This window comes from Papaver somniferum, chromosome 7, assembly GCF_003573695.1.
Source record: "Papaver somniferum cultivar HN1 chromosome 7, ASM357369v1, whole genome shotgun sequence".
Lineage (NCBI taxonomy): Eukaryota > Viridiplantae > Streptophyta > Magnoliopsida > Ranunculales > Papaveraceae > Papaver > Papaver somniferum.
Window position 1 is genome coordinate 167,711,477 of NC_039364.1, and position 72,089 is coordinate 167,783,565.

General features: G+C 37.2%; 2 protein-coding genes across 2 annotated transcripts; one reads left to right on the plus strand and one right to left on the minus strand.

The window, feature by feature from the left end:
• Positions 1-18,743: 18,743 nt before the first annotated feature.
• On the minus strand, positions 18,744-21,915 carry LOC113299015 (transcription factor bHLH13-like). The gene is made up of 2 exons (XM_026547941.1): positions 19,291-21,915; positions 18,744-19,187 (listed from the first exon to the last, which is right to left on the minus strand). Exon 1 carries the CDS (start codon positions 21,348-21,350, stop codon positions 19,533-19,535), a length of 1,818 nt encoding a protein of 605 aa, XP_026403726.1. The 5' UTR covers positions 21,351-21,915; the 3' UTR covers positions 18,744-19,187; positions 19,291-19,532.
• A 15,689-nt stretch (positions 21,916-37,604) lies between these two features.
• On the plus strand, positions 37,605-52,133 carry LOC113295515. The gene is made up of 3 exons (XM_026543843.1): positions 37,605-39,129; positions 39,868-39,993; positions 51,973-52,133. The coding sequence occupies exons 1-3, from the start codon at positions 37,605-37,607 to the stop codon at positions 52,131-52,133; spliced, it is 1,812 nt and encodes a 603-aa protein (XP_026399628.1).
• Positions 52,134-72,089: the final 19,956 nt, after the last annotated feature.

A 72,089-nucleotide genomic window follows, 5' to 3' on the forward strand; every position in this document is an offset into this window, starting at 1 on the left:
TCTCATCTCTGCAACTCTGTCATTCTTCTGCAAATTCTGCTGTTGTAATTTTTTCTTCCTTCAATTCTTTTACTTTCCACACATTCCCATACCCTTTATTCAATCATGGCTCCAAGTGATCACAGATATGAGAAGAATCTACAAGATGTCCAAAAAGATCTTGCTAATAAAGGTCTTACACTCTCCCTCATTCCTGATGTGAATGCCAAATCAATTCTTTCTGTCAAGCTTTTCTCCAATCAAAATTGTGATGATCAATCAATCATAATTTCTCTAGGTCAAATTCTCGCAGGTCTCCCTCTTCCTCTTTATAACCCAGACATCCCTTTATTTTATGAATTCTCGCTCATCCGGGATTTTCGCGAGCCATTTTTCAACTAAGTGGGGATTGCATCCATCTAATGCTAGAGTTCGCTAATCGTGGTGCTGGAAGAGGATCTCTTTACTCTAGTGAACTTAGGGATCCAAAATTCGCAGACCTAGAAATAGTTGTTGAGAAGTATACAATGGCGAATTTCTTTGAAAATTACGAACTTATCTCCATGAAGAAAGAGAATACTCGCTGGGGTATTCGATTAAGAAGAAAAGATAACATTGATGAATCCAAAATTCTTATGCAAGATATTGACTGGCATTCTGGTAAAAATACAACTCCTCGCCAATCCAAAGATGACAAATGGTGTGTGTTTCCTTTAATGCTAAAGGGTCCTTACATTGCTGGATCAAACGTTCTTCCTGCGAATCTCGCAGCATATCAACCTTGGGTTTTCTCCTGGACCGAAAAGGAGAAAGAGGTATACTTATCCCCTTTAACTCATTTTATACTTCTTTATTGATTTTTACTATTATGTTCGCTAACTCTTGCGATATTCCGCAGATCCAAAAACTAAAAGATAGTTATAACATAAGGGAAATCCAGTACTCTGTTAGCTCTTCGCTCATATACAGATGAGGAAAGAAATTTTCTCTTATGACTTTAAATAGTATTGTTATTCCCATGCTCCCATTTCCTACTTCTATCTGTGTGCAACGATTATTGCTGAAGTAGAAGAATCTGCGAATATTGGCGATAAAGGTAAAGGTGCTCTTCGCAGAGAAAAATCAACTGGTTCTCCTCCAAAGAAAAGAAAAGTTCGTTTTTCTTCTCCTTCAAATGTTCTTCCTAACGAAAATTCTGAAAGTGACAAGGATGATGAGGATAATGATGATCTTGCTGGAACTGAAGATTCTCCACCCGAATCTTCTATGGCTAAGCTTTCTGGCCTCTTTTCTGATTCTCTACAAGGAATGGGAGATAGCCAGTTCGTAAATACCTGTAAAGATCTCGCTACCCTTTGTGATGTTCCTTTACTAGATGGTGATAACTCTCTTCGCGGAGTTTCTAGATCAGTGACTCCCGACTTCTTGCACTCGCTCAATAGTTTGGTATACTTTTATCTTTTTACTTCTTCATTGTTATAGCTCAAAATCTCTTTCTATATTAATATATATTTATATTTTTTTTTTATTTCTTTTCGCAGGCTGGAAAAGCTTCTTTTGCGGTTGTCTCAGATCTAGAGAGAAGACGCGAAATTCTTGAAAAGAAGAATCTTCAATTTCGCAAAAGAAATGAAGAAGTTGAAGTTGAAGTTAAAGGTCTTCGCAAGAAGAATAGACAATTAGAAATTGATTCTTCCTCTTATAAGAAAAACATTTCTAGTCTTCAACAAGCTAATAATCAGCTTTACGTTATATTACTTTTCTCTTTTCTCTTTATTCATTCATCTTGTTGTTTTATCTTATTTAAATGATACTTTTTGTAGACATTTATGGTCTTTCTGATGAAGCTACCCTTCTTCGTTCATTTCCTAATGCCTTGGATAATGATACCCTTCTTGAACTTCTTAACAATTTCTTAAATAGCTTTTCTAATGATAGAATTTCATCTCTTTCTCTAAATGAACTTAGATCACAATTTCGCCTCTTATAAATTGATCATAGATCCAGTTTAGGCTTAGCTAACATATTTAAACGTCTCCTTATTGATTCCAAAGAGAAAACCAATGAGTTGAGAACCAAGATTAGCGGTCTCATAGATGATAAAGATCGTATCTCTGACCAAGGTGCCAAGAATCTGACGAAATTCCAAGAGGCTCTCCTTGAAGTTCAACTTGAGCGAGATGAAGCTAACCGCAAGAATATTGAACTCTGCGAAAGGGAAAATCAAATTCGTTCTCGTCTTCTCATAATTAGTGAGGAAGAATTTGTTTGGGCTGCGAAAATTTTAGATAATGCTAGAAATGATTTAGGCGTAAACGTTTGTCTCCAAGTTGAACATACAGCCTTGATTAGAGACATGATTTCTGACAGAGAAGGTTGCTAATTGCTCTTCTTTACTAATCTTTTGCTTCTTATAGATTTTCATCAAGTTAATAATTGGTTGTATTTTGTTCGCAGATTCTGAAAATAGATATCGTGAAAAGATTGAAGAACTTGAAGCTGAAAAGGAGGAACTCCAAGTTGAACATCCAGATGGTTTGTGATGATCATAATATCCCCCATTATGATTACCCTTGTCTTTTAGAGGAAATCCCACAGAATACTCCCAATTTGATTATCTCTGATAGTGAAGCTGACGATGAAGAATCTGATAGTGATGGAAGTTCTGATGGTGATGAGGATTCTGACGCAGATGAAGAAGGAAATAAGTCCGATGAAGATAATGAAGGATTAACCAAGAAATAGTCTTTATTTTTTTCTTTGATTCTTTGTAGCACTTGTATATTTATTTCTTCTTTCTGTATATTTGTGTTTCTTTCATTTTGGCCTGAATAAATTAAAACAATTCTTCTTTGCAATACAGTTAATCAATATAATCATTAATTCTTTAATTTTTGAGTAAATCTCTCATATGGAGACAAATAGCATTTTCTAATTTCATACATTCCCATACTTGCCTCTGTTATTTGAATCCAAATGAGAGATTTAATAAACTTTTTTTTATTGTATAATTTCGCAAGCTCTTGCGAAGTGAATTTTGTTTCTTTTCAAAATCCCATTCCTGTGTGGTCTTATTTTGCCTTCCTAATTAAAGGTCTTATTATGCCACCTCTTGTCATTGCGACAAAATCGCAGGACGTCCTTGCACTTTCATGCAATAACCCATTGATCTTGCCTTAACTTTTTCATCTGTATTATGGCCTCTTCAGGAATATTGCGACAAGATGACAGGCCTAAATATTCTTGCGAAAATAAAGCCCCATGACATTGCCGTCTTGCGATGAAATCGCAGGACGTCTTCGCACTTTCATGCAAAAAACCAATTGATCTCATCTTATCTTTTTTTTTTGTATTATTGCCTCTTCAGGAATGTTGCACAAATATGACAAGCCTTAATTATCCTTGCGAATAATAAGCCTCATGACATTTGTGTCTTAAGACACTTATCAGCTCCCTAATGGAGGGTGCCGCCCTTATCTCCCCCCTGGTTGCCCCTTCAAGGAGACGTACTTCTACCATACAAGGTTAGCTCCTCCCATCCAGTCTTAACAACAACCAGTTATTTTCGCAGCCTCTTATCCCTTTTACCTATAGGGATTATGGTTACGAGACTGCACCCTAAGTGGGGTTTTCTTCGGGCCGAGTGCAGTATAAGCCAAGACTTGTCAAGAATGGCTAGGACGCTTCAAACGCCCTCGGCACTCTTGACTCAACCGTGTACCTCGGCGCCTTGATCAGATCTGCACTCCTTGGGAGAGTTCTTATTACCTTAGTCTCCCAACCTAAGTCATATGCTTAAGTTGAGAATCCAAGGTGCCTCTCCCGGATGGGCTTTATTGACCCCAAATCTCCATGACTCAGGTTCCGGTGGCGGTGTAGCCTTTCCCTGATCCATGTAACAGGTACCCCCTAATATGACGTACTTTAGGTCTTACATTTGCCTCTTGCGAAATTTTATTCGCGAACTTGGGTATACGCCATAAAGGTTCGCCTCTTTCTCTTTTTTGTCATTCTTTTCTGATTATTTTCTGTAAAATTCATTATCTCTGCGAGAGTATCGCAATTCATTATATTGTATCTGAATTTCGCAACCTCAATTTTGTTGTTCAATCAAATGTATTTTTGATAATTTTACTTATTGCGAGATTGTCGCAACAACTTAATCATTCATACATTTCTTGCCTCTTATTACTTTTGCCCTCCTCTGCTTCTTTATGATTTTCTGCTACTGCTTCCTTGGTAATGGTATGTTCATCCTTTTTATCCTGAGCTAGCATTGATTTTGTAACATATCATCTCCTTTCTTTTCGATTGTATCCACCATCAACTTCTCACTTCTTTGTACATCCTTGATTTTGTGTCGCCAGTTTTCCTTCTTGTTTGCTCTTCCTTCGCAAGATTCTATCTCAGTTTCATAACATTTCTTTCCTTCAACCCAATCTCCCTTTATGATTCCTACACCATTGGGGTGAGGGAATTTGATGCATTGATGGAAAGTTGAAGCTACGCCCAGAATCCCATGTAGCCAAGGTCGACCAATTAATGCATTGTAGGGTGATTCTACATCAACAACACAGAATGAGAATTCTGAAGTTATTCCCTTCAATGGGATTTGCATAGTAACCTCCCTTTTAGGTTTGTTTGCAGTACCATTAAAACTATATATCTTATATGTTGATGGTATAATATCATCATCTTCTCCACCCATGGTTTTATTAGTATGATACAATAAGATGTTCACAGAGCTTCCAGTATCGACTAAGATTATATTGATTGTCCATGAATCTTCAGCTTCATCATCCTCATCTTCTTTTGGTTTTGGATTAATCTCTAATTTTATTACCAATGGATTGTCATGCATCTCTTCTCCTTTGGGAACTTCTTCTGCGGTAAAAGAAACTATCTGTTTCTGCCATTCCTCTAGTTGCGAAGTTTTCGCAATATTCATAATTTTTTTTCCATTATTATCTCTTGCGAAGACTCGACTTAAAACATTATCATGAAAGTCTTCAATTGTCTTATATGAATGTACGATAGAGTGACAGAATAGATTTTTTGCTTTTGCACCCACTTCTATGAAGAATGTTTCTTTCTTTTTCATTGTATTCACTTTGTGATGTTCTGGTGGTGGTGGTAATGGTTGAGGTTATGGATGCCCTACCAGAAAGTCGTTTAATTTCCCTTGATCTATCATTCTCAAAATAATCCTCTTTATATTTCTGCAATCGTTTGTGGTATGTCCATGAAAATGATGATAAGAACAATTATTCATGACTTCTGTGATTTGGAGGTGGTTCCGTTCCCATGTTCCACGGTGTTGGTATATTTTCCATCAAGATTATAGCTTCTAATATCTTCTCCACACTTGCATTTAGAGGTGGCATCTTGATTTCTTCCCATACTACCTTATGACCTCTTTGTCCTCTATTAAAGTTTGGTCTTTGACCTCCATAAGTTTCTTGCGGTTGACCGAGTCTTTGAATCTTGTTATTTCTTCCACGACTGTAGAAATTTCTTTCTCTTTCATACTCTTCTTGATCTCGACTTCCCATAGCTACCAACTTCTGCTGATTGTTACCTGTCACCTTTTCTTGTTGTACTTGCGAAGTATTCGTCACTGTATTTATTAGCTTGGGTAATAAGCTTGCATTCGCTGCTTGTGAGTTGGTATTCGCAACTGGATATGATTCCATTTCATTTTGTCTTTCCTCCAAAGCAATGTATTCTTCTTGAATTTCTCGCAATTCAGTCATTGTAATTGTATTCTTGACTCTGAAAATTTGGACATACAACAGGTTTGTTGCAAACATAGCATTGATGAATGATAGTATGAGATATCTCTCATCTATACGGCCAGCCATTTCGCTACACATGGTTCTCCATCTTTTAGTCAAGTGTTTCAAACTTTCACCAATCCTTTGTTTTAATTCAAACACATCTTCTATACCAGGTCGTGAGGAATTATTACTTATATATGCTCCCAAGAATGTGGTCTGCAAATGATTGAAGGAGGTTATTTTGTTCTTTGGTATACCTTCAAACCATTTTAACGCCTCTCCTGTTAAGATGGATGCGAAGTATTTGCACAATACCGCATCATGATTTTCCCATTGTAACATGTGCCTCACATAAGTTTAATGTGTTGAATTGCACAAGTTGTTCCATCAAAAATGCTGGTTAATGCGGGCAAATTGCATTTCGATGGTATTCCTCCTAATTGTACTTCCCTTGTAAATGGAGTTTTCGCAGCTTCTTCTATTGCTTCATCCAATTGCCTTCTACCTACTTCTCCTCTGTTATTTAGCATTCCTCTCATTTATCCTAATTCTTTCAAGATTTGTTGATTTACTCCTGAATCTTGACCCATTGGTCTCTTCAATTTTGCCTCTCTTCTTCTGTGTTCACGTTTATCTTTTCTTGCGAAATTTTGTATCTCTTCTTCATTATCCTCATCTCGTATTCTTCTGCGATTCTCTTCCTCATCCCTATCTTGAATTCGCAAGTGATGATGTCTTTCATTTTCCCCTCCATAATTTTGTTCATTTCTTATCAACTCAATTCGCTGTCTTTCAGCCATTCTCTTCACTCTATCATACTCCTCATTGAGATTATCATTATCCCAGTTTTGCATACGCCTTCTTTCTCGGTTGTCATGATTGTTCTGGCGAATTGTCTCCTGAATCTCTTGTTCTTCCATTTCCGCTCTCAACTTTTCACGTTCGCAGATTAAACGTGCTTGTTCAGCATTATGTCTTTCAATTTCTTCTTCAATTGTATGTTGATTTATTTGATTTTCTCTCACATGTAAAATTCTTCTTCCCTCTTCTTGATTCCCTTCGCCATCTTGGTTATTTTGTCTCTGAATTTGCCCGTTCTCTTGATTTCCTCCAATTTGCCTATCATCAAAAGTTTCATTTTGTGGAATGTAACGATCATCAATTCTTTCTCTATTTTCGCGATATTCTTCATTAGGATTTGACATTTCTTCCTGAATATTGTTTCCAACATTGATTGTAGGTGAATTTTTCCTCATTTCTCTTCTAGTTGATCTGGAATATGATTTCGTAATACTTCTCGACCTTCTATTCTGCAATCTGATATTCTCCATCCTTAATTCGTGATTTTGTCTTGTTAAATTTGCACATTCTTCCGCCTCAGCTCTTCTTTCTTCATGTATTCTTCATCTCAATGTTTCTAACGCTCCAATTTCTTCACCTCCATGAATTATTCCTTTATCTGCTTCTTGATTTCTCTCTTCCTGTCTGTAATTTCTATTTTGTTGCTCTTCTTCTACTTCTTCTGCTGAATTTGATCGCCAAGTGTATACGCTCACTATGTCATAATCTGTATTCCTCTCTTGAATTAGTGTTTGTTGAGTTGGTGATTGAATTATATTTTCTCTATTATTTCTCCTTCTAGTAGATTCTCCCATTTCACTTCTTTCTCTTCCAGCAATTCTTTTGCTTCTTCTAATAGTAGTTGGTTGTTCGTATGTATTTCTTTTTCTAGCCATTTCTTCAATGCTAACAGTGTTTCAAGAAATTATGAAAAATTCTTAATCAACCACTTTAAATTTTCACAAATCTCAATATTAATCTTCGATTTTTTCTAGAATAGTCTCAATCTTTAATCTCCCTGTTTCTAGCGCCATTATGTAGTTGCAGGAAATCCTACAATACACCCCTCGTATGATTTTATCATTGATCAGCTCATTTTTAGGTTTACACTCTTAATTTTATTGATTAATTTCTGAATATTCTTACAAGGAAGATGAAGAAATCAAGATTGATCTCTGCTCTCAACTTTCTCTCTCCTATTTACTTGTCTCTCACTCAAAAAATATCTCCCTCTCCTTTACAACTCGAATGACTATTTATAAGGGAAATACATAATGGATGACAGCTAATCTGTCCTTTATTTTCGGATATGGTTTGCGACATTCTCGCAACCTTACAAATGTTGACTTCGCAAGCTTTCTAATTTTCGCGAGACTATCACATCTTTCTCATGATCCTTGCTGATGTCGTTTCTGAAATTGTTCTGCGACGCTTTTGTGCAATACCATTGATAACTTCGCTGAGACATAACTGTTGCGAGATTCTGATCCTACATCTTGCCTCTTCTCAAATCTTCTCTGCAAAGTAGAGAATGATGTGAGAACTGTCGCAACTGCTTATCTTTCATATTTCACATTTATCACACGTACTCTCTCTCTTCCACTTATTTCTTGACACGTCTTTTGTAACTGCTACTTTTCAACCGCTCACGTCTCTTCGTCTTAATGATGTTTATTTCTTCGAGAAGTAAATTTTCTTTATATACTCTTCTCCCTCTTTCCACTTTTCTCTTCACTTTTTCTTCTATTTTTATTCACTCATCTCTGCAACTCTGTCATTCTTCTGCAAATTCTGCTATTGTAATTTTTTCTTCCTTCAATTCTTTTACTTTCCATACATTCCCATACTTTCCATGAAAAATTCTTAATCAACCACTTTAAATTTTCACAAATCTCAATATTAATCTTCGTTTTTTTCTATAATAGTCTTCAATTTTTAATCTCCTTGTTTCTAGCGCATTATGTAGTTGCAGGAAATCCTACAATACACTCCTCGTATGATTTTATCATTGATCGGCTCATTTTTAGGTTTACACTCTTAATTTTATTGATTAATTTCTGAATATTCTTACAAGGAAAATGAAGAAATCAAGATTGATCTTTGCTCTCAACTTTCTCTCTCCTATTTACTTGTCTCTCACTCAAAAAAGATCTCCCTCTCCTTTACAACTCGAATGACTATTTATAAGGGAAATACATAATGAATGACAGCTAATCTGTCCTTTATTTTCGGATATGGTTTGCGACATTCTCGCAACCTTACAAATGTTGACTTCGCAAGCTTTCTAATTTTCGCGAGACTATCACATCTTTCTCATGATCCTTGTTGATATCGTTTCTGAAATTGTTCTGCGACGCTTTTGTGCAATACCATTGATAACTTCGCCGAGACATAACTGTTGCGAGATTCTGATCCTACATTGAGGGTTTACTATAGATATACCCACAAAACCTACTTTTCCAACTTACTAGTTCTCCGAAATGATAGTAGCCAACACGCTAAGAATACATAGAAATTATGCACACTAGTCATAAGAAGTTAAACACAAATATGAACACAATCTCATCCTTAAAAGTTGAGAGAGAAATAACCATCCCTTATCGAAGAATCCGGGTTCGGAGTGATCAAAAGTCTCGACTCTGCCTCACAAGAAAGGGTTTTATGAAGTTGCTCTCAATAATAAATAGCTTTTTATGGGTCACACATGTGTCGAGGTAGGAATGAAAAGAGAATCCTGCGACACGTTGAATGGTAGGAAGGAAAAACCCCTCCGAATTGTTTTGAAAACCCACATCTTTTATTCATTTTGAAAACCCTTTTTTATGACGATCTCTAAGAAAGGAAATCAACCACTTAACGAAGGTAGGAATATGCTTACTTACCTCGTTATCCGTTCGACGTGCAGCTAGCACCACTCTCACAGCATCCATAGAAACGTTTCCAGTCTTCAATCCTTGTCTTTTCATCTTCGTCTTCGGTCTTCAACTCTTGATGATGAAATCTTGACAATGTGATTCTTTCCTCTAATTCCTTGTTGCTTGAAACTTCATTATAGATATTCCTTCTTTCCATTGGCTTTATTGAAAGAACAAAACTAAAAACAAACCAAAATATGATACAACACATTTTTCTTGTCTCTTTTTTCTTTTTCTTTTTTCTATTTTTTTTTTCATTTTTTTTTCCTTTTTTTTTCATGAGACAAGAGAAATAAACACAAACTGAAAATAAAAATTAAATAAGTACAAATGGACATGGTGTAAGTACTTTACCGCATGATTCTTCACAACTTGTATGTCTCGATATCATAAACTTCTTTAATTATCATCTTGATAATCTTCGCTCTTGGACAATAGTCTTCAACTATTCTCATCTTGATAATCTTCGCTCTTGGACAATAGTCTTCAACTTATAAAAATTATGCTCCTTGTCTTGTTGCTTTACGTGAATCTGAAATCGGCTCATTTTTGTATTGTTGCTTGTAAAACTTGAACGTCTTCAACTTTCCTTCACATTTGTGATGCTCCTCTTGTTGATGATGATGGTGTTTCTATGGACCTGTTAGTGTAGAGAGAGATAGAGTGGATGGTGCTAACTGCGAACAAGAATACAAAAGTGGTATGTAAGTTAGCAATTCGATGTCACCATCATGATTAATAAAATAGCACTCAAGAGATCAAAGTAGTGCTTCTAGTGGTGGGAGGTTGGGAAGCTCACCATTCTACCCGGAATTAACGTACGGTGACACACACTCTAAAAGCACATATTTTTGAAGGTCGGTGCCTCACATTATGTAACATCGGTAGTCTCCACTATAGGAGACCACAACTCTAATACCGAATTCATTTTGCACCTCATTTGTCACTTGCATGGTTAAATCCAACTTTAACTCTCATACAAGTAAGAAACCCGATCATGTTCTCTGTCATCTCTAAGTTCAGTCACTCTTATGAGAATCTCGATGTAATCTTAGCGACATGTATACTATGTGACTCTAAACTAACTACAAGTTGGAGTTTCTTTTATTCACTAATTTACAAAAAAGTTGAAAAATTTGAAAATTTTACAATGCAAATGCTTAACCACTCCCCCACATTTAAACTTTACAGTGTCCTCAATGTAAATTGAATCGTCCAAAGAAAGTCAAGGTGGGAAATATTATAATGATATGCGACAAGAAATCAAAAAAAAATAAAAACAAGACAATAAAAAACTAAAAGATAAGAAATACAAAACTAGTGGGTTGCCTCCCATGCAGCGCTTGGTTTAAAGTCGTCAGCCCGACATGCAAGTTGAATTCCCCATACACCAATAATCTGAAAAGTTGGGGATCCTCCCATAGAACTTGTTTTGCAAACACTAGCTTCGCACAAATATCAGTAACATAAAACAGAAACGAAGCTATTAACCGATAAAAGTTTCACCCACACTTATTCTTGTCCACACTTGGTAGTGTATAAAGAATATATAAGTCAGGGACTACCACGGTTTCTTGTTCCAAAACCTGCATAGTATGAGAATCAAGTATCTCTAATGGCGGAAATCGAGAAACAAAGTCATTCAATAATATTATCGAAGCACATACATTCAAACCAATAAGAGGCAAAGGAAAAGAAACAATAGGCAAAGGGTTAGACAAGCCTTGCACAATCTCTTGTATTACGGAATCCTCTTCATCCTTGAAAAATTCAAGTGAATTGTTTACCTCTTTAATATCATGGTCCTCTATCAAACTTTGCAACCATTTTTCATCCGTTTTTGCCTTAACCAAAGTCTCGACATAAACATCATCATTACAATTCTTTGCAAGCTCAATTGGGTCTTCCACAATATTGGTCATAACGGTCACATTCTCAACACACTCCTCTTTGTTGTAAGGCACATACTCTTTTGTGGATACAATATTGTCCATAAGGAATTTCTTTAGAACACACCTTGCATCATCCTCAAGCTCTACCTTTTGAATAGGTTCTTGATCATTATAAAGATCAAGTCTTGAGTAAGCTACACTAGTGTCATCATATTCCTCTTCATCTTCATCTTGATCCCGAAAAGATTTCGTTGTACACCTTTGGGAAATGTCACCATGAGTTGGTTCAAGCGATGTATCTTCATAATCATCATCACTTTCATAGTTAACATAAGATTGGTTCTCGCTGAATTTAATGTTGCTGATCTCAAACTCATCCTTTTGAATAGGTGAATGATCATTATTAAGATCAAGAGTTGAGCTAACTACACAATTATCAACAGAAGACCCCCAAAGGTTGGACCTTTTCAACACAATCATCTATTTCCTCTTTGAATTCATCAAAAACAACCAAAGAATAAGAAAAACTAAAACAAAACTAAAAACAAAAATAAGAAACCAAAAACAAATAACAACCCGCTGCCTCCACCGGTAGCGGCGCCAAAATTTGATCGTTGTCGTAGGCGTCAAAAATAATTACACTTTCTTACTACTCAAAATATATAATGAAGCAAGGGCAAGAAAGGATCGTTCCCACAGAGAGGTCTTGGGTTTTCAATATGTTATGGTTTCTTATAAGTAACAAGGGGGATTTTCTGATTTTTATAAAGTAAACTAAAATAAAAGCAAAGCAAACACTCAAATCAAGATGTAAAAATATTCGATAAAGGTTTCATCTTCAACTGTAAACAAGTTTCTGGATATATGAATAGAATTCGTATTTAATCTCGCTATCATCAAAATCCCTAGAATACCTTACTGCAAGAATACTCCGTAAATTTCCTAAGTCATCAACACACATTAGAGCTGCGTATGTGAATTTTACCTAAAGAATAACCTAACGCCTTGCGCTAATTAAGTTCAATTCCAAGGAGCATTAAGTTTCAGAAATAGGCTAATCAATGCAATTATCATACATTGCGCATGACAATTCGGACAAAGGTCAATTTCTACATATGATTACAAGAGTGTATCACTACAAACCGTAATCATATCATGCTACTCATATTCAAGGTTATCGGTCGATGATGAACCCTAAATTAGCTATAGATATGGATGTGAGTTCAATCAATTCTAGACTTAACTAAACAAACATTCAATCATATTGCAATACATCAATCATGCAATTATTATACCAGTAGAAATCAAACGATAATATTGAGAGAAAACTAATTCATAAAATCAATAACTTGGTTGCAAAATCCAACTACATCTTTAGCCAATAATAAAACTTAGTTACTTGTGTTTTTGGAAATCATCATAGAAAGCAATGAAGAACTATCATGTGAAACCTTAGAAAACAAGTAGAATCCTCCCTAATGGAGATATATCTAGGTTTAGAGAAAGACTTTTCTATTTATATGCTTTTCCCATTCCAAAAGGATACTCTTTCCAATATTAAGTCTTCTCAAAACCCATCTCCAAGTGGTCCACCAAGCCCATGTGTGGATAATACCCGTGTGAAAATCTGTGCAAAAGTCTTCGCTGGGATTGCTGACGTCATTGACGGAATCTGACCGGAATGCTGTCGTCGGTTACCAGAAAAGTCCACTACCGGTCGACGGTCAAACGATTCAGTCAACATAGTCAAGCTTAGTGAGTCACCGAATCAACTGAATCAATGTGAGTCAGCTGCTAGTCAGATGTACGAGTCAGACTCTAACTCGGATGAATTGGTTAAGCTATAACCATCTTATAGACCTGAACTTTGTTGCGCCAATATCCTTCAAGTCTTTCCCAATATCCTTAGCTGCAACGCAACATGCCTGCTCAAGCCTTCAGTTCCATTATCCCAGTTCTTTGCTCCAAATTCAATTGCTTCATCCATCCCAAACACTCCATTTCTGTAACTCCAACTACTGCAATGATCAGCTCATATTTCCTTCCATTTCAGTCCTAGCCATAGCAACCTGAGTTTCATACTCTCTTCTACTGCTCTACGCAGCCATCTCTGGCAGCAACAACAATCACAAACCACCAGCATCAATTCCTTGTTCCCTACTGCATCATCAACCATTCTGCTGCTTTATAATCATCTGCTAAACTCCATTCCATTACCACCAGAACCACACACTATGCAGCTTCATTTTGAACTCCACACTGCACACTGCAACACCTAGCTCATTTGTAGCCGCAACCACCACCTTCTCTGTTACTCACAGCTCAAGAATGAGCTTAACCCTTTTTTTTCACCACCAACACCATTCCTGTAACTTACACAGCCACCAGCTACCACCACCAGTTCATCCACCAATTTCAGATTGAAACAAAGCTAGAACACCAGTTTAGTTCATCTTTGATCCTGGCAGCAGCATCACATCAACCTCAATACCAGCCGCAACACAGAATTCAACTCCATAGTCAAGCAGCTGCAACATTCATCTAGCCAGAATCATCCCATCTAAACCAAATAAATCATCCAACATTCCCTTCTTAGCACAATCACTGCACTACTGCCACAGCCAACTTGCAACTACAATTCTCCTTCACCTGCAAGCATCATCAGATTCAAGCTCCAATCCTACAAACCCATTTCGAATTCAATACCCATTCTCAGATTAACAGCAGCAGCAGGTTTATCATCTTCTTCAATTAATACAAACCCGAATCGAGTTCAACCCAAACTTCAGTTAACCCATTCAATCACTCACATATTCACATCGAACACATCTTCAATTTCAACCACTGATTCCATTTCTTCTTCCCAATTCTGATAGCAGCGACCACCACCATATCTCATCAATTCATTCTGCCAAAGTCGCATCTAACTGCAACCCATTCTTCAGAAATCAACAGCAACAACTCATTTCTCTCTACCAGCTTCCAATCTCTGATTTTATCAATTACAACCCATATCTTCTATGTTGAATCTACAGCTGCAACTCTCTATCACTTGTGGCAATGAAACTCAACCATTAATCTCCTTGATTTCAACACAGATCCCCCTTTTATCTTCTCAAACCCTAGCTTCTAAAACTTTCAATTTAATCCTCAATTTCTTCTCAGTCTTCCATCCTAACAGAGACCACCAACCCCATTTATCCCGAGAACTTGATTTCAATTTCATCTCTCGATTTCATGCTTCTCTCTCTCGGTTCCAGTAGCAGCAGTGGCTTCTTTTCTTTCTCAATTTCTGGTGAATGAGGAATGAGAGACAACTCTCGAATTTAGGGTTGTTTAATGATTTGGGGCAGGATATAGACACCCCAGTCACCTTGATAAGGGTTACCCAGATAGCATCCCCTTAACCACAGCTGGCCTATCTTCAGTACTCCTCCAGAGAGTTGCTTCTTAACTTTGGCTTGACTCCAGATAGTGTTTGTCCATGAAATGACAATTTGCTTTACGCATATTTCTTCTTCTTTTGCTCCGAATGACTCCATTGCACCTAAATACTCAAAATCAAACATAAGATACATTATCCATACAAAAATTCGCAAAGAAAACATAAATACTAGATATAAAATTAGGTGTTTTAGATACCTATCAAGAAGCTATTACATATTCTATTTCGTTGTCCAAACATCACCGAAAATATTTTAAAACCCTTTAATCCTATTGGTCGGGGGCCAGAAGCTCTAGAATTCAAGATTTTGGCCTAACTTTCATTCTGAATCCAGTATTTCGGCCTCAAATTATATATACAATTCATGTAATTATTAATAATGTTCATGCTAAAGGTGATTGGTTTTTATCCTGCATGTATGTCCCTCCTTATAGAGATGATCAACTTAGTCAATGGCAATACATAAATAGTATTAGTACTTCTGTTTCCATACCTTCGGTTCTCATATGAAACCTAAATATTACTATGGATACTTCTAAAAGAAATACTAGTACAAACATTAATTCTACGGAAGTTCTTGACCAAATTAAAAAAGCTGATTTGTATGACATGGGTTTCAGTGGTAACCCATTCATATGGACTATTAATAGTCATGCTACATGCAAGATAAAATCCAGATTAGATAGAGCCTTGTAAATAGTGGGTGGACTCTGAGCTATCCAGATGCCTATTATGTTATCTCTTTATAGTAAATCTGTAAATACAGGGAGAAACTGGAATTTTTTTAGAGCGTTGGCTCCAAAATGATACTTGTTTAAGTGAAATAGCAAATGCTTGGATAATTAATCTTACGGGGTCTGCAACTTATGTTCTATCTGACAAACAGTCTAATACTAGACATTTTCTCTCTATTTGGAACAAAAAACTTTTGGCCACATCAAAACAAGAATAAATGAGCTTCAACAAGAGTTAGCTCACTTGCAAGTAACAGATGTTGAAGGCAGCAATAGTTCTGAAGTTCAAAAGATTGAAAAGAATATTGAAGAGCTAAATGACATTCACGTTAGTTCTAATAGACAGAAGTTTAGATATAATTTCTATAATGACATAGACAGAAATTCAAGATATTTTCATATAAGAGAAAATCAGAGAAGAGTTAGAAATAGGATAAATTCTTTGTTGGCCCTTGATGGAACTTGGTGTCAAGATAGAGACTTTATTGAAGAACTCCTTGTTACTCATTTTCAGAAGATAAGCTCAATCTCAATCCCAGCTGACAGTTACCACTTTCTTCAATCCATTCCAACTTGTATTTCTGATGAAGAAAATGATACTTTAACTGCCTCTCCAACTGATGAAAAAAAATTTGTGATGCTTTAATGGCTATGGATCCTTGGACTGCTCCAGGACCAGATGGTTTTAACGTCAAAGAGAATAGTAATTCAACATGGTCTTGGAGAAGCATCAGTAGTGAGTTAGATTTCATAAAAAGATACAGTTGCTGGAGTGTTGGTAATGGGCAAAAGATTATGATATGGAAGCACAGATGGATTGAGAAACTAGAAGGTCCACCAACCCCCAAAAATGGAGTGACTGATCATCTTAACTACATTTATGTTCACCAACTTTTTTCTCAAAACACAGGTAATTGGGATTATTAGCTTATCTTCTCCATGTTTGAATCTACTACAACAAGGTTCACTCTTAATATCTCAATTCATCATCAACATGAAGACGGAATGGTCTGGACCCTTGAAAGAAATGGTTTTTTCTTTGTAAAATCAGCTTATAGGAAAATGTTCGAGGAGAAGAATGTAAATTATTCAGTGGGTCAAAGAATGCAGGGTATATTCAAGAAACTTTGGAAGCTTCCTTTACTGCCAAGAATCAATCAGTTTTTGTGGAAATGTATCAAAGACATCCTGCCTATAAGAGATAAACTTATTCATGTTATTCAAGATGGAGATGTGAGATGTCCTTTTTGTGTTCAAGTTGCTGAAACTGCTTCCCGTAGCATTCTGGAGTGTCATTTAACTAAGAAAGTATGGTTTGCTACTTTAGCAATCCACATTCTACATGGTAGTAACTCTCAAGAATGGTTTTGCAGTTGGTTGGATAAATTACTAGCAAGCCAGATTCAAGAAGAGGATGTCCGCAAAATAGTAATAGTGGCTTGGTGTATCTGGACATGAAGATGTGACAAGGTTTTTAAAGGCAGTAATTCAACACCTGAGAAAATTATCCACAGGTGCAGAAAAGAGATAGCTGAAATTAAAACTAAGCCTCACTCTACTCATACACCTACTTCTTTACAGTCCCATGTCAATCTTCATTGTCCCCTCCAAGAGGAACTTACAAAATTAACTCAGATGGTTCTTTTCTTAATGCTAATAAAACTGGAGGTACAGGTCTAGCCATTTGTGATTTTGCAGGTACACACTGGGGCTCAAAATGTATCTACCTAGCAGACGCAATGGGTCCAGAACATGCAGAATGTAGGGACTATGAGAGGCAACTCAATGGGCTAAAAAACTAAATTTGGAGAGTGGAATTTGAATTACATTCAAGACTAGTGGTTGATGCTGTGACTAAAGACATTGGAGGAAATATGGTTTTAGATATTAAGTTTTTATTTTGTAGTTTTAGCTCTCAGTATGTTACTATGTGCCTAAAGAGAAGAATAAGATTGCAGATATCCTGTCAAAATCTGCTAGAATAGATAGATTAAGTGGTGTCTAGTCATTAGTCCCTCCTAGTTGTATCATAGATCAAACTTCATTTTAGAAGGATAAAAATTGTGTAAACACTAATCTTAATCAATTTAATCTTCAGTTTCAAAAGAAAAAGAAAAAAAGTGTGATGATCCTAGTGTGTCTTCTAGGACAAGGAAGCACATGTCCTGAAGGTTTTAATTAAATTTTCTTTTCTTGTTCTCTTAGCATAGGCTAATGATACTTCTGCTGAAAACTTCAAAAAAGATACACGCAGAGCAACAATTTCAAAACGGTAACTGGATCTTCTACACCACAAATGGAGCGGTGACTGGATCTTACACCACAAATGAAGTACCTCGTTTTTTTGGCACCATGGACACTGATGATAGTGTCCTCGTTTTGAATTATAGTTTTCAAAATTTAACGAAATTATAATTCAAAACAAGACCAGTTACGAGCTAGCAGTAGAAACCGTCACAACACATCTTTTTACCAACTGGACCCCAAACTTGAAGGTTAACTATGTAGAACAGTTAGGTTCAAATTAGCAACGACCACAACTAGGAGGAAAGATATAAAAATTCAAAAGAGATGAACTTGGTTTACTCTTAAACCTCATCTATCTAACTTTCAAACAAAAAAAAAAAAACTCATCTATCTTATTCAAAATCCGGTTTGTTTGATGCACAATCTAAAAAACAACCTGGATGGTGGGACACGATAAATGCACTCATAAAAAAGAGTTATCTAATATACAGGGGCTGAGGCCACCCAATTTAATTAATTTGTGCCAAGTTCAGTACAAGCCTATAGACATTGTTTTTTCTTTCAACCATGGAAAGAAATTATAATAGTGAATCATTTCATTGATGGAGGCGTATCAAAGAGAAGAAAACGACACCTCTTTATCAATACATTCTAAAAACAAATAATTGAGATTCTAACCTTTGGTATCACAAAATTGTTCAAATGTAAAACTTCTCTGCCAAAAGAGGTAGTTTCACACACAAGCATGTCATGCTCATGGTCAATATGGTGAGAAAAAGAAACCAGCTAACTCGAGTAAAAGAAAACTTCCATAAGTTGCAAGAAATCTAGACCAAAGTTTTTTGTGGGGCAGCCGAATGTTTTAGAACCAACATAACAAACTTTTTTAGGTGGCATAAACATGTCCAAATATATACTTCAAAAAAAATGTTCAAATATAGGAAGTAATTGCCAGTACCAAATAGCGCAGTTAAATTCTTACTTTACTAGGGGAAGCAATAGCAAAAATAGTACACCGTGTTCATAACTGCTATTTGGCAAAGCACAATGAACACAAATTCAGGAAAATTCTATCGAACTCCATAGGAACCTTCATAGTTTCTTCTTCTGAATATATGTATGTATAATCTCTATCTATAATTTCTTCAAAGATCTACAAAATTACTCTTAAATAAGTATTTGGGTTTCACCAGTCGACATGAATAAATTTACCTATGTAGGATCGACCCTTTCACTCTCCCATGATGCTTCTTCCATTGCGATTAGCTACAAACTGAGGAGTTTCAATCAAATAGATTGAACTATAACTACTGCAAAGAGAAAAACACTACTATATTGTCCTCCCCGAGCTTTAAATCCTATAAAGAACAAATACGAAAAGAAGAAAAAAAAAAGTATTAGTCAAAAATGAATTACATTCAAATTGTGAAGACATAATCAACAGTGGGGAGGAAAACTTACAGGTACTAGATTTGCAAGAATGGTCCCTCAGTTAGCACGAAATCATCAACACGAAAGAAGTGAACTCCCTGAGGCAATCAACAAACTGAAGATCTACTTTCCAGCTAAACCCAAGTTTTTAACATTCCGTCGTTTATAATACAACCACGGCGAAAGCCTTCGAATGGATTCTTCCTCCTGCAAACTAATTCTTCTAAGAAATTACAAGGGAAAATAATCCCACTACCTATCTAATGCATTACTTATAAGGTGCTTCCATCACGCGAAAATGCAGCCATTAATTTCTCCTTTGTCAGTTGTTCAGATCCCTGAGACTTCACCACAAATGTGTGGAAAACAGTATCATTTCCTATAGAGAATTTTGACTCCAGCACAGTGACTTGTGAATCTTTGAACGCCTGAACGACTCTAGAAACAGGGTGAGTATCCAATGGACAACTAACGCGTACAACAAAATCATCATGAACAGCTTGAATGTCGATATCTGGGGATCGACTGCGATTATCTGCTGCTGAATTTGCCTCAGAATTTGCCACTTCTTTTGATGTGGTCCCAAGCTTCTCTTTCTCTGATTCCATCTCTTTGAGCTTAGCCTGAAGCTCAGTAATATAAGTAATGGCATCTCCGAGCAAAGAAGCCTTGTCCATCTTAGAGATATTGGGAACCACAGCTCTCAATGCATAAAACCGCTGGTTAAGTTTCTCCCTACGCTGTCTTTCTGCTTCAACATGATTCAGTGGCTCTTCTCTTCCATTTGCAGGTTTCCTTCCTCGCTTTCTTGGTCTCCGCTCATCAGCTGGACCTGATTGCTCATCAGCATCTGCTGGCTCAAGTTCAACTGGTCGAGTAACCAAACTTCCCCTTGACGTAGCTCCCACAGAGAAATCAATATGTTTTGGTAGTTGCTTGTTCTGGGACTGAATTTGATTCAACCGATGGTCCTCCATCACCAAGATACTATTACCAAGCTTCTGCTGATTATTTACTGGGGCTTGAGAACTGTACGAGTTAGTTGCCGTCCCAGGTTTCATTCCCCGGAGCTGTGGCCAATTCATACCACGAAAACCACCCTTTCGATTGTTCTGAAATGAAACCCCGTTGCCATTTTGGTACACATCCCATGGCCTCTCCTCCACCTTCTCAACAATTGGCTTGTCAATAATCTGAGACCTTCCCAGATTCAGATCCTGCCCAAAAATTTTAGGGTATTCGTCCTGTCGTCCTCTGAATGCAAAATTGGAATGACAGCCGTTTTCATCTTTCTTCTCATTCATCATAGGCACCACCGTAATGGGTTTAACTCTGATTGCCGAATTCGATGTGAACATGCATCTTATCAGTTGCAACATTTTTGAGTTCTCAGGAATAGATCTAACTGATCCTAATTCAATCACCCCAGAATCGGTGGGAATAAGAACAGTAGTCTGAATCCCTGCTGACCTTGAGAGGAAAGACCGAACACAGTAATCGGACGGCGATTTCAATGAATCCGAGAGCCATATATGGTTTCCAGATCTCAAAGCTTTACCAGGTGCCCCTTGACCAGAAGGAAAAGAGAAGTACATGGACGCAAGGAAGAACATTTCTGTATCCGTCACTTGATCCAATCCTTGTGCATAATTATCCTCATCTGATCCACCAAAGAACCTATGAAGCTTTTGAAGAACTGTCTTTCTCATCTTCTGTTGAGATTCACTCTCAAGACGAAGATTAAGAAATGGATTAGCTCCAGGTGCTTCACCCTCTTTTGGTTCTCTGCAATACCCATCTCCCCAACCAAGAACCAAATCACCAGATTTAGACCTAGAAATCTGCCAAAATATTGCATAATTCCAGCTGAAACTGGAGGAATTAGGATTCTCAACCAACTCAGAAAGCTTATTCTGCAGATTTTCATCTCTTCCTACAGTTGTTAACAAACCCTCAGAAGAAACAGAACTAGTTGTTAAGTATTCAAAAGCCCTAGACCCCATAACTGCTATAACCATAGCTTTATCTTCATCACTCCAAATCCCAGCACCACCAGAATCCATTTCAATTTCAGTTTTCATTCTCAACATCCCCAAAATAAAAGGCCTAGAAGAAAAAACTAAAAAGAAGAAATTTCTAATACCCAAACCCCAAATGTAGTACTCCTTTTAAAAGCACACCATTTTAATCCAAACAAACATCAAGTCCAGATTTTCAAAACTACACAGAGTTATTTGAAAAACATTAGTAACCACACATGTTTTTATTTCAAAAATTTCTCGTTTCTCTCTCAGATCTTACTAGCTTAACCTGTTTGACCTAGATTCATAAAACCAAAATAAATAAACAAAATTAAACAAAATACATACACACCTCTACAATTCAATAACCAGCACTCAAAAATCTCTCAGTAGTGACAAGTTAATTGCAAAGTTTGCCAGAAAACAAGGCAAATTATTCAGTAGTTGTATCAGAATCTATCTCCTCCGTGTTTGCTTTCAATGAGGAAACAGAAAAACAAATAGAGAAAGAAAAAGAGATATATTTTAGAGAGAGAGAAAAGAGAAAAAACTAATTCTTCTCGTTTTTTCTATCTATCACGAGGTTTTAACTAGATCTCTTCAAACTATATACTTAGGTTAAAAAAGAAACCCAACCACGATCAAAGAGAAGAATTGAAGATAGTCGGCAAGGATTTTGTTTCTTGTTTTTACAAGTTCAATACTTTTGTTTCTCCCTCTTTTTTAACTTTTTAGGGTGTTGGAAGTACCCATCATAAATTGATGTGATAACAATAAACGGAGGTCTTCGCCTTCATCTTTTCTTCTTTTTTTACCGTAGGTAGATTAAAAAAAATCAAAAATCTATAAAACCCATGTGAGGGATTCTATCACACCCGTTTTGCAGGTGCACCACGTTGAGATTTGGGAGTTGGATTCTTTTTCGAAAGGAGAAGACATACAGAGTCAAGAAGACGTGAAAATAGTTTTGGTAAACATAATCATTTTTTCTTATCAACGAGAATTTGAAAATGAAAGTCAATCTCATGATGGTGGACACAGTGCCTCTCCTCATGACCTTGTAAGTTTTCTTGAACTTTTCTCCTTGTTTTTATTTATATTTTTTTTATTTCTATTATTCTCCTAGAACCATGAAATTTATTTGCTGGAATATGAATGGGAAATGTTAGTTGGCTCCCTATTCTCCACCTCCTTATTCACCTCCCTATAATCTAAGCCCCACATCCATATCGAGATCCGCATTCAGGTTCAGGTGGGGTTCACCATTTCCCTAATGTGGGGTTTAGATTGTAGGGAAGAGAATATGGAGGTGAAGATTAGGGAGCCAAATAGCACTGTCGAATATGAATGGATGTTGTTCCGATAAAAGTGGCTACATCTTTTAAACATTTTTAGAAAGTTTAAACCTAGTGCAATTTGTCTCTTAGAAACTATGGTTGACACTGAAACTGCATTCACCACCTACCTTTTGATTCGTGGCATATAGCGTCTGTTGTTGGTAAATCGGGTGGTTTGGCATTAGGGTATTCTGCAAATTCTAATATTGAAGTTATAGGTAGTGCTTTTAACATGGTCCATATTGTCTGTGACATAACTCCTGTTATAAAAAACCGCATTGTTTCTTTTATTTATGGTTCTCTAAATGTTTTGGGTATGAGAAATCAATGGAACTATTTGAGTCATATGAATGAAGTTAATAATAGACCTTGGTTATTATTAGGGGATTTTAACTTTATATTACATGCTTCGGAAAAGCAAGGTGGTAACCCTGATAATTCCTTTCCTCCAGATTTCATTAGAAATACCTTAACTCAGTTAAAAATGAATGAAGTTTTTTGCTTATGGCAATCCTTTTACGTGGTGTAATAGAAGGTTCAAGAATCCAACTGATTTGATTTTGAAAAACTTGATAGGAGATTTATGAATGATAGGGTTTCGGTTCTTCCTCATACAAGGGTCACTAATCTAGGTAGGGTTTACTCTGATCACTTCCCTATTTTACTAAATTGTTTTCATCAAGAACAAGGTCTTTTTATTCCTTATAAATTCTTTAAATGTTGGCAACTGAGTTCGGATTTTAAGAATATTCTTATTAATTTCTGGGATAAAGCATTCAACTCAAAACCAATTGGCAATGAGTAGAGAGGCCTTAAGGATTATAAACCGTAAGATCTTAGATTTCCCAGACAATGTGGGTGGGACTAATAATCTCAACACGCCCCCTCACGTGCAGCCTCGTTGGGTCTAACACGTGGACAAATAGAGCCTGCGGGTGACGCGGAAATATAGCCTGCTCTGATACCATGTTAGAATATGGGCATCCAACTCAAAACCAATTGGCAATGAGTGGAGACGCCCTAAGAATTATAAACCGCAGGATCTTAGATTGTCCAAACAATGTGGGACTAATAATCTCAACACGCCCCCGCACGTGTAGCCTCGTTGGGTATAACACGTGGACAATAATTTGGGTGACGTGGAGTAAACGTGCGGTCAAATGACTCGTCGCAAATAGCCTGCTCTGGTACCATGTTAGAATATGGGCATCCAACTCAAAACCAATTGGTAATGAGTTGAGAGGCCCTAAAGATTATAAACCGCAGCATCTTAGATTGCCCAGACAATGTGGGTGGGACTAATAATCTCAACAGGGTTCTCCAAGTTTTATTGTTGCTGGCAAGCTTAAAAATCTTAAGCAGGATCTCAACAAATGGAACTTGAACTCCTTTGGTCATATTAAAACAACCATAGCTAGGTTAAATTCTGAAATTGAGAAGCTTCGGTTGATGCGATATACTCCAACAATATGTAGGTATATTCTGAATTATTCAAAGCAACTTGATTTCTGGTATGAAATAGAAAACTCTTTTTATAAACAAAAATCGAGAATTGACTATTTTACTCATTATGACAAGAATACGAATTTCTTTCATAACACTGTGAAACTTAGGAACATGTACAACACCATTCATACTTTAAGAGACGGTCAGGGTAATTGGTTGGAAAATAGAGAACAAGTAGTATCTCTTCTTACGAATCATTTTAAATGTATTTATACTTCTTCTATGCCAAGTAATGCTGAAATTGAAGAAGTTCTAAAAGATGTTCAACCAATTATTACAGATGCAATGAATGTCGACTTAGTAGTTATTCCTACTATTGAAGAAATTCATTCAGTTGTAAACAATATGGCTCCTTGGAAATCTCCGGGGACTGATGGATTTCCAGGGTTTTTTTCAGAGACAACTGGGCAGAAGTTTCTATCGAGGTTATTAATCATGTTCAATCTTTCTTTCGCAATAAGTTTCTTCTCAAGAAGTTAAATCACTCATTCGTTACGCTTATTCCTAGGGTCAATAATCCTTCCTCTCCTAATGATATTAGACCTATTAGCTTAACAAATTCAGTGTATAAAATAATTTCAAAAATTTTAACTAGTCGGTTAAAACCTCTTCTTGACTCTCTTATTTCGCCTTATCAATCTGGTTTTATAGCTAATAGACAGATTCAAGATAATATTATAATTAGTTATGAAATTTTGCACACTTTTAAAACTAGGAAGAAAAAAACAATAAAAATGGTTTTATGGCCATTAAGCTAGATCTTTCAAAAGCTTTTGATAGACTAGAATGACCATTTATTTCAGTCTTTAAAAAACTTGGCTTCTCTGAAATTTGGTGCCAGCTGATCTATCAATGTATTGGTACGGTTTCTTATTCAGTCTTGGTAAATGGTTCTCCTAGTGAGGTTTTTTTCCCTTCTAGAGGTATTAAGCAGGGAGATTGCCTATCTCCGTACATCTTTATTATCTGTATGGAAACTTTATCTCAAATTTTGATGAAAGGTGGGACTGATAAATTAATACAGGTTTTAAACTAAAGAAAAATAGGCCTTTTATCTCTCATTTTTTCTTCGCTGATGATTGTATGCAGTTTTCAAAAGCTTCTTTATCTTATGCTAGAAACTTAATGAAGATTATAAATACATTTGCAAAGGCTTCTGGTCAGGCTATCAATTTTGAGAAATCTGGTTTCTTTACTAGTGCTAAGATGCATCATAAGCATGTGAAGTTATTATCGAAAACTCTAGGATGAAATTTTTGTGTAGTTCAGAGAAATACCTTGGTACTCCATTATTTGTTTAAAGGGATAAAACTAAGTCCTTTCAATTTCTTATAGATAAATTCTATGTTAGATTAAGTAATTGTAAGAGATATAATCTTAATTATTACTAAACACGTGCTTTCCAGTTTGGTTGTTTATCATATGTCATGTTTTCCATTCCCTAAAAAGATCACTTAAAAAATTGATTCGTTTCAGAGAACTTTTTGGTGGTCAAAGAAAAACCCAAGAAGAGCAGCTTATTTTCGTTCTTGGATTGATATTGGTAAGTCTAAGTTACGTGGTGGTTTAGGTTTTAGAAATTCTTATGCAACTAATAGGGTTCTTATTGCTAAGCTGGGTTGGAGAATTTGTAAAAACCCAGATCAGTTGGTTTCTAGATTCTTAAAAGATAAGTATTTTCCTAACCAAAACTTGTTGGAAATAGATAAAGCGGTTGATACTTCTTCTTGGATCTGGAAAGGTATAGTAAATAGTTTCGTTTTCTTAAAAGCTAATATTGTGTGTAAAATAAATGATGGTACCGCTACGAGAATCTGGTCTTCAAACTGGTTACCTTGTAGTAGCTCGGCACTTGTTTCAAATTTTAATGATTACACTTTTGTTAGTGAGCTTATGGATGTTCAGAATAACTCTTGGAATATTGGGATTTCAATCTCTTTGTTTTCTCCTGATGATGTTATTAAAATTAGGTCTCTTAGAATTAATATTAGTAAAAAATATATTTTGGGGGGTCACACTAAAAGCGATGATTTATCTGTCAAGACAGCTTACAATGTTTATATGAATGATTATAGTTCTGTTGAAGAAGCTTCTTTTTGGAAAAAAAGTTTGGTCTTTAGATTTTCTTCCAAAAATTAAATTTTTCATGTGGAAAGTTTTTTCTCAGATGTTGCCAGTAAACTCTACCCTTAAGCTTTATAATCCTGTTGTTGAGGAGTGCTTCCCGCTATGTAGAAAAGAAGTTGAATCTGTTATGCACTTGTTTATTCTTTGTCCTATTGCGTCTCATATTTGGTTTTCTTTATCTCTGCAACACTTGATTGTTACTGATTATGTTTGGATTGAAGATATTTTCCAATGATGGTTTGATAATGCCTTAGGGAAGTCTCCTTATGCAGTTAATTAGCCAAGTATTGGAGCTATTGTGATGTGGTGTGTTTGGAAATCAAGATGTGATGTGGTTTTCAGAAGTGTTTCAATAAATCTTGATAGAGTAATTTTGGATACTAAAAGATTGATCAATACTTATATTTCTCCTCCTCAGTATCCAAAAACTATAAGAATGGATGTTAAAACTTCCATTCAGGTTGTCGATTATATCATGTTCATATATGGTTCCTTCAAGAATTTAAAATGGGTGTGGGAATGGTTCTCTGTGATACTGCGGGTAGAGTAAAGAGGTCTAGGTCGGACTTTGGACTGATTTCAGATGCAGTTGGTGCTGAGGCGACTTCTCTAATTTTGGCAATCTCCTGGGCAAAGGAGATGAATCTGTCTAAAGTTCTGTTTGTCAGTGATTGCCTACATCTGGTGGATTATGTTAAGAAGGAAATGGTGTTGTATATTGGAGATGCAATGATATTTTGGAAGATAGTCGGATTTCTTTTTCTGGTTGTATTGGTTGTAAACTTGTTTATATTAAGCGTCTTAAAAACAAGTTAGCTGACCGACTTGCACGTCGGGCAAGAAAGTTTAGTTTGAAAGATATTTGGGTCTCTTATCCTCCTTTTTTGGTTGATGAGGAAAGAACCCATAGTTGATGTATGTAAATTTCTCCTAAGTTAATGCATCAGTGTTTTTCTCAGCAAAAAAAAAAATTATTATTGTAACCCATAAATTCGACATTTGTAGCAGTCTTCTAGCCACCTGATTTACTCCCGAGTCCCAAATCTCTGTCCAATCATGCATGATCATCACAACGTTGAATACTGCGTCCAATTACTCACACCGATTTTCTTCTATTTTTTCTTTTTTTCTCTTCTATTTTTTCTTTTTCTCAAGCATGAAATTTATTAAACTACTATGTGATACTTATGGGATTATGGGTTACAGTTGGATTGGTATACCATGAATCATCAGCAACATGATAGTGGAGCATAATATGAAAAGCATTTTCCGGGTCATAATTACAGTAGGGGTAGGTTTTGAAATTGGTGAGGTGGACATGAGTTAGGTTGTCGAGGGTCAGTCCACAAAAAAAAAATTATAGTTTTGATGGACACAACAGTGCTCGTAGGAACTTGGTTGTAGGTACTGGGTTCCAATGCAATTGATCCAAGGTGCTAGTCAGGCATTTGAATTTAGATGTTGAAGTGTGTTGCCCGAACGGTACCTGTCTATCTCCTTTTTTCCTGGTTGATCCATAGTGAATCCTTTGAATTGAAGTTTTAGTTGGATGAGTATCATTTTGCATCCCAATTATGCCAATAATATTCATAATATGATGGTAAATAACTACTTACGAGCTTCTTGTCTCTCAAATTAAGGAATTAATAGTCTTCTTGCTTGAGTTGAGCTTCAGCTATGAGACAATGAAGTATTAAAGTCTTCAAAAGAAGACGAGTGTAACCAAATGGGTGGAAATACTTGTTAGAGCACTACTCGGTTGAACTCGCAAGCGTTGCTATCTCAAGCTTGTTTGTCAAGTTTAGTTGCCAATACTATAAGTTTTGATTTATAGTCTACTTATAGCTAAGTCTCGGATTAGAATAGAAAGTGTAGTTGAGCATTAGACTTCACAGCGTTCATCGATTGAAGACGAAGAATTACTAAGGGGAGCTTGTGGAACTTCATCAACAAAAGGTATGTGGAGACTTGAACTCATCTATCACTCAAAAGTCTATCTACTTTATCTCCTATTTGAGACAAAAGTCGTATAGCTATATAGATTTCAATTATGCACATTTGATATTTCGAGCTGACTTTAACTCGCTTACATATTTCTCGAAATATGTGTTGGTAAGCTTTCGCTTTAACCAAGTTCATCTTATATTCTAGACGAAAGTCAAAAGATTATCATGTGAAAATTGCCTTGTAACATCTTACATGATTTGTGTGAGACAGTCATTTGATGTAGACTCGGAATGTTTCGTATTGATCATTCGATCACTTGAAAATTGCTTTAAACCTAATAGTTTGTGTGAAACAACTATTGTCGTCTTCCAAGAATGTTTCAACGGTTGAAATGAGAGTTTAGAACAATTGGATATAAGCATAATATGTGTACTCACATATATACAGTCCAAGTGCGGTAACCATGGTATGCATACCCGTATGCGAACTGGTTGGTTTAGTGAAAGTCTGAAAACCTTGTACGCATACCAGTACGCGTATTGGCGTGAGGTTCAGGTCCGGGAATTTCTGTTGTGTTTGGTGGTATGCGTACCCGTTGTAGTACTAGCGAACCCAAACTTAGTCCGGGTACTTAGGTATGCGTACCCGTATGCATACCTGAGTAAGTTAAGTTCTAAAATTGGTTTTTTCATGAACTAATACATTTATATAATACGAAATGCAATCTTTTGCAAACCGTGGCTATAATGTTCATGACTTGATTCGAGTGAATCAAAATCCATTTTGCTTCAATTGTGTCTTGTATACTTCTATGAGAATATAAACAATTGAACAACCCTAGAACTAGTTTTATTGGAGTCATTTGAACTAGTTATGGTTAAGATGAATGAGGTTGATATGAAAGTGTTCATATGGCTAACTTCGGTTAACTATTATTGAGCCAACAAAGGTGTACACGTTTAGGTACGGCTACTCATATCTAAATGAAGTCACTTTTCATTTGTGTGTAACAAGCTAAGTTCGATCTAACAGTTGACAGATATTAGCTTGAGTCTAATCAGGTTTTCATCTAACGGTGAATATTGAATGCTTTGTTAGCAAGGTAGCATTTATTGCAAACCCTGATTTGAAGACTATATAAATGAGAACTCTAGAAACTGGGAAACCTAATCCCCACACCTCTTGTGTGATACTAGTTGCGACTAGAGTCGATTCTCCTTTAACCTTAGTTAACGACTTGAAGACTTCATTGGGATTGTGAAGCCAGACCCAACTATTTTCTCTGTAGTTGCATATTCTGATCTTGTTGTTTTCTATCGTGATTGAGTACTATCTTCTCTAAGATTCGCTCGAGATTTAATCTCCGGTAGGCAAGATAAAAAGTAGTCACAAACATCTTCGTCTCATCGTTTGTGATTCCACAATATCTTGTTTCGCTACCGTACGATTAAGATTATTGTGAGGTGATTGATATTTCTAGGCTGTTCTTCGGGAATATAAGTCTGGTATATCAATTGGTTCATGTTCACCTTGATTTATCAAAAGACAGAACAAAACTCATAGGTATATCTGTGGGAGACAGAATTATCTATTCAATAGACTTTTCTGTGTGAGACAGATTGGTTTATCAAGTCTTCGACTTTGGGTCGTAGCAACTCTTAGTTGTGGGTGAGATCATCTAAGGGAATCAAGTGCGCAGAATCCGGCGTGGTTCTAGAGGCGTAAAGAACGCGATTGTACCTTGATCAGTGTGAGATTGGTTAGGGCTCAAATACATTCCAGTTCGAAGTTAACTTGGAGTAGGCTAGTGTCTGTAGCGGCTTAATACAGTGTGGTGTTAAAATATGGACTAGGTCCCGGGGTTTTTCTGCATTTGCGGTTTCCTCGTTAACAAAACTTTTAGTGTTTGTGTTTTTTCTTTTCTGCATTATGTTTGTTTATATAATTGAAATATCACAGGTTGTGTGTAAGTTCAATCAACTGTGAATCCAACCTTTGGCGGTTGATTAAATTGATTGACACTTGGATATTGGTTTTTGATACCGTACAAGTTATTTCTTATATTCAATCGGGCTCGCAGATTCCTATTTATTTGATTGCAGATTGAATTGAGAAATTGAGATATAACTCTTTGATATACTTTTCTTAAGATTGAGTCTGACTGTCTAGTTGATTATGTTGAAAGTATATTGGAGTTAGTCTATACAGATTGCTAAGAGAAATATTGGGTGTGGTTGTTAGACCCCCGCTTTTTCAAAAAGCTACCAACACATATTTTGAGAAATAGATAAGCGAGTTATACTCGAAATAACAAATGTGTATGATGTGAAAGTCTATATCACTATACGACTTTTGTCTCAATAGAAGATCGAGTGGAATAAAATAGACTTCTAAGTGATAGATAAGTTTTAGTTTCCACATACCTTTTGTTGATGAAGTTCCTTCAAGTTCTTCAGTATATCTTCGTCTTCAGTTGTAAGGCGCCGTGAAGTCTAAATCTTAACTACACAATCTATCCTAGTCTGAAACTCCTATAAGTAGACTAGGAATCAAGACTATAGTTTTGACCAACTAAACTTGACAAACAGGCTTGAGATAGCAACGGTTGCGAGTTCGACCGAGCAGTGCTCTAACATACGTGTTGAATAATCACCCAAATAAGTATCCTCCTCTTTTGCTTCAAAAAAAGAAAAAAAGTTAAGAATCCTCCCTGTCGCCAAATTTTTGATATAACATTAGATCAAATGAATTTAAGACCCCGACATCATATTATTGGCCTCCTCTCTCCTCTCCTCTCTCCTAATTTCAACGACTATTTTCCTTCATCTTTCTCTTGAATATAATCAATCAAGTACGCTTCTAATGGATTGTGAGTAGTTTTTTTTACCTGTGTTCTTCTCTGAGCTGGAGGGGAATGCACGACGGGAAGGAGTGATGGATGATTCTGATGGATATAAAAACTTGACATGAATACGTGTGGTATTGTAATTCAGGGGCTGAGTCATTTAGGAATAGTAAATCATATTTTCATCATGTATATCATTAGAATGTAGAAAATCATATCATAAGCATTCACCATTATAGTTTGTATTAATTCCATACATCGTCGGAACCTCTTGGTTGGATCCCATCTCTTTTTCTTTCAACCTGCTTAGTTAGTATCTATCTCTATCATGAGAGAGATCATCTCAGGATCCTATAATCCTTTTTGCCGATTTGTCTCCTTCTTTTGTTGTCTGAGCTTCCTCTACCTCTTCCTGGTCTCTCTTTCTCCTTTAAAGTAACTATGGATACACCTCTCTTTTTTTGTCATTGTTATTATCTTGGAATCCGATTACTTCTCTCCAATTTCTAGACCCCTTTAGTTATGTATGAAGTCCATCAGTGATACACTGATTTTTTTTTTGAAGTTTTTTAGTATTGGATTTAATCTGAAGGTTCTTCTTCTATTTGGATGAAATTTTTGCTCTTTGGATAGAGGGGTATTTAGTTCTTCTAATTTTAATCTGACAGTTCTTCTTCAGACCATTATCATGTTAGTAAATTGGAATATCTAGAAATTTAAGGCTTAGAAAGTAGTAAAACTTAAATACAGGCTAGATTCACTTCATTTGTTTTCCTGTGTAGAAGCAGGTCAATCAAAGGTAACGAATAACGATGTTGCCAACATAAGGAAAGAAAAAAAACAAGACATAGATAAAATTTAGATTTCTTCATAGTTAGAGCCTTAAGTAGAGCTCCGGATGGTTTATATGGCTATTTCACCCCTCGCTTCAGCTGCTTCGGAGGGTTCATAATTTCCCTTTCCCTTATTCCAGTTGTACCTTGCCTCCATCCGTCGAGCATAGTTATACCCGAATCCTGGTGGCATTTCGCTACTCAATATTGCTGAGTCAATGGGGAAACCGAGTGCTATGCACCTTTCAGTCTCAGCTCTTATCTTGTGGCCCAAGCTCTCTTTGATTGTGGGACTTAGATTACAATAAGCCAAATACTTGACCTGTTCTGTATGAAGAAACAAGTTAGTAACACACAAATAACAGAAATAGTAGTGTAACCTGTGGAGATGATCATCTTTACATCGAGTAATCCGAGTAGTTGAAATAGGTGCTCCTTCAGGAATATGATCATGGTTACACATAGGAAAATCCATTTGAAGATAGTTACAAATATTGGAAGTTTAATAAAAAATCTTAAAACAAAGAAATAGTTGAAGTGGATTAGGATTCTAAGAAGAACCACCTTTTTATAAGCTAATATCTAGTCTCTTCTCTCTGTTGCTCCCTTTGAATTCTTGGTTAATCCCTTATTCTCGTGATTATTGACATTTATTATTTCACTAAGGGTGTACGCCTTCTCCTTGATTCTCTGCTACCTTGTCAATGCTTTTCATCTTCTCTTGCTTTTTCAGTCTTAATTAACCTAGGACGTGCGGCAAAATAGATTTAGACTTCTGATCTTCTTATTTCATTAGGTGACTCGTATGTGAGAGCTTTAATTTGAATTTAGGCTAGGATTAGACGTAATAGGACTCTAGAATGCTATGTTTTGCATGCAACCTAATTATGTCTTGCTTTGTCAATATTAATTGTGGCTTTCTATCCCTTCCCTGGTGGTCTTTTTCAAAAAAAAAACACAAAACCAAGCTTATGCGAGGTATCCTTTGTACCGCTGAAATTAAAATATACCTCTTTCTCTACTTTGATATAAAGTTTTTTTTTTTTAAAAAAAAGGAAAATCTTTCTCATTCTGATAGTCAATAAAGACCTTACCTCGTACCTTGTTGTCAAAACGTCCTCCTTGCTTCTTGTTGTCGACTTCTTATTGGTTCCTGAATAGGTATTTTTCTTTTCTTGATTTTTGGACGATCACAGATGTTTTTGGCTTGAATAAACAACTTGGATAGAGTACAAACCATCTATTTAAGCTCTTTGTATCAAGTTTAGTTCTTATTCTTGTGTCTCTTCTTCTTCTATTTCTCTTCATTATGAGTGAAAATTTTAACCTTTACAGACATCTTAGTGGTCTATCTCTTGATCAGAGAATGGCTAACCATAGTAACATTGGTCTCTTGCCAACCCCTCCTCCTTTCATTAGGGATTTTGGTATCAAAGATTATAGTATATTAGCTAGAGTTTTCTCCACTATTGTTTTAAAGCATTGGGAAGTAAGAGGAGCTCTTAATAACTTTTGGAACAATCAAATAACTTTTCAAATTAGGGAAGTAGATCCAAATTTATTCATTATTACTTTTAGGAAAAAAGAAGATTTTCATTGGATAACATCGAATGGTCCGTGGTACCCTTTTGGCAATGTGATGTCTGCAACAACTGCTTATCAAGGAATGAGAATTTCAACTGATCTGAATAAAGAAATACCTATTTGTGCCTCTATCTTAAATAGTAAGTCTGAACACCGTGCAGAGGAAATGCTAAGCTTAATTGCTTGAAAGGTAGGTCAGGTGGCCAGAATTTGTACTGGTATGGAATCACCTGACTTAATACCAAGAGTACTTCTATGGGTTAACATAGAAAAACCTCTTATTAACCATTTGCCGGTTAAGGTAGATAATTACCCTGTGACATCCATTTATTTCAACTATATTATCTTACTTTCAAAATTTTGTACCCATTGTCTGAGATTAGGACACGAAGTTGGTGATTGTTCAGTTTTACTAGGGAAACCTTTAGAGGATATTTATGATATAACTGGTAACTCTCCATACCAAGTGATGACATGAATTGGCTTAATGATGTGCTAGTCCAAGTATGGAATCCCAAAGATAATTTCGATCATACTAGAGCTCCAGTTCCAGTGCAGGAATATCTCAATCAACCTGGAGTGAGGGAAAATTTTCACGACATCTTTAGAACGTAAGTGGATGAAGAACCGGCTCTTAGAGATGATGAGCATGAGAACCTACACGTTGTGCAACCAGCTCTTGGCGCGATTGTCCGTCTAACTCCTATAATGTGTTAGGTCCTTTTATCATTACTGAATCTTCTTCATATGCCTCAGATGAAGACATGACGTTGGAAAGATAACCTTCCCATACAACCTGCCTGAGAATTTTATACCTAGACCTTCATCGGATGAATCGTTCCGATCTGCGAACTCGGAAACTTTCCGAGTTTTGGCGGAAATGGAAACGGGTCCCATGGATACTCTTGAAGTCGGATCCGGGTTAGATTCTCCAGACCCGGTACCAAATAATGATTTCCCATCTTTATCTGATAATAATATCTCTATTGCAAGAAGACTATCTTTCTCTTCGCCTTTTTTGGGGGATTCTCTTGAATCCCTAATTTCACCTTCTGTTCCAGTGAGCTCTGAAACGAACTCAGTGGATTGCATCTTGCATTCATCATGCATATCATCATCATTTAATACCCCATTGACAAAACCTAAGTCAGCTTTCAAAATCTCGGTCCCTGATTGTCTTTCTTCTTCATCCTCTGAACATTTATGTTCAATTCCCTCTAATGATGGAAAGATCTTAGAAGTTCATCATTATGGTTCCAATATGGCGAATCATAAGTCAATCTCAAGTACTTATCATCCAATTCATTTCCCTGAGTTGACTCCCAAAAAGCAACAAGAGGAGAAACATGTATCACTCTCTCCTAATCTAAGAGGAGAAATATTCCTCATTGCTGCTTTCAATAAAATTAAACTACAATAATTTTAGTTGATTTATTTCAGTGATATATCTCTGCTATACTTTTTATTCATTAATTTAGGCAAAGTATGAAGTTAATAGCTTGGAATGTGCAGGGTTGTGGAAACTCATTCACTAAAAACCATCTCAAACAAATAATTGATATAGAAAGACCTGAAATTCTGTTCTTGTCTGAAACTAAATCACAAAGGCATCTAGTTAGATCTTTATTAAAATATTACCCTAATATACATATAGTTGATCCCATAGGAAAGGCATGAGGTTTAGCCATAGCTTGGGTAGATGGTTTTGCTTTTGAAATTGTACAATGGAATATGAATATGATAAATATCTTAGTACAAACTAATCATGAAACTAAGAAGTGGCTATTGACATGCTTTTATGGTAGTCCTTATCCAAATACTAAGCATATAGCATGGGATTTCATTTCAGAAATCCCTGAACAAGTAGATAAATACTCTACCCCTTGGATTCTATTAGGAGATATGAATGTGATTTTTAGTCAAGAGGAAAAATGTGGTGGTCTCCCATTTAAGAAATATGATAGTAAATACTATCAAAATATACTTAATAATGTTGGTTTAATAGATATAGGGTTCACTGGATATGAATTCACTTGGAAAAACCAAAGAGAGGGGGCAACTAACATAAAGGAAAGACTAGATAGAGCAGTAGCAAACAATGATTGGAACCATCAATTTCAAAATGCTTCTCTTACTCATCTAGTTGCCATAGGTTCAGACCATAGTCCAATTGCTTTTACTCTTGATTCTAAAGCCTTTAAAAATAAACATACCTTTAAATACTATGATACATGGCAAAAGGAACAGTCTTGTATCCAAACTATTAAAGACACATGGAAATTTAGTCTGCCAGAGGAAATTCCCTCTATTTCCTTTATAACAAACCTTCAAGAATTGCAGCACAACTTAGACTTCTGGGAAAAAAAACATTTTTGGAAAACCTACTAAAGAAATTAGGAAAGTATTACATCAGATAGATATGCTCAATGGTTCTAGTCATGTATATAGAAAAGAAGAGAAGATAAAAGATAAACTATTCTTGTTAGAAAAGTTGTATGATACATTATCTCTTGATTGCAAAACAGCAATCAAGAGATAATATGGTCAATTTAGGAGAGAGGAATACAAAATTCTTCCATACTAAAACTCTAAAGAGAAGGAAATGGAACAATATAGAATGTATCAAACAAAGTAATGGAGAAATAACTTTCAAAAGAGATGAAATCAAGAACACCTTGAAAGAATTCTACTTAAACCTATTTTCAGAAGATAGTAGAGACCATACTAAGGATGTAGACCTTTTTACCAACATTAGACCTACTATTTCTGAAGAAGGAAATTCTCATCTAAATGTCATTCCGTCCTCTGAAGAAATCAGAGTTGTCCTAAAAAAATTAAAACCTAATAAATCTCCTGGACCAGATGGATTCCCAGCAAGTTTCTTTAAGATTCTTGTTCTTCCTTATCCCTAAAAATACATGGGAACAAGTAATCGACACAATACATGATTTTTTTTAGAACAGGAGAGCTAAATCCAGAGTTCAATAAGACATTTCTCTTCCTTATCCCTAAAAACAGGCACCCTAAAGACCCAAGTCAGTTCAGACCAATAGGGCTCTGCAATACTGTTTATAAGATTATAGCAAAAATTATAGCAAATAGAATTAAACCTCACTTAAATTCTTTAATATCTCCATTCCAAGCTGCCTTTTTGACAAACAGACAAATATCAGATAATATTATCATATCTCAGGAAATTGTTCATTCTTTCAAGAAAAAGAAAATTAAGCATGCTGGGATGGGGATCAAGATTGATATGTTGAAGGCCTTCGACAGAGTCAATTGGGATTTCCTTATAAATGCGCTTAAAGCCTTTGGCTTTGATCAAAACTTCTGCAATCTAATTAGGACATGTATTTCCACAACCTCTATTGTTGTCCTGTTTAATGGAAGTCCTGGAGATTTTTCAAACCTACTAGAGGTCTTAGGCAGGGTGATCTCCTTTCACCTTATCTCTTTATAATTTGTATGGAAATCTTCTCTAGAAGTCTAATTAGGGTAGAGGAAAAGAAGGAAATTCATGGAATAAAAATAACTCCTAGTAATAGCTCCATATCCCACCTATTTTTTGCCGATGATTGTTTACTGTTCATTAGGGCTGATCTGAAAGAATGTCATAAAATCTTAAGTTTAATAGACACCTTTAGCAAAGCTTCAGGGAAGCTTATCAATTTTGATAAATCTGGAATTTTTTTTAGCAAGAAAGTCCAACCAAAGCATCAAAGAATGATTAGTAAGATCCTTAAAATCAAACATATTGACCTGAAAGAATCTTACTAGGAACACCTCTATTTGTAGATAAAACCAAAATAAAACTGTTTGAAAGCATAATAGAAAAAATGGAACACAAAATACAAGGTTGGATAGGAAAAATTCTTGCTCAGTCCAGTAAAATGGTGCTAAATAAAGCAACCTTAGCTAACTTGGCCAGCTATCAAATGAGTTGCTTTATGCTACCAAAAAAGATAACCAATAAAATAGATGCTCTAGAAAGAGATTTCTGGTGGGGGAAAGAAACAAATTACAAAGGATACTATCCAAAATCTTATTCATGCCTGTGCAAACCAATTAGTAAAGGAGGGCTAGGTTTTAAAAATGCACATAATTCAATTTAGCTCTTATAGCTAAACTAGCGTGGAGAATCATGACAGAACTACATGCTCTTTGGGTTACACAACTAAAGACAAGATACTTCAAGAGAAACTCTGCTTTTAGAGCTAAAATCCCTTCCTCTAGCTCTTGGATGTGGAAATGTATCTACAGAGGAATAATTTTAGTTGAACAAAACAATATTTGGGAAATATGTGATGGAATGAAAGTCAATATATGGGAGGATAACTGGATTCCTGATGTATCTGAAAAACTTAAACAGTACAAGACCAGTAATAACTCATCAGTAAACCTGGTTAGAGACCTAATAGATACTGATACAAAAAGATGGAATGCAACCTTAATTCACTCTTTATTCCCTAGAGATATAGCTCAAAAAATCTGCAACATTAGATTTGCAAAGGAAGATACTCTGAGATGGCTTCTAACAAGATCTGGAAAGTTCACTATGAAATCCATGTATGATAAGTTAAATGAAAAAACCATAAATTACTATAACTTAGGGCAGCCTGATACTTTTTGGAAGAAACTTTGGGCTACACAAACATCCCAACGGATAAAAAAATTTGCTTGGAAGTGTCTTCAAGATGTTGTGTCAACTAATGTTAAACTGTCTAGGTTTAAGGATATTTCTTCTTCTTGTTCCTTTGGATGCAATGAACAAGAAACAATAGAATATCTATTCTTACACTGCAAGTTTGCACAAGCTGTGTGGGCAACTGACCCACATCCTGTAGATATACATTTTAACAGAAATACAACTTTCTTTAATATCTTTGAGGAAAGTCCTGAAGAAGGAAACCCTCAGATACCTATAGAAATAATAATGACCAAAATCTGGTTCATATGTAAGGAAAGATGTAATAGAGCTTTTGATAACCAACAACAAACACATCAACAAGTAGCTGTGGAGATACAAAGACATCTAGCATACTTGCACAAAGAGAAATACACAGTCAAAATAAAAGACCTGATAAGAGGAAACACTAGTAACAATACATGGAAACTTCCAGAACCACATTATCATAAACTAAATCTGGATGATGCCTGGATTTCTTGTAATACCCCAGCAGGCTTTGCTATAATCTTTAGAAATGATGTAGGTGAATTTATTCAAGGAAGAGCAGGACCAATCTCAGCAACTGAACCTGAAGAAGAGGAAGCTCTAGGCTACTTGCAAGCAGCTAAATGGGCAAGACCCAACAACTTGTCCACTTTCAGTGTGGAAGGCGACTGCAAAAATCTTGTGGATTATCTGAATGGAGAACCATCGCAAATCTCTTGGCAAAACCAAACTATAATGGATGAAGCGAAAAATGAGTTTTCCTTTTGTAATAACTTTAAAGTTTTCTATTTTGTTCATAGGACTGCAAACAATGTAGCCGACACTTTTGCTAAAGAAGCTAGAAGCTTCAGAATTGTCGTTAACTGGGATACAGTTCCCCCTTCTTGTATTCAGTATGCTTTAGAAGTAGATAAATCTAATGCTAGGGTATCTACTATAAACCAAGTACTAGATGGCTCTACTCGGGGTGATGTAAGGGTTACTAACTCCCAAAGTTAGTTTTTCTTCTATGATATTTAACTTACAAAAAAAAATAATTTTGAGACCCTGAATCTCAATGGTACTCAATTTTGCGGACATCTTTAACTATTTCGCCACCTGAATCTTTCTTCTTCATCTTCATCAGTATCTTTAAATCATACTCTTGTAAGTTAGTCGACACTTGGTAAGTGTTTGATAAAAGTTATCAAAGAGATTATAACCATTGCCCATGTTGGTGAGTTTTATAATTGCCATTGTCTTGGCATGGCGATGATGATAACCCATCAGCTCATCCGTGAATTTCCTTTATCGTTGATTACCTCGACCCATCAACAGAATTAATAGATAATAACTTCTTCTTCTTCTTCTCATGGTACTACTTATTGATTGTACAATTGAACTGGGTCTTTCTTGTATTTACAATATAGTTTTGTAATCTTATCACTTTAGACGGATTTTCTTTTGTAAGTCCAATTATTAAACAAAATGAATTATTTCTGGCAAAGAAATAAGCAAAACATTATGACGATGATAATGATGATCTCAATTTATTATTAAAATTAGAAAATTAATATTTATTATTAATTTTAATATATATATATACATATATATACATATAATGGGATGTTAGGTCAATGTTTGACTTGACGGGTCAAGGTACCAGCAAAATATTTCAAATGTTGGGTACCAAAGCTAGGTATTGGACATTTGCTGGGTACCAAAAGTTAAATAGTCCCTGTTTTTTTCCCAGGGAAAGCTATTCATGATAATATCATTGTGTCTCATGAGATTATTCATACCGTGAAACATAAGGAAGGTTTTAGTGGTACAATGGCTTTAAAATTGGATCTTTCAAAGGCCTTTGACAAGCTTGAATGTACTTTTCTTCTGAAAGTCTTATCCCATTTTTGTTTTAGCAATGATTCATTCAAGTTGATTCACCAGTGTATTTATACCACCAGTACTAGTGTTCTTTTGGATGGTTCACTTGTCAGGAGTAAACGCCTTTTAGAGGTATTAGAAAAAGTGATCCTTTATCACCTCATCTCTTCATTCTTGCTATGGAATGGTTATCTAGAAGTTTATTGTGTGTCGAAAGCCGAAACTAATAAAATTACTACATGAAGCAAGGTTTTTAGGAGAGATACTCATATTTTTCATTCGAATTTTTACAGATGATATCCTTATTTTTCCTAAAGCTGATATGAACCAAATTGAGAGCATATTGAATATTCTGCAGAACTTTGGTAGTTTTTCAGGTCAATTACTTAATTTTGATAAGTATTTTGTTTATTTTAGTAAATAACATAAGTTCCGCTTCTTGTGAAGACTTGGAAAAATCTCTCAATATGACAATTCAGTGATTCAAAGAGACATCTATGAGCCTCCCTCTTATTAGGACACTCTAAGACCAAATATTTTCACCCCGTAGTTCAGTTTTTTGAAGCTAGACTTAATAATTGGGTAAGCACTTCCCTTATTAAGGAAGGCAGAATCACTATGGTTAAATCAATGCTCAACTGTCTTCCAACTTATCAAATGGGTTGTTTCAAGATCCCTAACAATCTTATTGATTAATTTGATTATTTCAAAAAGTATTTTTGGTGGGGGCATAAAGGAAATAAGTGCATTAAGTTTAAGCTTGGAGTAATCTAAATAAACCAAAATCTTAAGGTGGCCTTGGTTTTAGAAATTTAGAGACTTCTAATAGAGTTATCATTTGTAAACTGGCTTGGAAAGAAAGTTCTGATAGTAAGGAGTTATGAGCTCAGGTTCTTAAAGACAAGTAAAATAGAAATGTTAGTTTCCTCTATCTGAACAAGTTAAATGATAATAATTCATGGGTCTGGATAGGTATCTTTATATGTATGGATACTATTAGAGAGAATAGCTTTTGGATAGTTAGGCGTGGAGCCAAAATTAAAATTTGGCTGGATTGTTGGGTGTAAGTATTACTTATCTTTCTTCATTTGTTTATGTTAATGATTTATTTCTTCGAGGAACTAGATCATCGAATGAGCAATTGATTATTTAAAATTTCTCTCAAGATTCTGCTGCGAAATTTTGGTTATGGACGAGGGAGTATTCTCTTATTTGGTTGCACGATAAAAAAATGTATTTCCCATGTTAAAAGTACTTACTCCCTCCATCCGTGTTTAGTGGATAAAATAAGTTGTTTTTTTTTTTAGCAAAAGTGTAACGGAAAATTCCGACTCTAAAGCTCTAGAGTATATCTTTTTATTTCCTGATTATCAAGAAGAAACCAAAAATTTGGATATGAAAACCAATATATTAAACAAGAAATTTGGGAGATTGATGGTTTACGTAGAAATAATTTCAATTCCTAAATATTTTTACAAAACCGTAATTATCAAGTAATTGCGGATGGAGGGAGTATAATTTTTTGAGGAATAATTCTAACCATAATGCAGGTGCAGGTTAATTATTTTAGAATTTGGAAGTCCACGTGGAAAACAAAAATACCACATAAAATCAAGTTGTTCATTTGGAAATGCCTTAATGCCTTAATGATAGATTTCCACATAAAATCAAGTTGTTCATTTGGAAATGCCTTATAAGAAAGACTTAGGCTGCCTTTGGCGTGAAAGGAGTTTGAATTCTAGGGAGTTCCAACTATCTAGAATTCAAACTACCTTGAAAATGAATTTCATCCTTCCAAATTGGAGTGTTTGGCATGACTATGAATGAAATTGATAATTACATTATTTATTTATCTTTAACATTTAATTTTTCACAATATTTAATAAAATATTATATATTTAATATTAAAATTAGGTAAATTTCAATAAATCCTAAAATTACATTCGAACTCAGGATTCGTACAAAACTTTGGTTGGTAGCCTAGCAACAAGCTGAGCACCAATACCATTTTGAATAGAAACACCGAGTCTATAACAAAGAAATTTACCTACACCACTACTAGGATCATTACGATCTAGATAATTCTTCAATCTCACAAAAAAATACAAAGTATCCCCAGTAAGCTCTCCCAAAGTAGAGAGAAACCTAGAACACCCAAACCATAATCGTGTGAGACACATTTGTCTAAATATTTAGTACGTTTGCGCAATACGACATTCGAAACAGTTTGGTCCGGAATAAAAACACGGATGCCTTCACCTGTGAAGGGGGAGACTCCCGTAACGTCCATACAAACATCTTGTCCATTCTCCCAATTATAAACAAGAATATCTGCCGGGCGGAAATCTCTATTATTATCTGACAAAAACCCAAGAGACACTTCTTTACGCGTAGGCACGTCGGCGTTGTAACATATGTCAGCGACTACATCATGTACAAGTTCATGTAGAAACTTGAGCCCGACATCTTTGGAACAATGGAGTGCATGATCACCACAAATATTCATAGGTCTATTTCAACTTGAGCATAAGCCACCTTCGACGAATAGGGGAATACCAAGGCGATAGCAAACTACGACTCTAAACTGTCTTGGCCCGAGGCACTAATTCAGCCCACTAATGTGTACAACCAAAATATAATCTTGTGCATGCTTAACACGATTACATTTCCACAAAATGAAATCTCTTGCATACATAGAAAATTAGATGGGGATTTGCTTCTTAACTGCGTCAAAATAAGTAACTCCAAAGGAGTGCATAGAAGGGCGGGAAGTATCATCAACGCAATAGCAAGAAGGTAGTCCACATACCTGGACGAAATTCTGAAGAGCCAACTGATAAGCAGATCCTTTATCTGATGAGAATAAGCTACCGATTATTACCTTTTATAGTGAAACGGGTCTGACTCTGAGAAGAAAGATAACAGTAGTATCTGCTATAGTATAAATGTCGAGACCCCCCTCTTTGATAGGCAGAGTATCTAATCGTTGTTGCAAAGGCCCAAAACCAGTCTCATCTCCTGTGGCCAAAAGTCTACTGAAATAAATGGTCATCAAAAAGTTCAATGGCTGGTTGAAGTGCTGCGGGATTGGTAGTTCGCATTGCAAAATATAATCAGGACACACCGGTGCAGTAGTAATAACATCTCACTTTGGGGGTCTTTGTGTTTTTTGATGGCGGACATTAGCTGGATGGTCTGGTGTACCCTGCTCAATATCATGTCACTAATAAAATTTAGAGCCAGGCTCAATGGTCCTCCCAAAATTTTAACACCATTAGTAAGTCTACCAATATCCCGAGGGAAAAAATCTTCAGCACTACCTCTGGGATCAATGGAAGGCAAAGAGACCTTTGTTTTCTTTATATTGAGTTGTAAACCCCTACATGGGACTTAGGATTCTATGATGCTCAAAGCTTTGGCTACCTCTAGTGTGTCACCAATAATTGTGCCATCATCAAGGTACCATGCGTGCAAATCGAGTTTGCAACGAGAAGCAATGGATTTCACAAGAGGATGGAGTGTCAAGGCAAAAAAAAAAGGACTGAATGGGTCCCCATGTGCCGAAGAAAAAAATATAATAATCATAATATAGTCTAGCAAGCCTACTGTAGAAAAATTACTCCCAACGTGAGATACTTGGACAATGCAGTCGAACTTCCTTAATGAGATGAGACTGACGCACCATATTGAAAGCGTTAGAGAAGTCAATAATCAGCATTGACATCTTGTATGAATGACCTTTCATCTCCAACAAGTTATTTACAGCGTGTAAAATACTCTCACCACAAACTGGAACACCAATACCAAATTGGCGATCTCCCAGATAAGATGTGAAAAAGCGGGGTCTAACAACCACACCCAATATTTCGTTAGGCAATCTATATGGACTAACTCCAATATAATTCCAACAGAATCAACTAGCGACAGTCAGACTCAATCAAGGAAAATATATCCAAGAGTTATATCTCTGTTTCTCAATGTAATCAGCAAATCAAACAGATAGAATCTGTAAGCCTGATTATTATGAGAAACAACTTGAACGGTACCAAATGCCAATGTTCAAGTGTCAATAAATTTCAATTAGGTTGGATTTACCAATTTATTGAACTACGCACAACCTGTGATATTTCAATTATATAAACAAATATAATGCGGAAAAGAAATAACACAGACACCAGAAGTTTTATTAACGAGGAAACCGCAAATGCAGAAAAACCCCGGGACCTAGTCCAGTTTTGAACACCACACTGTATTAAGCCGCTACAGACTCTAGCCTACTACAAGTTAACTTCAGACTGGAATGTAGGTGAGCCCTAACCAATCTCACACTGATTAAGGTACAATCACGTTCCTTACGCCTATGAATCCCAGCATGACTCTACGTACTTGATTCGCTTAGCTGATCTCACCCACAACTAAGAGTTGCTACGACCCAAAGTCGAAGACTTGGTAAAAAAATCTGTCTCCCACAGAAAAGTCTATTCTGATAGATAAATCTGTCTCCCACAGAAATAACTAAGAAGTTTTTGTTCCGTCTTTTGATAAATCAAGGTGAACAGGAACCAATTGATAATCCGGTCTTATATTCCCGAAGAACCCTAGAAATATCAATCACCTCACAATAACTTAACTGTATGGTAGTAGAACAAGTTATTGTGGAATCACAAAGAATGAGACGAAGAGATTTGTGATTACTTTTTATATCTTACCTATCGGACATAAATCTCGAGAAAATCTTAGAGAATATAGTACTCAATATGATATAACAAGTAAGATCAGAACACACAACTACAGAGAAAATAGTTACGTTTGGCTTCAGAATCCCAATGAAGTCTTTAAGTCGTTAACCTATAATGGTTTTAAGAAAAACCTAGGTTAAAGGAGAATCGACTCTAGTCGCAACTAGTATCACACATGAGGTGTGGGGATTGGGTTTCCCAGTTGCTAAAGTTCTCCCTTATATAGTCTTCAAATCAGGGTTTGATAACTTTGGAACAAAGCAATCAATATTCACCGTTGGATGAAAACCTGATTTAATATTCAAGCTAAGTTTGCTTAAAACCAAAGCAATATCTCTCCACCGTTAGATGGTCTTAGCTTGTTACACGTAAATGAAATATACCTTCATTTAGATATGGGTAACCGTACCTAAACGTGTATATTGAGTTGGCTCAATAAAAATTAACCGAAGTTAGCCATATGAACACTTTTCTCTTAACCATGTTCATCTTAACACTTCTAGATCAAATTATAATCAAATGAATCTAATTGTGTAACTCATAGAATTGTTCAATTGTTTATATTCTAGTATAAGTATACAAGACACAATTGAAGCAAAATCAGATTGATTCAAAAGAATCGGATCATGAACACTTTAGCCACGGTTTGCAAAGATTGCATTCCTTAATATATAAATGTATTTGTTCATGAGTATGAAATCATACTTTCCCGATTTTAGAACTTGAACCACTTAAGTTTGCAAACGGGTACGCAAACTTAAGTTCCAGACATTGGCCTTAAACCAACAATTTGCAAACGGGTACGCAAACTTTGGCTCCGGGCCGAACTCGATTGAAATCGTCTGCGAACGGGTGCACAAACTTGGTTCCCGGACTTCAACAGTTAAATCAGTTTGCGAATGGGTATGCAAACTTAAGTACCCTGACTTAATAGTTGAATCAGTTTGCGAACGGGTATGCAAACTTAACTTCCGGTCCTGAATTCTATCAAAACAGTTCGTACATTTAGTACATAAACCGTAATGTATCCAGACATGGGTTAATTGTTCGAAACTCCCATTTCAATCATTGAAACATTCTTAGAATACGACACTAGATGTCTCACAAAAACTATTAGCTTATAAGCAATTTTCAAGTGATCGAATAATCAATACGAAACATTCTGAGTCTACATTAAATGACTGTCTCACACAAATCATGTAAGATGTTACAAGGCGATTTTCACATGATCATCGTTTGACTTTCTTCAAGAATAATGATGAACATGGTTAAAGAAAAAAGCTTTCCAACACATATTTCGAGAAAGATATAAGCGAGTTAAACTCAAATCGAAATATCAAATGTGTATAAAGTAAATGTTAGAGCATTGCTCGGTCGAACTCGCATGCGTTGCTATCTCAAGCATGTTTGTCAATGTTAGTGATCAAAACTATAAGTCTTGATTTCTATCCTACATAGCTAAAGGTCTCGAACTAGGATAAAAAGTGTAGTTGAGCTCAAGAATTCCATGGAAATCATCATACAAGACGAAGGACTACTCAAGGAACTGGTGGATCTTTATCGACTAAAAGGTATGTGGAGACTTGAACTTATCTGTCACTCAAAAGTCTATCCATTCTATCTCCTACTCTTGAGACAAAATTCGTTTTGATATATAGACTTTTATTATGCACATTTGCTATTTCGAGCCGAGTTTATCTCGCCTATCTATTTCTCGAAATATGTGTTGGTAAGCTTTCGCTTTATCCAAATTCATCTTTACCTAGTGACGAAAGTCATGTTATGTTTCAATCACTTTGAAAATTGCTCTGACGAAAAATGGTCTGTGAATAACGGCTATATCCGTCCTCTGAGAATGTTTCAATGATTGAAATGAGAGTTTAGATTACATAACCATTGGTAGGATATTAGCATTGTTGTGGAAACACATATATGTATAAGTCCTTATTCCTTGAACCAAAGTTTGCGAACTTTGTTGATCAAGAGAAATGGAAGTTGCCTGAGCTAAGTCCGTGAACTGGCGGAAGTTCTCGACCCGAGAATTTTTGCTGGAGTTTGTGAACTCCTTCCATGAGCTTAAGTTCGCGAACCCAGTCCGCGAACTTGAGCAAGTTATATCTAAAACCGTTTGTTCTTGAACTCATGTTTATTTAAACTAAGGAATGCTTTTTCAAACCGTGGCTATAAAGTTCATGAACCGATTCGAGTGAATCAAACCGTTTTTGCTTTGATTGTGTCTTGTGTAGTTACATAAGATCTAAGCAATTGAACAACTCTTTAACTAGTTCATTTGTACATTTGAACTAGTTATGGTGAAGAAGAATATGGTTGATATGAAAGTAATCATATGGCTAACCATTTGGTTAACTATTGTTGAACCAACAAATGTTAATGTTTGGGAACGGTTCGTAAACCCAAAATTGGACATTCCATTTGTGTGTAACAAGCTAAGTTTCGATCCAACAGTTGAGAAATATTAGCTTGAATCTAATCCGCTTTTCATCTAACGGTGAATATTGAATGCTTTCTTACCAAGCTAACATTGATTGCAAACCCTGATTTGAAAACTATATAAGGGAGAACTCTAGCAACTAGGAAACCTAATCCCCACACCTTACGTGTGATACTAGTTGCATAGGTAGAGTCGATTCTCCTTTAAACTTTGGTTTCTTATTCTAAACCAGGTTAACGACTTAAAGACTTCATTGGGATTGTGAAGCCAGACCGATACTACTTTTCTTGTAGTTGTGTGATCTAATCTTGTTGTTTCTATCGTTATGAGTACGATTGTAATAATTGGCTCGAGATTTATATCTCCGATAGGCAAGATAGAAAATTAATCACAAACAAACTCCGTCTCATCGTTTGTGATTCCACAATATCTTTTTTCGCTGCGTCGATTAAGATTATTGTGAGGTGATCAATAATACTAGGCTTTTCTTCGGGAATATAAGACTGGTTTATTGATTGGTTCTTGTTCACCTTGATTTATCAAAAGACGGAACAAAACTCGTAGGTATATTCGTGGGAGACGGGTTTATCTATTACTGTAGAATTTTCTGTGTGATACAGATTTTTTTATTAAAGTCTTCGACTTTGGATCGTAGCAACTCTTAGTTGTGGATGAGATCAGCTAAGGGAATCAAGTACGTAGCATCCTGCTGGGATCAGAGGCGTAGGAGCATAACTGTACCTTGGATCAGTGTGAGATTGATTGGGGTTCAACTACAGTCCAGACCGAAGTTAATTTGGAGTAGGCTAGTGTCTGTAGCGGCTTAATACAGTGTGTGTTCAATCCGGACTAGGTCCCGGGGGTTTTCTGCATTTGTGGTTTCCTCGTTAACAAAATTCTAGTGTCTGTGTTATTTTTATTCCGCATTATATTTGTTTATATAATTGAAATATCACAGGTTGTGCGTTGTTCAATCAATTAGAATATCCGACCTTTTGGTTGTTGATTTAAATTGATTGACACTTGGATATTGGTCTTTGGTACCATCCAAGTTATCTCTCTTTGATAAAGACTTGCAGATTTCGATTTGCTTGAGTAAAGATCAAATCGAGAGATTGAGATATAAACTCTTTGATATACTTTTATCTAGATTGAGTCTGACTGTCTAGTTGATTCTCTAGAAAGTATATTGGAGTTTGTCCATACAGATTGCTAATCGAATTGTTGCGTGTGGTTGTTATACCCCCACTTTTTCAGTAAAGTCTATATAGCTATACGACTTAATCTCAATAGGAGATAGAACATAATAGACTTCTGAGTGAAAGATGAGTTTAAGTCTCCATATACCTTTTGTTGATGAAGTTCCTCCAAGCTCCCCTTAGTAGATTTTCGTCTTTGTTGATGGTGGACTTTCGTCAAGGGATAAAATCGTAAAATCATGATACTGCATGTTTCTGACCCGGCTTCAGGAATGTATGTGACGATTCATATTTTATGATCCGTGAATCGTTTCACGATCTCTGACTGAGCGAACATTCCTCTCAGAGCTATGATGAATATGTTTCTCGAAAGGCCTCCCAGCTGAGCGTTCGATGCTTCACACATTTTATCATCACCTCTACATAGAATCAAAATGATTGGGCGGCTCCTAGACATAATGTTTGTTAGAGAGCTTAACTCCTTCAGGACGTCACGTTGCTCGTTTCTCCCTGACTACGTAGAGAGACAGTGTATAGAATCTTTTAATGATTGGGCCGTTCATAAACATAATCTTTGTTAGAGAGCTTAACGCCTTCAGGATGTCACGCTGCTCGTTGTTCCCTGACTATACACCCCTCAAAACGAATATGATGCTTCAATTATCTCATATCTCGATTATGCAAATAGATTAATTCTAGCGTGTCATTCATCAACTGAATTCCTAGAAAGTAATCTATTATATCTCATTACTCCGTTCCATGGATGATCCTCAACTGGATTCCATGGATTAGTAATAGATAACCATTTTATCTCATTACTCCGTTCCCTGAATCCCCAGCTGGATTCCATGGATTAGTAATAGATACTAAACTCATTTTATTACTCTGTTTCATGAATCATTCGCAGCTAAATTTCATGAATTAGTAATAAATACTCAAATAATTATTATTACTCCGTTTCATGAATCATACTCAACTGAATTTCATGAATTAGTAATAAATATTCACCGATCAGGCATTTGAGCCACTACCAAGTAAGCCCCGAGAAAATGGTGTGAGTTTACTTAGAAAATAATGCACAAACGATCACCCGAATGCACGATTGAGCGTTCGAAAATATGGAAAAACGAGGAAATCTGTGCAAAATGGGAAGGAAAATAATATTAAAATAAAATAAACAAGAGGCGTGGGACCGGGCCCACCGGCCGGCCGGCCATGCCGTCGTGGACGGTCCCCCTCTTCTGTTATTTTTTTTTATTTTAATTTATTATTTCCCTCATCTTGTGAAGACTCTTTCATTTGAGCAAACTCCCTCGTTTAAGCGGAACTCTTAGTTTCTCCATACTTTCATCACACAAAAATAGATAAAGGTGTCACGGGACCGGACCACCTGACCGGCCGGCCATGCCATAGCCGTGGATGGTCCCACACCATACAATCCCTTGTTTTCTCGTATTATTATTTCCTTCATCTCATGGAACTCCATCGTTTGAGCGAAAACCCTATTTTTTCAATATTTTCTCAAATATTGCTCAAATCATGAAAAAGCCAAAAACTCAAATGGTCACATGACCGACTAGGCTTCTCGCGTCAAAAATTAAAATATTATTATTTTAATATTCTCAAAATATCGGTCACATGAGCAAAGTTCTACTTGCTCATTCAAGCAAAATTGAGAGTTTCAGTCAAGATCAAACTCTTCTAAAAATCCAAAATATTGCTCAAACGCGCATCAGAAAATACCAAAATTCTCAGGACTGAGACACGGGCAGTATGGTGACGTGGGAATGCCACCTTGACCGACCAAGCTCTCTCTTAGGCTTGCAAAGAGCCGGTCCCACACTCTTTCATATTTTTGACCTAATTATCTCTCAACTGTTCAAATTGAGTCCAAACTCTCTCCAACCAACTTGGGACTCTCTCAATCAACCGTCAGCTGGTCCCACGACCACCAAAGGCCAGTTCATGACCCCTTGGCCGGTTCCTCATCTCTCGATAACTAGGTTTTACTATCTAACGCTCATACGAGCACTATTTTAATAAATGATTAAACCATCATTTGATCATCCTTTCATCAATTGGTCAACAAAGAACTTTGGTGCATGCTTACTCGAGCACTTGGGCGCTACATGATCGACCATCATCCCATGTAGCCGGTCCCTCCTTCACTTAGTGATTTATTTTCAGTAAATCATCGATTGACCAACAATTGATCAAAATTAGGGTTTCGAACAAATGCTCTGCAAATCATAATCTGAGAGAGTTCAAACACTAATAATTTTATATTGATCCAGCAATCAACATCCAAATTAATTATATTTTTAATTAATATTTTACTTGGTCATGCTACCAATAATTCATCGAATGAGAAATATTTGCTCGGATGCTCGAATATTGATTCAATTATCAATGTTCAGTATATTGAATGAGCTATACTTGCTCAGATGCTCGAATATTGATTCAACTATCAATATTCAGTAATTTATTGAATGAGCAATACTTGCTCAGATGCTCGAATGTTTATTCAACTATCAATATCCAATAATTTATCGAATGAGCAATACTTGCTCAGATGCCCGAATATTGATCCAACTATCAATATTCAACAATTCATCATACGAGCAAAGCTCAGAGCAATATTTTCTTAAACTATTAATATTCATTATGTTGACTCAACTATCAACATCATTCATTCGAGAACTATACGTCCCAGCAGACATGTTCAATTCATGAATCCTATAGCATTCAACAATTATGCTCGACTGAACAATACTTAGACTCATCGTCTAATAAAGTCAACGACTGACTAATCAAATACACATCTGCTTTGCAGACTCCACGTTCTTGAGACATCAATCACGTCACATAGGTGATATTAATTAGGGTTTTGGTTGGGCGGCCTACGACACATGTGTTCATCCACGATGAGAAATGTGAGTAAGTCATGCAAACAGTTGAGGGAATTAGAAAAGTAGTGGGTGGAGAATCAACCAAGTCTCTGCACGACCTGGAACAGGTTAAACCACGATTTTCCACTTTCCCACTCTTTCACTCGAGCAACCGTCACACTTACTGAAGATAATGTGTCTACTATTCTGGCAATATAAATAAGTCTCTGAATCCACGATTGACGATAGAAAAATTCTGTTCGAGCAATCACTTTCAAGAATTCAATCAATAAACCAGAATTTATTCGAACTCAACAGTTCAAAGAAAACTTGCAGAAACCTTAAACACATTCACAATCCTTGATCATCATTGATCTCACACACTTCTCAGCTTCCCTTCTATAGATCAACCCTCTTTCCTTTTTGTGACCGAATTGACTCTGGAACGACCATTGTCTTGGTTTAGGTCGGAGTCCTACAAATTGATCTCTCGAACTCAAAGCACTCACGTGCAGTGCATCTGTTTGAGGATAGGCAGTTTGCTCGGTTGATGAGCCTCCGTCCACACGGTCGTCTCTCCATTCCCTAAAAAACCAGCAAATTGTTTTTCCCCATCTACAGATTGGTGACCAAAGTGGGATATTAATCTCTCGGTTGCAATCTCAAACATTTACAAAATGGTTGATCTTATGTCAGGTTCAGTTACAAGTCCTAACCCAAACAATGGTAGCACTAGCAATAGTGGTGGTACTCCAGAAACTGATCCTACTTCCGACAACGACACTGGCAGTACCACTCCTCCTGAAACCAACATCAGAAGTAATCCTCTCTTCGGTCGTTCTCCCGAGGAAATCTGATAAAATCCTCCTACCATAGATGATCTCATGAAGGTGCAAGAAAATCTCGCCAAAAATCAGACTGATATGGCTACCACTCAGAAGGAGCTATGCAATTATCTCAAAACTCTCACAGACAAAATGTCAGAGAAAACTCAGGACGGGTCGGAGAAAGGAAAAACCAAAGAAGCTGATCCCGAAATCTCCTCAATTCACGTGGTGGATGATGATGAGGTCTGCAAAGCTGCAGATAACCCACCAGAGACAGAGTCCACAGGTTTTATCACCCGTGAAGATCTAGAATGCTTTCTGGAGGATCGAGGGAAAGGCAAGACATCATCTGTCCACCGTCACCAACCTCCATATCACGATGCTACGCAAAGAATTCCTCTCCAAAAGGGCTACACTTCTCCAAAGTTTACACTCTAAAAATGGAACAGGGAATGCCCGAGAACATGTTTCTCGATTCCTGGAAGCATTGGGAGAACACGAACACAACCATGTCGTACGCTTGAAGGAATTCTCAAAGTCTCTGACAGGTCGATCATATACTTGGTACAATAACGTCGCACCAGGGAGCATCACTAGATGAGGAGAAATGGTCAATGCTTTTTACCGAAAATTCTTTTTCGTCTCAGAGCAGATTACTCTCTCTAATTTAGGAAGAATGTCTCAGAAGAACAATGAAAATCCGAATGACTATGTAAAGAGGTTCAGAACCCAGGCCCTGGATTGTCATGACTCAAATGTCACTGAACAACAACTGGTGGACTTGTGCATAACGAAATGATCCTGGTCTACAGAACCTTACTGGAAAATCTACGGTTCCATACTTTCTCAGAACTTCATGAAGCAGCCAAGCGATCAACAACTACTGCTCCGGCCTTATTGGAAAAAACAAGAGCTACAAAAGTCGAGAAACCGCAAAAAACTCGAGGCAGTGCCAGGCGCCTGATCAGCAAGCAGTATAATCTCCAACCTTCCATGAATGTTGCTGAAGGAAGCAAGAGGAAAGCCGAAGCGCAGCAGCTTAAGAACGCTCCTCCAACGTCCCATCCTACAAAAGCATCAAGGAAGGACAACCAAGCTCGAAACGCACAAGCACCAACTCATCGTTAGCAGAATGACCATGAAGATCCAGACTTTCCTTTCCCCATTGAAGATGTGATCGATCTATTGGAGGTCTAGATTCAAGACAGTGGGATCAAACTACCTCCCGTTAGGAATGAGACGACAGAGGAGGAAATGGAGAATCCGCGCTACTGCCGCTTTCATAGGTATGTCAGTCATCCAACAAGTGATTGCAGAAATTTGAAATGCATATTCAAAGAAAAGGCCGATTCAGGAGAACTGGGGACTGAAGGAGTGCACAAGAATCCTCTCCCAATTAAAACCTTCACACTATCTGAACAAACAGTCAAAGAAGCAGTGCAATCATTGACCGATCACATCTGCGAATTGCTTTATTTATCAAAGGCCCAAAGGAAGGACATGTTTGCAACTTTGAACCATATAGTGTCCGGAAAACGTCTGTCCATTCCAGAAGCACTCCATGAACCTCCGGTCACTGATAAAGAAATGTATGACTGGGGACTTCTTACCACGGTCAATCTCAAAGGAAATGAATTCAGGATATCATTGGTTGATGTTGACACGAGTGTCAATATTATCCCTTTGAATACTCTCAGAGCTGCAGGCATCACTCGACAAGAATCCACTCATGTTCTTGTCTCAGTCAGAGATTACGAAGGATTATCCAGGGATGTGTATGGTTACATCATTCTCAAAATGAAAACTGGTTCAACCTGGGCGGAAACCAAATTTCACATAATTAGGGAGGACCCAGGATATGATATGATCCTCGGACGTACGTGGATTCATGCTGAAAGGGTAACTCCAACACCTTCAATTGCACATTTCTCTGTTGAAGAAAGCTCTGATTCAGAAGAACTAGAGGATACTCCATCTTTCGAGCATCTGGAGAAAGTCAAAGCCTTGATGGAACTAACACAAAAACCTGAAGAAAACACACATGCTTTCGTCAAAAAGTTCCGCACTCAGGCAAGTCCTATTCCCCCTCATGCGTTCATATTATCAACTTTCAAACATGCTGCCCTGGTCCGGGAACTCAATTCTGCTCACAACTTAGCTATTACCAAATGTTATGAGTTGATAGTCTCGCCTCAACAATATTTTACTAAATGGTTGAATGAGGGGTCTCTTCGAACTGAGCATCCCACCGGAAAATTTGTTGCTGAAATGATGAACAATTGCAACAAAGAATATCTTGGGTGTTCTCCTACAATTTTGCACGAGTGTTCATATGTACCACAAGACCGGAAAATTTCAATGGCTGCAGGAGCGTGGAATTCCACTGCAAAAGGAATACCGAACTAGCAGAAGATTTTCAAGGCACGAGCAATCAAGCCTAAAAGTTTCATGAAGGATATCTAGTTCTCAAAGCAACTAAGCGCAATATTCATTCTGCAAAGAACTCTAACTGGGAAGGACCTTTCATGATCGCTAAGTCCGTGGTTGGTGGATACTGATAGACGCATTTATGTGTCTATTATGATCTCGATTTTCTGTATTGTTAGTACCCATTTTTGTATTTATTATGGCTTTTTATGTCTTTCTAGGTGTTTTTGGAGAAATAAACTTGTGTGGAGAAAGTTGCTCGAAAAGCGATAGTTGCACCCCCGGGAGGAATTACTAAAGGCATCCAGAATATGCGTTGAGGGCACCTTGGAAAATTTACTAAAAGCACCCCAAGGAAAGTGCTAAAAGGACCCCAAACTTGGATAAGGGGAACTTCACTGATAAGGGGCACCCTAAATACTATTTACACCCCAACAATGAATAAGGGGACACCATTGTCTTCTTCGTTTGAAATGAAAAATTGGCGGGAAACTTGTTGCAGCGAAGTTCAGTTTTGGGATTGATTTTCGGGAGACTTTAAAAGAGATTCAATCACTAAGTATTAATGGGAGGGACTTGAATAAGCTAAACATAATTGGTATGGTGGATTTCTTCGACTCGAATGGGCTGGATATCGAGTTTGGTGATGAAACAGGAAAAATTATGTTCGCTTCTGCATAGTTTTCTGGCAATGGTTGAAGTGAGATTTAGTCGGAGTTTTTACTGATTTGGGTTGGCTTGATCCTGTTTTATCGAAACAAGTGTTTAAGGAAGTTGGTTTCGTAAAAAATGGAAAGAAAAAGAAGATTTCGATAAATCAAAGAGAAGAGAGATACTCGGCTCTCGTGGGTTCTGGTTTTGGTATTTACGTTCAATGGAAGAAACAAACATCCTCTTAGGATTTTGTGCTTCCGAGAGTTTGGACAAATTTAGAAGACGCGTATGAAAAAATAAAGGGAAGAACAAAAGTCGTATATACTTGCAGAGAATGTCACGGAGTTGGGAGATATTATTGCTATTTACAGGGTACGCCTTCCATAACATCCTAGGATTTTTTTCTCTTAATACATGAGGATTTTATACAATTGAGGAAACGCGTGAAGGAAAAGAAAGAAAGAAAGAAGAGAAGAGAAAGTCCGAGATTTTCTGTGAAAGAAAAGAGATATATTCTCAAGTTTTAATCGGCATGTGATTATAAAAATAGGCACGGGAGGAGTTAGAGAAGGTGACCGAGAGTTGGGGGAAGTTAGCAGAGGCTGCAGAGCCGAGAAGAAGAAGTGCATGGAAGTTTCTCTGCTGGTGTAGGGAAGAAGAAGACGAAGAACAAAGACTTGCCAAGGTCAGTCGCATAAAACAGTGGCAAATCAACGGTAGAAGAAACAGTCATAATCCAACAGTCTTATCATCTCTGTAGCCTTTGTAACACTCAATCTGCAACAACTATAAACGTTGCAGCTGAGCTGCTTTTATTGTTTTCTCATATTATTCTTCAATAAAACACCTTTTTGAGCCATGAATCAATCTTTTGAGTGTGTTTTGAGCATGAGGAGATATACTCCAACACTGGGATGACGGAGGAAGCCGACTCTCACCACTGTGGTAACTCTATTTAATTCTTTTTATGACTTTTGTATTAATATAAATTGAATTATGATTTTAAATTAATTAGTTGTCATTTAGTTTGATGGGTTATGCTTAGATTTAGTGTTTTGATAACTCATGCTTACCATTTACAATTAATGTTTTATAAAATCTACCTTGGCAAAGATTAAAAGTCAATAATTATTGTTTTTGGAGCTATAATAGTCTAAGAATTAATATTGAACCACAGAATAAGAGTTTGGTGAAATCCTGGTTCCCAGTAATTTCTCAATATTGTCATTGTCCTTTGTTTTATTTATTAGATTAATTTTATAATTTAATTCTAAAATCAACTTCACAAGTCCGAGAATCAAACCCTTATTTATCACTGTAAAAACTACATCAGTTTTTGGCGCCGCCGACGCGGACTTGCCTTTACGTTAGGTTTTAGATTTTTTTATTTTTTTAGGTTTATTTATTTTATATTATTTCTTTTGTTAGATTTTACTTTAGGTATTTTTGTTTTTGGTGTGCAGGTGTGCTGGAAGCTAAAAGTGGAAAGTTGGACTTGACTTAAAAAAGTACATAAAATCCAAGATTTTTATTTATTTTTGTTAGTTTTTATTTTCTTTATTTTTAGAAATGTATATATTGTTTGTTTATTTATTCTTTAGTATTTTATTTATAAAAAAATAAATAAAAAAACATTGCACACACCAACTGCGTCGTCAGAATTACCGAATTCAAGAAACCTGTGGAAAAGTACGTTGAACCCGTGCCTTGGGCCTTATGGGAGTTACCATCCGAAACTCCACAAGCCTCATCCTCGTACCAATAGGTATATTTTGCTGAGGTAGCCCAGGCTTACCTAATTTAGTAAACCCTGCATTTGCATGTGCACGATTTTCCTGCTGAACACTAGTATTCTTGCTTGTGTATGCGCCGTTGGAAACGGGTAGGAGATATATTTGAGGATAACGACCTTTTTAATTTGAGTCCAACCTGTTACACCTACACGAATTTAGGTGGTACTTATATTTTTGTCGAAGTGGTTAATAAAAATGATGATGAGGTCCCGGTAAAAACCCTTAGGGATCGTTTGAACCCGTCTAGAGTAGTGCGTGACCCGGGTGTAGTTCTACCAGCTTCTACTGTCCAATTTGATATTATACCTGAGACTATTGGCATGATTCGTACCCGAGACTATTGGCATGCTTCGTACCTGAGAACCCGTATACCCACATAAGGGATTTTGAAATGATTTGTGGTACGATAAACTATCTCAATGTCTCCAAAGATGTGCTTAGGTTACGTTTGTTTCACTTCTCTCTCGATGAGAAAGCCAAAGAGTGGTATCATTTTATTCCTTCTAAAACAATTACCACCTGGGATGGTCTTATAGAGGTATTTATTGAGAAATTCTACCCACACCATAAGACTGTTGCTGTCCGGCAGTCTATTCAAACCTTTAAGCAAAAATTAGGTGAAAAACTTCGTGATTATGTAGAAAGGTTTAGTAAATTGTTATATTAGTGTCCACATCACGTCTTTGAAAAAGCCCACATGTCCCAAATTTTATATGAGGGCCTTGATAGTGAAACCCGTATGCAGGTAGAAACAATAAGTGGTGGAGAATTTACCCATCAAGACCTAGATGAATATTTTGACGAGTTCATCGAGTTACTGAGAAAACTAGGCAATGGGCTTCAATGAGAGAACCAGAAATACCTAGTAATCCTATCCATAGGGTCGATAGAGTTGATTATGGGTCAGACATTCTTAGGCGTCTAGAGGCCTTAAAAATGAATCAAGGGTCACACCATGCCAGATACGAAGAGCAAGCCCATGCTCTTTATAATAACTCTAGGTTTGAAAACCGTCATAGATTTGATCCATATTTGAGACTTATAACCCTGTTTGGAGAGACTATCCTAATTTTTCATGGTCTAAGGGACCGAATCAAGGCCATTCTAGTAATTCTCAGGCTCTCTTAGGGTTTGGATATACTAAGAATCCTTTAGGACCAACACAATTTCAGAGCCTTTCAGATAAGAAGATCATGAGTTTAGAAGAGTCTCTAACCATCTTATCTCATAACAATGCAGTGTTTAAGCAATCGGTTGAGAAAGGTTTAAGGAAAACTCTCAGGATATTTCCGAGCTAAAAACCTAGGTTAGTCTAATTGCTGAGTCTTTACAAGATATAGAGAAAGGAAAGTTGCCCAGTCAACCACTACCCAATCCTAGAGGAAATCATGAAGTATCCTCTAGAGAGAATGAGTTCAAACATGTGAACTCTATAAAAAACCTTAGAAGTGGTAAATGGTAGAGAATAAGGTAGCCATGCCTAATAGTGGACATACTGTAGATCCACCTTCTAGTTCCCAAGAGGAACCACTAGCTGAAGAGACTGACAAATTTTCTAGTGATGCCAATGCGGTTCCTGATAGGTCAGACTTTATGCCTAGATCCCCATATCCACAGTTGTTAGTTCCAACAAAGAGAGAGTCGACTTTCAACGGAATAATGGAAATATTTAAGCAGGTGAACATTAATATCCCTTTACTAGAAGCAATTAGGCAAATGCCCGCTTATGCCAAGTTCCTTAAAGATCTTTGTGCACGAAAGCGTAAGTGGTCGGTTGTCAGCCGACGAAAAAATAATTTAAGTTCTTTCACTTCACAATTATAAATAAAAGTATAGTTATAAGAACAGATTCGTTCCACAGGGAGATATGGGTTGTCAAATTGTTTTGATTACTTATAGAAACTAGGGTTTTTTTTTTGTGATTATAACTAAATAAAAATAAATCAAATAGAATAATACGAATATCAAAGGTAAAAAGTACTGGTTAGAGTTTTCATCTTCCATCTTCCAACATGTTATCATCTGAATCAATCTCAACATTCATTTTCTATCGATACCAAAAACCCTAGAACGTCCTATCGCAGGCTTACTCCGGCAAAACTCCTATTATCATCAAAGGCGCAAGAGCCACTCTTTGAATCCTTTCCACTAAATAACTTGGCACAAAATCCACTCAAGTCTAACCCAATGAAAGCATTAATATTTATAAGTTGAGGTTATTCTAAGCAATCCAGCGCAAGAGCCACACGGATTTAACCTAGGGTACGCTTCTACATATAATTGTATGGCAACATAACGTCGTCAACAACTATATTATGCTACTTCTAACAAGGATTATTCGACAATTCTGGATCTCAAACCCTGGTTTAGCAATATATATTAATGCATGCTCAATTAATTTGCAACTTAAACAAACTAGCAATCAATCATTCATGGAGTTATAAACGGTAGAACATAAGCGACACTAACAAAATATGAATGAATGAGAATGAATACTTCAATTGAATAACATGTTTTCCAACTTAGGACTACATCTATAACCAATAAGAGAGGTTTAGTTACTCGTGGATTTCTTAAAACCCGTATAAAATAATAAAGAAGAAATTGAAAGCAAACCCTAGGTTGTAGAGAAATCTCTAATTCCAAAGATCCTTCTTCTCTCCTCTTGTATGTAAAAACGAATGATAAAAGATATCCCATTGATGATAAAAATATCTCTTATATAGGTGCCCAAATTGTGCTTCTCCCGTGTTTTGAATCTCGTGCAAAACGGTTGCCAATACTCGCCAGAACTCCCAAAAACAGCACACGTTCGAGTCTGACCGTGCCAAAGTGGCTTGAGAATTCTTAATGGGCTTGCGTAAGTGGCAGAAGCCCAGCCCATCTCGTCGTTGGCTTGTATGGTTCCGCGGACACTCACCTCTCCGTGATTTATTTTTTTCCCTGGATTTTCTTTTTACTCCGTCAGTATCACGGACAGTAAAGACACCGTGAGTTTTTAAACTCCCTGAACTTTCACTTTCCCCTTCGTCTTCTCATGGTAACTCTCGCCTCCTAGAGAAATAAATTTCCCTGGATTTTCCTTTTTCCTCCGGCCATTCACGTACAATCTGGTAATCGTGAGAAAACCATCCCTCTGAGTTTTCTTAAACTCTTTTCCATCTGCTCCTGTATTTCCTCGGCTTCTTCTTTACCTTCCAATAACATTCCATCATCACTTCCATGCTCGAAGCACTTCTATTCCTTGAGCTCTGGATGATTTTGGTTACCGTTTTCGTTTGGATATGGGTTCATTTACCTCAACTGGTTCAATTCAAATCTCTGTTGGTAATCTCCATTTGTATGTTTAGATTACTTCAAATTTAAACTCATATGTTCAACTTCTACATCACTAGCTCAACAATACAAAATTATGTCATCAAAAGCTTTTTCATCATAACTAGTTTGTGGCAACTAGTTTTTTCATCAAGTCCTACTTGTGCTGATACCTGGCGCTTTTAAGTCTGAGCATGCCTATCTCCTCTACACCTTGTATAGAAAGAGAGAAGCTTAAAGTTGTTCCACTTGAAAGTGAGGGAAATCTCCTCTTAAATCACAGATGTGTAGTGATGAGTGTATGGAATGAAAGTTTGCAGCACTATATGTGCTTAATTAGCTTATTATCAGTTCATCCCATTGGTACTGGCTTTGGTACAGTCCTCTTTTTATGAGTGAGTTGGCTTGAACGTTCAATTATGAAACTGATGATGATGTTATGGGATTGGAATTGGAGAGTTATATATGAAAAAGCGGGGGTCTAACAACCACACCCAATATTTCGCTTAGCAATCTGTATGGACAAACTCTAATATACTTTCTAGAGAATCAACTAGACAGTCAGACTCAATCTAGATAAAAATATATTAAAGAGTTTATATCTCAATCTCTCGATTTGATCTTTACTCAAGAAAATAGAAATCTGCGAGTCTTTATCAAAGAGAGAAAGCTTGGATGGTACCAAAGACCAATATCCAAGTGTCAATCAATCTAAATCAACAACCAAAAGGTCGGATATTATAATTGATTCAACTTAACGCACAACCTGTATTATTTCAATTATAAAGATAAAACAATATAATGTGGAAACTGAAATAACACAGACACCAGAAATTTTGTTAACGAGGAAACCGCAAATGCAGAAAAACCCCGGGACCTAGTCCAGATTGAACACACACTGTATTAAGCCGCTAAAAACACTAGCCTACTCCAAATTAACTTCGGTCCGGACTATAGTTGAACCCCAACCAATCTCACACTGATCCAAGGTACAGTTATGCTCCTACGCCTCTGATCCCAGCAGGATACTGTGCACTTGATTCCCTTAGCTGATCTCACCCACAACTAAGAGTTACTACGACCCAAAGTCGAAGACTTTAATAAACAAATTTGTATCACACAGAAAATCTACGGTTGTTGATGGTGGATTTCAACAAAGGACCAAACCCTAAAATCATGATACTGCATGTTTCTGAGTTGGCTTCAGGCATGTGACGATTCATATTTTACGAAGCCATGATAAATATGTTTCCTGAAAGGCCTCCACTAGATGAGCGTTCAATGTCACACATTTCATCATGTCCTCTATGTAGAATAACGTAATTGGGCGGTTCTCCGTAAGATTGAGAGCAACAACGCCTTCAGGACGTCAGTGACACTCATTGTTCCCTGACTACATGAGAGAGACCCGCCTTTACATATAAGAACGATTGGGCGGTTCTCCGTAGATTGAGAGCAATAACGCCTTCAGGATGTCGGTGACACTCACTGTTCCCTGAATATGTAGAGAGACCGTGTATAGATCCAGGAGGTTCTCCGTAGATTGAGAGCAACAACGTCTTCAGGACTTCGACAACTCGCTGTCTTCTGACTATGCACCTTCAGAATGGGTATGACGCTTTAACTGGCTAATATCCCTTCTGTAATAGATTAATTCTGCCGTGACATTTACCACTGAATTCCCAGAATGATCTATTATTGCTCCTATTCCATGGTCGAATCCACGGCTGATCCCATGGAATGGCAATAACAATTGCTCTTATTCCATGTTCGAATCCACAGCCTGATCCCATGGAATGGCAATAAACAATTGTATCATCTCATTATTTCGATTTCATGATCGAATTCAAGGCTAATCTCATGGAATGATAATAAATAATTATATTACTCCGATTTCATGATCGAATCCACGGTTGGTCTCATGAAATGGTAATATTTAATTACTCAGATTCTATGGTCGAATCCATGATCCCATGGAATGGTAATATTCGACTCTATTATTCCGAATTCATGGTCGAATACACGGCTGATCCTATGGATCGATAATAAACAACTAATCACTTTTATTACTCTGTTTCATGAATTATTCTCCACCAAATTTCATAAATTAGTAATAAATACTCAACAATCGGGCATCTGGATCATCACCGAGTAATCCCCAAAAAAATGGTGCAAGTGTACTCGACAATGATGCACGACTGAGTACCCGAATGCACAAACGAGCATTCAAAAATATGGACAGATGAGGAATCCTACGCAGAACAGGAGAAAAACAACAAATAATAATAAAATAATAAGAGGCGCTCAGGGGCCGGGCCCACCGGTCGGCCGGCCGTTCCCTGGCCATGGCCGGTCCCATGCCTCTTCCAATATTTTTCCTATTTTATTATTTTCATGAACTCATGAAAACTCCTTGATTTTAGCAAAACTCATAAATTCTCCATAACTTCATGGATTCGTGAAAAATAATATTATAAAATAAGAAAAGGTGTGCGGGACCGGGCAACCTAGCCGGCCGGCCATGCCCAAGCCGTAGCCAGTCCTACACCTCACAATCCCTAGTTTTTTATAATTATTATTCCCTAAATTCATGAAACTTCTTTGTTTCAACGAAAACTCATGGATTCTCCATAATATCACGGTTTCATGAAAAAATAATAATATAAAATTAGGAATAGGCGTGCGGGACCGGGCAACATAGCCGGCTAGCCTTTCACGGTAATATTAAATGTTAAAATGTCCTTATTTTAATATTTACAAAATATTGATCAATTGAGCATACATGCCCATTCCAAGAAAAATCAAGAATTTTAGTCAGGATGAAACTCTTCTGAAAATTCACAATGTTGCTCGAATGCACGTCAGTAAATACTGAAACTCTCAGTACGTAGACACGGACACCAGGGAAACACGTGCATGCCTTAATGACCGACCAGAGTCATCTCTAGGGATTGCACTAAGCCGGTTTCATGCCTTCTTTGCCGGTCCCTCACTTCTCCATGAATTAGGTTTTATCACCTAATGCTCAATCGAGCAACTATTTTTCAATAAATGATGAAACCGGCATTTTATCATCATTCCTTCACCAACAGTCCAACTGAGGACCCTGGTGCGTGCTTACTCGAGCACTTGGGCATCACATGGATGTCCATAATCTCATGTGGTCGGTCCATCCCTTACTCATGACCAATTTTCAGCAATTCGTCAATTGATGAAGGAATGATCAAAAATTAGGGTTTTGAACAAACGCTCCACGAATTACCATTCTGAGCAAGTTCAAACACTAAATTATATGAATCCAGCGATCAACATCTGAATTAATTAAACAATATTCGGTAATCTACCAATATTTTAATTAATATTTTATTGGGTCACGTCACCAGTAAATAATTCATCGAATTGAGCAATACTTGCTCAATTGCTCGAATATTGATCCCATTATCAATATTCAGTAACTTATCAGTAATTCGTCGAATCAAGCAATACTTGCTCAGTTACTCGAATAACCCACATATATTCAGTAACTCATCAATATTCAACAACTCGTCGAGTTTACAATATTTGCTCAGACTAGCAACATTAACATATATTCATGAATCACTGAGCATTTGTCGAATGTGCTCGATTCAACAAAACCTAGACTCATTGTCTAATCAGTCAACAACTGACTAACTAAGGCACGTTTGTCATACAGGCTCCACGATTCGTGATACATCAATCACGTCACAAATGGGGGGATATCATTTAGGGTTTTGGTCTGGCGGTCTACGGCACGTGGATTCATCCACGAGGAGAAATGTGCGTAAGTCGTGCAAACGGTTGAAGGAGTTAGAAAAGTAGTGGGTGCACGATCAGTCAAGTCTCCACACGACATGGAACTGAATTTAACACGATCTCCCACTTTCCCACTCTTTCACTCAAGAAACCGTCACACTTACAGGGATCAGTGTGTTCACAACTCTGACAATATAAATAAGTCTCTGAATCTATGATTGAAGGACATAATTACATCATCAATAATCGTTCATACAGAATTTCTCGAGTAACTACTCTCAAGAATTCATCAATCTATCATAACTTATTCAAACTTTCCAGTTCACCAATTATTGCAGAAACCTTCAACACATCCACAATCCTTGATCATCATTGATCCCACACAATTCTCAGCTTCCCTCCTACAGACCAACCCATCTCCCTCCTTGTGACCGAATTGACTCTGGAACGGCCATTGACTTGGTTTAGGCCGGAGTCCTACAGATTTATCTCTCGAATCTAAGCACTCCCTTTGCAGTGCATCTGTGTGAGGTTCAACAGTTTGCTCGGTCAAGGAGTCTCGATAACACGCTCGATTCTTTACTTTCCTAAAAAACCAGCAAATCGTTTTTCCCCATCTACAGATTGGCGACCACAGTGGGAGATTAATCTCTCGGTTGCAATCTCTCATTCTCACAAAGATGGTGGGTCTTAGATCTAATATAGTTTCTCAAAACTCCCGTCAGAGTCTTTCAAATGGTGACGCTTCTTTGGCTCATCCGAATGATTCTCGTAATATTCGTCATTCGTACTTTACTACTCCTTTTTCATCTATCAATGCACTTGACGGAGAAATTACGTCATTAGATGAACTGGCACGAAGGCAAGAGATTTTGGAAAGGAACATAAACCGATTGAAAGGAGCAATTGATAATTTGTTCAACTGCATGGTGGAACTGACAAGAATCTTAGGAGCTCAAGTGGTGGAACGCTCATCTCTTGACACCACTGACGCTAGCCCTCAAGCCAACAACTTCACCACTTATGAAAAGCCGGTGGAACAGGAGGTCACACATTTGATCGAGAATCTATGTGAACTCCTGCATTTCTCCAGAGATCAACGTACTGACACGTTTGCTGCACTCAATAAAATATCATATGACGCAAGAATAGTTCCGTCGTCTTCGGCGGTTGATCAAGTGTCCATGATATCTGAACTTTCAATCAACAACATCACCTTCATTGAGGAAGACCGGATGGCATAAGAAGGACATAACCGAGCTCTGTTCGTAACTGATTCTATCAAAGATTCCGAGTTTAGGAGAGTTCTCATAGATACAGGTGCTTCTACAAACCTTGTTAGTATGAAGACTCTCAATGAGGCAAAAGTTCTGCAAAGCAAGATCGTTCATCATCCCATATTAATGACGGGTTTGGAAGGAAGCCAGAGTCACATATACGGGTATGTCTACGTGGATCTGAAAGTAGGGCCGATTCAATCCACTGTCAAGTTTCATGTGATCGAGAAAGACCTATATTATCACATGATACTCGAGAGACAATGGCTTCATGACAATAAGGTCGTTACTTCAACGTACCATCAATGTATGAAGACTTTGTTCAACAACAAAATTGTCCGCATCCCAGCTTCGGTGTCTCCTTACACTCCGGTTTATGATGCTGAGTTCCTGGAATCTCCAAAAAGCATCCCCGAACCTCCAAGCAAGATCTGAAACTTCCACTCCCAAGTTGGAAATCAATTAAGAGCACTGCCAAACCATCATCAGCGGGTGCTAAATCTGCCAAATCGCCCACCATACCGCTCAAACGTCATCAAGGTCAAGGTATGGCTCACAAAAAGTCAAATTTCATTATTGATTATGATGCTGAGGGGAGAGTCATTTATCTCTGTCGTAAAGATTAGCAATTAAAAAGGGAGGTCGATGAAAAGTATCCCCTCCCCGAAGAATCATGATAGAGTGAGCAATCACTTGATGAAGAAATTCGAGATGCACCACGATAACTGCAGGATGGTACAGATTCCACAACTGACGACCTTGAGACTATCAACATTGGAACAGAGGAAAACCCAAGGCCAATTTTAATTAGTTCTGCTCTCTCATCTGAGGAACGAGAAGGATTGATCATCTTATTGAAAGATTATCAAGATATCTTTGCCTGGACGTACGAAGAGATGCCCAGACTAGATGATAAATTGGTCACTCATCATCTCCACATCACTCCCGGTTCTAAACCTGTCAAGCAACCGCCCAGGCAATTCAGACACGAAGTTGAGGAACAAATTAAGGTAGAGATCCAGAATCTACTGACAGCAGGATTCATCAAACCCATTCAACATCCAACATGGATGGCGAACATTGTCCTGGTAAAGAAGAAGAACGGTCAAATCTGATGCTGTGTAGATTTCAGGAACCTGAATAAATGTTGCCCGAAGGATGATTTACCTTTACCCAACATTGATATGCTCGTCGATGAAACCAGTGGTCACGACATGTTTTCATTCATGGACGGTTACAACGGATACAACCAAATCAAGATGTATGAACATGACGCTAACAAGACTGCATTCCGGACTCCCATTGGAAATTTCCACTACACAGTAATGCCCTTCGGCTTGAAGAATGCAGGAGCCACTTATCAGCGAGCCATGACCGTAATATTCCATGACATGATGCACAAGCAAGTAGAAGACCACGTTGATGATGTGGTAGTGAAATCAAAGACTCGAGCGTCCCACCTCGACATTCTGAGACAAGTCTTCAAGAGGTGCAGAGAATACAAACTAAAAATGAATCCTCTGAAGTGTGCTTTCAGCGTTTCTTCTGGAAAGTTTCTTGGATTCCTAGTCACTGCAGAAGGAATTAAGGTTGATCTAGACAAAACGAAAGCCATCACTACCATGCCTCCTCCATGAACTGTGAAGGAACTCCAGAGTTTCATGGGAAAGGTAAATTAAATTTGGCGCTTCATCCCCGGACTGGCTCAACTCATTGCTTCATTCACTCCTCTGCTGAAGAAAGGAGTAAATTTTGCATGGATAACCGTTCAACAAGAAGCATTTCAGAAAATACATCAAATATTACTATCACCTGCTGTCATGAAATCTCCAGTGCAAGGACGACCGCTGATACTTTACACAACCTCCAGCGATGTCGCTATTGGAGCACTCCTCCCCCAAGAGGATGAAGAAGGCATCGAACGTCCAATCTACTACTTCAGTCGCACAATGAGGGATTCTCAACTCCGATATCCAAAGGCTGAAAGGGCATGTCTAGCATTGGTTCATGCAATCCAGAGGTTCAGACATTATCTACTATCAAACAGGGTCGTGCTGGTGGCCAAAGCTGATCACATAAAGTTCTTACTGTCGAAACTGCTTTGATGGGGAGACCAGCAAAATGGCTACTTCAAATGTCAGAATTCGACATAGCGTGCGTCCCTCCAAGAGCAATCAAAGGACAAGCGTTTGCAGACTTACTTGCTGCTTTCCCTGGAGAAGACATCACAATGTTGCATGAGGAAGTGCCCAGTGAGTTTCCAGAAATTTCAATCATTCAAGAAGAAACATGGTTACTATATTTTGATGGATCTGCCACTCCGAGCAATGATACTGGTGGAGCGGGCATTGTGCTAGTATCTCCATCCGGTGAAGTCTTCTCACATTCATTCAAGCTGGATTTTCACTGCACCACCAACATGGCATAATATGAAGCTTTTCTCCTAGGGTTATCTGTAGCCAAGAAAGCCGGAGCAAAGCACTTAGAAATCAGAGGAGACTCAAAGTTGATGGTTAATCAAATGAATGGTGTATACTCTCTCAAAGAAATAACACTTGCTCCATTCAGGACCTAGGCGCAACGACTATTAACTCATTTTTCTGATGCAACAATTTTCCATACCGGCCGGACCAACAATAAACATGATGATTGTCTAGCGACTCTAGCATCCAAACTACAGTTCGAAGGGTCCGAGAAATCCATCACTGTACAAAGGCGCTCTGTATCATCTACCTGGCTTACTCAAGTTGAATATGCTCAATCGAACGACTGGCGAGCTCCCATCATTCATGAATTGAGCAATTCTCTTACGGAGGGGAAAATTAGTCTCAAGGAATTGAAGAACTTTTTTCTGCTGCACGGAGCGTTATACTATCGCAATCCTGATGGATCCCTGTCACGATGCCTTGGAGATGAAGAATCCAGCGAACAACTCAAACGCATACATCAAGAAATATGTGGGCAAACCCTAGTGGTCACACTCTACAGAAGGCTTCAAAGGCTTGGTTACTATTGGCCTTCTATGGAAGCTCAGTCGAGGATGCTACAAGGATCTTGTCCCAATTCTCATACACCACCTCATCATTCGGAGATTCTAACAATCCATCACACTGGGGACTGGAGAGAGCCTTACATAAAGTATCTTCGCGACAACGATCTTCTATCAGAAAAGAACGGAACAATCAAACTCATTCAGAGGGCCAAACGTTTCGTCTACCTGGAAGGGGTTTTGTATCGCAAAAGCTTTGGTGGGAACCTCTTGAGATGCTTGGCTGAACATGAAATTCCTATAATCTTGAAAGAGATGCACGAAGGTGAATACCAAGGAAAGAAGAAATTATTTCTCCAAATTCATAAGAAATATTATTGGCCAACCATGGAAGATGATGCAGCCGCCTATGTTCGGAGATGTCATCAATGCCAAGTACATAGTAAACTCGTTCACACTCCTTGTCTCCCGTTAAATTTTGTGAGCAGTCCATGGCCCTTCTACACACTGGAATCACAATTGCAGCTTTCATCAAAGAATATATCATATGCAGATTCGGCGTTCCTAAACACATTATCACGGATAATGGAAATTCTTTTGCCAACAAACATGTTGCAGAGCTGCTCGAAGAATATGGAATCAAACAGATTTTCTCCACACCATACTATCCCCAAGAAAACGGACAAGCGGATAGCATCAACAAAACCCTGATCCGGATTCTCAGTCGAATAGTTCACGACAATCCACGAACGTGGCATGAGGAATTTCCAATGGCTCCCTGGGCCTACCGAACCGCACCAAGAAGCTCAATCGATACTTCACCGTACTCTCTCGTCTATGCGCTGATGCCATTCTTCCGGCCGAATCAAGGTTCCTTCTGCAAGAATCGCAGCGGCCAGTGGGGTACAATGGGCACCAAGAAGCTGTCTTCTGACTATGCACCTTCGGAATGGGTATGACGCTTTAACTGGTTAATATCCCTTCTGTAATAGATTAATTCTACCGTGACATTTACCACTGAATTCCCAGAATGATCTATTATTGCTCCTATTCCATGGTCGAATCCACGACCTGATCCCATGGAATGGCAAGAACTATTGCTCCTATTCCATGGTCGTATCCACGGCCTGATCCCATGGAATGGCAATAAAAATTGTTCCTATTCCATGGTCGAATCCACGGCCTGATCCCATGGAATGGCAATAAATAATTGTATCATCTCATTATTCCGATTTCATGATCGAATTCACGGCTAATCTCATGGGATGATGATAGATAATTTTATTACTCCGATTTCATGATCGAATCCACAGCTGGTCTCATGAAATGGTAATATTTAATTACTCCGATTCTATGGTCGAATCCACGATCCTATGAAATGGTAATATTCGACTCTATTATTCTGAATTCATGGTCGAATACACGGCTGATCCTATGGATTGATAATAAACAACTACTCACTTTTATTACTCTGTTTGATGAATTATTCTCCACCGAATTTGATAAATTAGTAATAAATACTCAACAATCGGGCATCTGGATCATCACCGAGTAAGCCCCACAAAAATGGTGCAAGTGTACTCGACAATGATGCACGACTGAGCACCCGGATGCACAAACGAGCATTCAAAAATATGGACATATGAGGAATCCTACGCGGAACAGGAGAAAAACAACAAATAATAATAAAATAATAAGAAGCGCTCAGGGGCCGGCCCTGGTCGTGGCCGGTCCCATGCCTCTTCCATTATTTTTCTTATTTTGTTATTTTCATGAACTCATGAAAACTCCTTGATTTTAGCAACTTTCCTTGTTTGAGCAAAACTCATAAATTCTCCATAACTTCATGGATTCGTGAAAAATAATATTATAAAATAAGGAAAGGTGTGTGGGACCGGGAAACCTAGTCGGCCGGCCATGCCCAACCCGTGGCCGGTCCCACACCTCACAATCCCTAGTTTTTTATAATTATTATTCCCTAAACTAATGAAAATTCTTTGTTTCAACGAAAACTCATGGATTCTCCATAATATCACGGTTTCATGAAAAAATAATAATATAAAATTAGGAATAGGCGTGCGGGACCGGGAAACATAGCCAGCCGGTCATGCCCTAGCCGTGGCCGTCCCCACACCTTGAAACCCCTAGTCTTTTAGCAAAATTCATGATTCCTTCGTATTTTCTCAAATTTTGCTCGAATCATGAAAAACTAAAAGCCAACATGGTCACATGACCGGCTAGCCTTTCACGGAAATATTAAATGTTAAAATGTCCTTATTTTAATATTTACAAAATATTGATCAATTGAGCATACATGCTCATTCCAACAAAAATCAAGAATTTCAGTCAGGATGAAACTCTTCTGAAAATTCACAATGTTGCTCGAATGCACATCAGGAAATACTGAAACTCTCAGTACGGAGACATGGACACCACGGAAACACGTGCATGCCTTAATGACTGACCAGAGTCATCTCTAGGGCTTGCACAAATCCGGTCCCACAGAATTTCATAATTCTGACCTAATTTGCTCAATTGCTCATACTGTGCCCAAATTCTCTCCAACTAACCTGGGGATTTTCTCAATCGAGCACCATCTGGTCCCGCACCCCTAAGGGCCGGTTTCATGCCTTCTTGGCCGGTCCCTCACTTCTCCATGAATTAGGTTTTATCACCTAATTCTCAATCGAGCAACTATTTTTCAATAAATGATGAAACCGACATTTTATCATCATTCCTTCACCAACAGTCCAACTGAGGACCCTGGTGCGTGCTTAGTCGAGCACTTGGGCATCACATGGATGTCCATAATCTCATGTGGTCGGTCCCTCCCTTACTCATGACCAATTTTGAGCAATTCGTCAATTGATGAAGGATTGATCAAAAATTAGGGTTTTGAACAAACGCTCCACGAATTACCATTCTGAGCAAGTTCAAACACTAAATTATATGAATCCAGCGACCAACATCTGAATTAATTATACAATATTCGGTAATCTACCAATATTTTAATTAATATTTTATTGGGTCATGTCACCAGTAAATAATTCGTCGAATTGAGAAATACTTGCTCAATTGCTCGAATATTGATCCCATTATCTGTAGTTGCAGGAAATCCCACAACACACCCCTTGTAATAATTTTTAGATCTAAACATAAAAATGATGATAAGAATGCTAAAATTGTAAAGAGACACAAGATTTACGTGGTTCGATCAATATGATCTACATCCACGGGGTTAGGGATCTTCACTACGATTGTTTGTAATTACATTTGGATTACAATTTAGACTCCATTAATGAGTATTTTGAGCTCTTGGTTGAAGAAGGAAGAAGAAGATAATAATAAAAATTCTGCTCTCTCTCTAATTGTGTCTCCCTCTCTCTCTCCTGCTCTTCTCTTTATATAGGTGTTTACATAGTGGATGACAACTCATATTTCCCCTATTTTCGGATCTGGCTTGCGGTATTTTCGCAAGCTTACAAATCTTAATTTCGCAAACATCCTAAATTTCGCACGATCATCATACTTTTCTCATGTTTAAGCTGATGTCATCTGTTATGTCATTTCTGAAATCATACTGTGATGTCTTCGTGATGTGTTGCTAGTAATTTCGCAAGCATGTCGTTGTTGCGAGATTCTGATCCTACATCTTGCCTCTTTTTTCTTGAATATTGCTTGAAGAGCGATATTTAAGGAAAAATCCACTTTGTAGTAGTAGTTGTTGGAGGAACAAGCGAAAGAATATTGGACTTGA

Excerpts from the sequence above, each read along its gene's own strand:
- LOC113299015 (XM_026547941.1), bottom strand. The coding sequence starts at position 21,350 with ATGTTGAGAATGAAAACTGAAATTGAAATGGATTCTGGTGGTGCTGGG.
- LOC113295515 (XM_026543843.1), top strand. The coding sequence starts at position 37,605 with ATGACAGAACTACATGCTCTTTGGGTTACACAACTAAAGACAAGATAC. Across the intron at positions 39,130-39,867 it reads AAGGGTTACTAACTCCCAAA|GGAAAGCTATTCATGATAAT; the intron begins GTTAGTTTTTCT and ends TTTTTTTCCCAG. Across the intron at positions 39,994-51,972 it reads GGCCTTTGACAAGCTTGAAT|GTTCAGTTACAAGTCCTAAC; the intron begins GTACTTTTCTTC and ends ATCTTATGTCAG.